General features: G+C 45.0%; 2 protein-coding genes across 4 annotated transcripts; both read right to left on the bottom strand.

Moving 5' to 3' along the window:
- Positions 1–12619: 12619 nt before the first annotated feature.
- DIRAS3 (DIRAS family GTPase 3) lies at positions 12620–21610 on the bottom strand. 3 transcript variants are annotated; one of them, XM_077278567.1, is made up of 2 exons: positions 21373–21610; positions 12620–15383 (listed from the first exon to the last, which is right to left on the bottom strand). In XM_077278567.1, the coding sequence occupies exon 2, from the start codon at positions 15302–15304 to the stop codon at positions 14711–14713; it is 594 nt and encodes a 197-aa protein (XP_077134682.1). In that variant the 5' UTR covers positions 15305–15383; positions 21373–21610; the 3' UTR covers positions 12620–14710. The 3 variants fall into 3 exon arrangements, with proteins under 3 accessions (XP_077134682.1, XP_077134681.1, XP_077134683.1); XM_077278566.1 differs by lacking the exon at positions 21373–21610 and adding an exon at positions 15655–15759 and having other exon boundaries at positions 14004–15383; XM_077278568.1 differs by having other exon boundaries at positions 14006–15383; positions 21094–21387.
- Positions 21611–40884: 19274 nt separating this feature from the next.
- Positions 40885–71779, bottom strand: WLS (Wnt ligand secretion mediator). Its single transcript, XM_077276804.1, has 12 exons — positions 71481–71779; positions 54907–55182; positions 53388–53512; positions 52172–52333; positions 47912–48048; positions 47648–47816; positions 47362–47459; positions 46870–46933; positions 44873–45016; positions 43619–43702; positions 41883–42036; positions 40885–41385 (listed from the first exon to the last, which is right to left on the bottom strand). Exons 1-12 carry the CDS (start codon positions 71584–71586, stop codon positions 41276–41278), a joined length of 1629 nt encoding a protein of 542 aa, XP_077132919.1. The 5' UTR covers positions 71587–71779; the 3' UTR covers positions 40885–41275.
- Positions 71780–72089: the final 310 nt, after the last annotated feature.

Raw genomic sequence — 72089 nt, 5'->3', positions numbered from 1 at the left:
AGGTCCAGGATTCAAAAACCAAAAACCATATCTGGCTTCTGGCTAGAATGTCAGACCATGAGGATCAGACCACCAGCAGTTGGACTGGGTTCAACATAAAAATCCGCAGCGACATTGTAGTGGCCCAGGACACTGTAAGCTACCTGCCCACTATCAATGCTCCTGCAACAGCCATGTCCACTGTGAATGAAGTCTTGGAGCAAACACATGCCATCATGCAGACCCTGAAGCTTAACAGAATTGTGTGTGTGTTTGATCAAGCACTCTATGCCAAAGCTGCCGAGGTTATCTGGAAACAGGAGAAGTTCAAGAACATTATAATTAGAATGGGTGTCTTCCACACAATCTGTAATCTCCTCTCTATCATAGGGAACAGATTTCAGGATGCAGGCCTTAGAGATCTGTGTGTTGAATCCGGTGTAATCGCTGAAGGATCAGTGTCTGGAGTGATGGACGGCCGGAGGTACAACAGAGCAGTGAGACTACACAAGCTGGTCTATGAAGCACTTATGAGGCTTGCATGGAAAAACTTCCTTCCATGGCTAGAAGAAAACCATGCAAGGGACCTTCACCATCTGGATGAAACACTGAAGAACATCACAAACTTTCGCATCAGTGTGTCGCAGGGATCCTTCGAAAAGCTCTTGGATAATGAATCTTGCACACTTACCCTGAAGCTCTTTCAAGTTTATCTTGAGACCGTCAGAAATGAACAACTCTCAGCATTCTGGATGTCATACTTGGACATGGTCGAGACCATGCTGGCCCTGGTTCGAGCTTCAAGAGAAGGCAACTGGATGCTTCACCTAGGAGCAATCCGACAGATGATACCATGGTGTTTTGCCTATGACAAGGTCAACTATGCCCGATACCTAACCTATTACTATGCCACAATGTCTCGGCTGCCCATAGAACACCCAGAGGTCCATGAATACTTCATGCAAGGTGGCTTTTCGGTCCAGATCGGTAGCAAGAATCCTTTTGGACGAATTCCTGTGGACCAGACCATTGAAGAGACAATCAACAAAGACACCCAGACACCAGGGGGCACAAAAGGCTTCAGCCTCAAAGTTGGAGCTGTTTCCAGGTTCTACCTGACATCAGAGTACCGCAGTATGTACTTGAGGCAGCTGAGGGCCCTGGTAGGCCAACAATATACTGACTTCAGCCATTCAGACCTACAGGTGTCTAGGATTAGAAGAGATGAAGCCGATGTCCAATCTTTCGTTCAACTGCTGGAGACAGGTTGGGTGAACCCCTTCAACAAAGAGCATAATGGTGAACTTATCAGTTTGTCAACAGCGACTGTAGCACCACCAGATGTAGCCAAAGACCTTCAAGGGGCATACAGTATAGGAGAGGATGCATATCAAACATTCAAGGATGAGCGTTTGGGTACCGATAAGCCAACTACATTGTTTCATGACAAGATGACGAAGAACAAACTTAAAACGTTCTCTAACATCCAAATGAAGACACGCAGACAAGGTCTTGGCAAGGAGGTAATTTTGAAGGCTGACAGAAACCTATTTGGCCAGATGATACTTGTAGCTGAGAACAGAAAGCTACAAATGAGTGATGTCTTGACTCATCCCCTGGGTCCATTGCCATGGGCACTTGCCAATGGTGATGGGTCTATCCGCAAGACCAACAAGGCTGCCCTCGCAAGGGAGTTGGAGAGGAATGCTCGTCCTGCAGAAGTGATCCCCGAGCCCTCTGCAACCATCATTGATGGGATGAGCCTGGTTCAGAAACTGAAGGGAAACAATGCAACATTTGGCCAGCTAGCAGGCACAGCAATGAGTCGCGCTATCCATGAGGGTGCTAAGAGCAAGCGCATTGATATTGTCTTTGACGTCTACAAGGAGACATCCATCAAAGATACAGAAAGAGTCAACAGATATGAAGGCACAGGGATCCATTTCAAGAACATTCAACATGGGCACAACATCCAGCAGTGGAAAAAGCTTCTAAGTAGTTCCTCCAACAAGGCAAGTCTCATAAAGTTTCTGGTAGAAGAATGGAAGGCGAAACACCACAGGGAGAAGCTTGAGGAGAAGGAGCTGTATGTCACATGTGAGCAGCTCTGCTTTAAGATCACCAAAGAACAGTGGGAAGAGGCTGCTGACCTTAAGTCAAATCAAGAAGAAGCAGACACACGCCTCCTTCTCCATGCTCTTCATGCAGCAGAATCTGGTTACAAGTCGGTCATCATCACTTCGGAGGATACTGATGTCATGGTCCTGTGTCTGGGCATGTGCCACAAAATCCCATCCCACCTGTTCCAGAAATGCGGTACACAGAACCGGACAAGATTCCTGGATATCACCACTCTGAGCCGAACATTGGGAGGCAGCGTATGTGATTCATTGATTGGTATGCATGCATTTACAGGCTGTGACACCGTCAGTGCATTCGCTGGCCGTGGGAAGATGACGACACTCAAGCAGTTGAAGATGAACAAGACATACCAGGATGCCTTTCAGGAAGTTGGTCGTTCATGGGAAGTGTCTACCGAACTTTTTGAGAAGTTACAGGAAATCACCTGCCACATGTACCTGCCAACTACCCAAACAACTGAGGTAAACAGGCTCCGTTATCAGCTGTTCTGTGCCAGACGTGGAGTGGTAGAGTCAAGTCAACTCCCTCCTTGCCAGGACTGCCTTTTCATGCATGCACTGCGTGCAAACTACCAGGCTGCGATCTGGAGGAGAAGTCTGCAGAGCCAGCCATGGGTTGCAAACCCAACAGACTGCGGTTGGATGATAGATAACGACGGAAAGCTTGTTGTCAAGTGGATGCAAGGGGCACCAGCACCAGAAGCTATTATACAGCTACTGTCCTGCAAGTGTGTGCGGTCATGTGAACTTCCTCAGTGTACTTGCCTCAGCAATGGCCTGAAGTGCACAGACATGTGCAGATTACAGACATGCCAGAACAAGGGTACTGAAGACGAGCCAGTAGAACAACAGTCAGATTCAGAGTCCGATGTTGAAGATATTATGGAGTAACATATATATATATATATATATATATATATATATATATATATATATATATATATATGCACATGACATGTTCAGTGTGTATTTACATAACTTGGATTAAATTTTGTTACAAATACTACATCTAGTCACTCCGGGTGGTACCGATATCGTCATATTTGGTTCTTGGCTCATGCTAAAATTCCTGTGGAACACCTAAAGGGTTAACAGTTTTTAAAAATGAGTTTTGAACAGCTTGAGGGGTGTAGTTTGCAAAATGGGGTAATTTATGGGTGGTTTCTGTTATGTAAGCCCCTTAAAGTGACTTCAGAAGTGACTTGGTCCTTTGAAAAGTGGGTTTTGCTGTAAATGTGAAAAATTGCGCATAAAACTATAAGCCCTATTACGTCGTAAAACAATAAGGTTTCATTTTCAAAATGATGCCAATATGAAGTAAACATGTGGGGAGTGTAAATTAATAACTATTATGGGGGGTATCAGTATTTTTGTAAAAAGCAGAGAATTTCAAAGTTAAAAAATTGCCGATTTTTCCAAAATTTCCGAATATTTAGCATTTTTTTATATAGAAAGGTAAAATATATTGACTCCCATTTAGCACTGACGTGAAGTACAATATGTCACGAGAAAACAATCTCAGAATGGCTTGGATAGGTGAAAGCGTTCCAAAGTTATTAGCCCATGAAGTGGCACAGGTCAGATTGGCTTAGGCACTTGGGTACAAATAGGCCTAGGGCTGAAGGGGTTAATAAGCTACGTATATGTAAGGGCTATCATATCAAAAAATAAACTACAGACATGCATCTACCTAAAAATACCAAAGAAAATTAGTCACTCCGGGTGGTACCGATATCTGGCCCGGCTCATGGACTATAAGCTCCCTTAATTGATTAAGGGAGCTTAGTCTCCAGAAACGCGTTGAGATTCTTACCCATATGGTTGTGCTGAAGTCTGTATCCTCGATGTTTAAAGTTTGTGAATAAAGAAAACTTTTTTACAGACTCGGTGAAGCTGGACATTCTTTACTTTTTTGGACTTTATACGCCTGGACACAGCGGGTCCGTGCTCCCGAGGTTTGTTTCTTGCATCACGGGTGAGCTGGTTTATATTCCTTCCATATAAAACATGGGCATGACTAGTATTATGTAGGCTTATAATACATGGGCATGACAAGTATAATGGACTACAACACATGGGTATGACAAATATAATGTAGGCATATAACACATGGGCATGACAAGTATAATGTAGGCATATAACACATGGGCATGACAAGTATAATGTAGGCATATAACACATGGGCATGACAAGTATAATGTAGGCATATAACACATGGGCATGACAAATATAACGTAGGACTTTAACACATAGGCAATAGAAGTATAATGCAGCCATATAACACACGGGCATGACAAGTATAATGTAGGCATATAGCTCATGGGCATGACAAGTATAATGTAGGACTATAACACATAGGCATGAGAGCAGCGCTCAGTTACAGTCTCTTGTGTGCCCCGGTGTCCCCATAAATTGTAACCCTGATGTTAATGTGCCTTGTAGTTGGAACTGTGTTGTGTATCCGCTTTTTGGGCTCCCCTGGTGGTTGCTGGTGGTACTGGTGACTTGTTTGCACTTTGCTTCTTCTGTTCACCTGCTTCCATCAGTGTTTGGGAGTTTCCTATTTAGCCTTGCTCTCCAGTCATTTCCTTGCCGGTCATCATTGTAACCAGAGCCTTCGGTTGCATGTTCCTGCTACTAGTCTGCTGATCAGCTAAGTGGACTTTGTCCTTTTGTTTTGTACCTTTTGTCCAGTTTGCAGTTTTTGTGATTCTCTGTAGCTGGAAGCTCTTGCGGGCTGAAATTGCCACTCCTGTGTCATGAGTTGACACAGGAGTCTTAAAGTAATTTCAGGATGGTTTTTTGAAAGGGTTTTCAGTTGACCGTGAAGTCCTCTTTTGTATCCTTCTGCTATCTAGAAAGTGGACCTCTCTTTGCTAAATCTACTTTCATACTGTGTATGTCTTTTCCTCTTAATTCACCGTTATTACATGTGGGGGGCTGCTATCATCTTTTGGGGTATTTCCCTAGAGGTAAGCCAGGTCTGTTTCTTCCTCTACCAGGCGTAGTTAGTCCTCCGGCTGGCGCGTGGCATATAGGAAGCCGTAGGTATGCTCCCTGGCTACTGTTAGTTGTGTGGTAGATTTAGCTCACGGTCAACTCGAGTTTCCATCACCCGAGAGCTCGTTCGTTACTTATGTGTTTTTTACGTTCCCTTGCCATTGGGAACCATGACAGTATGACCGGCCAACAAAGTGTTAATTGTTTGGGCTGAAGCAGGAGAAAAAGAAGTGTTGAAGGGAAATTTTTATTTTTTTTCTTTCCCTCAGAGTTTTGCTGCCTAGCCCTTAATTGCTGTCTAGCTGCTTCTTACCTCCTCTTAACCCTTGAATGGCTCTGACCTTAGCTGTTTAACATGGATGTCCAGAGTTTGGCTGCAGGTTTAAATAATCTTGCTACGAAGGTTCAAAATTTACAAGATTTTGTTATACATGCTCCTATTTCTGAACCTAAAATCCCTACACCAGAGGTGTTTTCCGGAGATAGATCTCGGTTTTTGAATTTCAAATATAATTGTAAATTATTCCTTTCTCTCAGACCTCACTCCTCAGGAGATCCTGTCCAGCAGGTTAAGATTGTAATCTCTTTGCTGCGAGGTGACCCTCAAAATTGGGCATTTTCATTGGCACCAGGGGATCCTGCGTTGCTCAATGTGGATGCGTTTTTCCTGGCTTTAGGGTTGCTTTATGAGGAACCTAATTTGGAGATTCAAGCTGAAAAAGCTTTGATAGCCCTATCTCAAGGGCAAGATGAAGCGGAGATATACTGCCAAAAATTTCGTAGGTGGTCTGTGCTTACTCAGTGGAATGAGTGCGCCTTAGCGGCAAATTTCAGAGAGGGCCTTTCTGATGCCGTTAAAGATGTTATGGTCGGGTTCCCTGCGCCTACAGGTCTGAATGAGTCCATGACAATGGCAATTCAGATTGATCGGCGTTTGCGGGAGCGCAAACCCGTGCACCATTTGGCGGTATCTTCTGAAGAGACGCCAGAGAAAATGCAATGTGACAGAGTTATGTCCAGAAGCGAGCGGCAGAATTATAGGCGTAAAAATGGGTTATGCTTCTATTGTGGTGATTCTGCTCATGTTATATCGGCATGCTCTAAGCGTACTAGGAAGGTTGACTAGTCCATTTCAATTGGCACTATACAGTCCAAATTTATTTTGTCTGTAACCTTGATTTGTTCATTATCAGTTATTACCGTGGATGCCTATGTGGACTCGGGCGCCGCTCTGAGTCTTATGGACTGGTCCTTTGCCAGGCGCTGTGGGTTTGATTTAGAGCCTCTGGAAGTCCCTATACCTCTGAAGGGTATTGATTCTACACCTTTGGCTTGTAATAAACCACAGTTCTGGACGCAAGTGACTATGCGTATGACTCCAGACCATCAGGAGGTGATTCGCTTCCTTGTGTTGTACAATTTACATGATGTTTTGGTGCTTGGATTACCATGGTTACAGTCTCATAACCCAGTCCTTGACTGGAAGGCTATGTCTGTGTTAAGCTGGGGATGTCGGGGGGCTCATGGGGACACTCCTATGGTGTCCATTTCGTCATCTATTCCATCTGAGATTCCGGCATTTTTGTCTGATTATCGTGATATTTTTGAAGAGCCTAAGATTGGTTCACTCCCTCCTCACAGGGATTGTGATTGCGCCATAGATCTGATTCCTGGCAGTAAATTTCCAAAGGGTCGTTTGTTTAACCTATCTGTACCTGAACATGCTGCTATGCGCGAGTATATTAAGGAGTCCCTGGAAAAGGGACATATTCGTCCTTCTTTATCACCTTTAGGAGCCGGTTTTTTCTTTGTCTCTAAAAAGGATGGCTCTCTGAGGCCTTGTATTGATTATCGTCTCCTGAATAAAATTACAGTCAAATATCAGTATCCGTTGCCTTTGCTGACTGATTTGTTTGCTCGCATAAGGGGGGCTAAGTGGTTCTCTAAGATTGATCTTCGTGGGGCGTATAATTTGGTGCGAATTAAGCAGGGGGATGAGTGGAAGACCGCATTTAATACGCCTGAGGGCCATTTTGAGTATTTGGTAATGCCTTTCGGCCTTTCTAATGCACCTTCTGTCTTTCAGTCCTTAATGCATGATATTTTCCGGGAATATTTGGATAAATTTATGATTGTGTACTTGGATGATATTTTGATTTTTTCTGATGACTGGGAGTCTCATGTTCAGCAGGTCAGGAGGGTTTTTCAGGTTTTGCGGGAGAATTCTTTGTGTGTAAAGGGTTCAAAGTGTGTTTTTGGGGTTCAAAAAATTTCATTTTTGGGGTATATTTTTTCCCCTTCTTCTATTGAGATGGACCCTGTCAAGGTTCGGGCTATTTACGACTGGACGCAGCCTACTTCTCTGAAGAGTCTCCAGAAATTCTTGGGCTTTGCTAATTTTTATCGTCGATTTATAGCTGTTTTTTCTGGCGTTGCTAAACCTCTGACGGATTTGACTAAAAAGGGTGCTGATGTTGCCAATTGGTCCCCTGCTGCCGTGGAGGCCTTTCGGGAGCTTAAGCGCCGCTTTTTGTCTGCCCCTGTGTTGCGCCAGCCTGATGTTTCTCTTCCCTTTCAGGTTGAGGTCGATGATTCCGAGATCGGAGCGGGGGCGGTTTTGTCGCAGAAAAGTTCCGACTGCTCAGTGATGAGACCTTGTGCGTTCTTTTCGCGAAAATTTTCGGCCGCCGAGCGAAACTATGATGTTGGTAATCGGGAGCTTTTGGCCATGAAGTGGGCATTTGAGGAGTGGCGTCATTGGCTTGAGGGTGCCAGACATCAGGTGGTAGTTTTGACTGATCACAAGAATTTAATTTATTTGGAGTCTGCCAGGCGCCTGAATCCTAGACAGGCACGTTGGTCGTTGTTCTTTTCCCGGTTTAATTTTGTGGTCTCGTACTTACCGGGTTCTAGGAATGTGAAAGCAGATGCTCTTTCTAGGAGTTTTGAGCCTGACTCTCCTGGGAATTCTGAACCTGCTGGTGTCCTTAAGGATGGAGTGGTTTTGTCTGCTGTCTCTCCAGATTTGCGACGTGCTTTGCAAGAATTTCAGGCGGATAGACCTGATCGTTGTCCGTCTGGTAGACTGTTTGTTCCTGACGAGTGGACCACTAGAGTCATCTCGGAAGTTCATTCTTCTACTCTGGCAGGTCATCCGGGAATTTTTGGCACCAGAGATTTGGTGGCTAGATCCTTCTGGTGGCCTTCCCTGTCTCGAGATGTGCGTGTTTTTGTGCAGTCTTGCGATGTGTGTGCTCGGGCCAAGCCTTGTTGTTCTAGGGCTAGTGGGTTGTTGTTGCCCTTGCCTATTCCGAAGAGGCCTTGGACGCACATCTCTATGGACTTTATCTCGGATCTCCCTGTTTCTCAGAAGATGTCTGTCATCTGGGTGGTGTGTGACCGTTTTTCTAAAATGGTTCATTTGGTGCCATTGCCTAAGTTGCCTTCCTCATCTGAGTTGGTCCCTCTGTTTTTTCAAAATGTGGTTCGCTTGCATGGTATTCCGGAAAACATCGTTTCTGACAGGGGTACCCAGTTCGTGTCTAGATTTTGGCGGGCAGTCTGTGCCAGGTTGGGCATTGATTTGTCCTTTTCGTCTGCATTCCATCCTCAGACCAATGGCCAGACGGAGTGAACTAATCAAACTTTGGAGACTTATTTGAGGTGTGTTGTGTCTGCGGATCAGGATGATTGGGTTGCCTTTCTGCCGTTGGCGGAGTTTGCTCTTAATAATCGGGCTAGTTCTGCCACTTTGGTTTCTCCTTTATTTTGCAATTCAGGGTTTCATCCGCGTTTTTCATCTGGTCAGGTTGAATCTTCAGATTGTCCTGGAGTGGATGCGGTGGTGGATCGGTTGCATCGGATTTGGGGACAAGTGGTGGATAATTTGGAATTGTCCCAGGAGAGGACTCAGCAGTTTGCTAACCGTCGTCGTCGTGTTGGTCCCCACCTTCACGTTGGGGACTTGGTGTGGTTGTCTTCCCGTTTTGTCCCTATGAGGGTTTCTTCTCCCAAATTTAAGCCTCGGTTCATCGGTCCTTATAGGATTTTGGAGATTCTTAACCCTGTTTCCTTTTGTTTGGACCTCCCGGCATCTTTCGCTATCTATAATGTGTTCCATCGGTCGTTGTTGCGGAGATATGAGGTACCGGTGGTTCCTTCTACTGAACCTCCTGCTCCTGTGCTGGTGGAGGGTGAATTGGAGTACGTCGTGGAGAAGATCTTGGACTCCCGTATTTCCAGACGGAGACTTCAATATCTGGTTAAATGGAAAGGCTATGGTCAGGAAGATAATTCTTGGGTAACTGCCTCTGATGTTCATGCCTCGGATTTGGTTCGTGCCTTTCATAGGGCTCATCCAGATCGCCCTGGCGGTTCTTGTGAGGGTTCGGTGCCCCCTCCTTAAGGGGAGGGTACTGTTGTGTATCCGCTTTTTGGGCTCCCCTGGTGGTTGCTGGTGGTACTGGTGACTTGTTTGCACTTTGCTTCTTCTGTTCACCTGCTTCCATCAGTGTTTGGGAGTTTCCTATTTAGCCTTGCTCTCCAGTCATTTCCTTGCCGGTCATCATTGTAACCAGAGCCTTCGGTTGCATGTTCCTGCTACTAGTCTGCTGATCAGCTAAGTGGACTTTGTCCTTTTGTTTTGTACCTTTTGTCCAGTTTGCAGTTTTTGTGATTCTCTGTAGCTGGAAGCTCTTGCGGGCTGAAATTGCCACTCCTGTGTCATGAGTTGACACAGGAGTCTTAAAGTAATTTCAGGATGGTTTTTTGAAAGGGTTTTCAGTTGACCGTGAAGTCCTCTTTTGTATCCTTCTGCTATCTAGAAAGTGGACCTCTCTTTGCTAAATCTACTTTCATACTGTGTATGTCTTTTCCTCTTAATTCACCGTTATTACATGTGGGGGGCTGCTATCATCTTTTGGGGTATTTCCCTAGAGGTAAGCCAGGTCTGTTTCTTCCTCTACCAGGCGTAGTTAGTCCTCCGGCTGGCGCGTGGCATATAGGAAGCCGTAGGTATGCTCCCTGGCTACTGTTAGTTGTGTGGTAGATTTAGCTCACGGTCAACTCGAGTTTCCATCACCCGAGAGCTCGTTCGTTACTTATGTGTTTTTTACGTTCCCTTGCCATTGGGAACCATGACAGAACTGATCTACGCTATGGAAATTTCCTATAATTTCTGTGTGTTTCTGACAGACAAAGATTCTTGCCCCTGAGCTACTAAAATGATTGCCTAACTTGCCTTACCCTGGAGACGGCCCCGCAGAGATCTCTGGAGGGAGCATGTTATTAATAGGCCTCTGTCTTGTCTGTTCAGATATCTCCGAGGACATCTAGTCCGGGTCCACCCCTGCCCCATCTCAGCTTTCATCTCGTTAAAGGCAAAGCTGGGGTTTCCTTTATTTTCACATACATTTCTAGAAACGACAGAATATTTGATGCTTCAAAGAGATAGAGATCAGATCTCTCTCATTTAGATCAATCAATGATATGAAATAAGAAAGAGCTCTTGGGCGACTAATGGAGCCGTTTGTGTTCCTCGTATGTTCCTTTTCATTTTCCTGTCAGGTGGAATGTGTCTGGCTATGTAGAAGAGGCTTGAGGATGCGCCCGGCCCCGCATTATCCTCCATCTTCGAAAACACATGAAAGGCAAAAAAAAAGCGCTTTATCATACAATAGAATTACAAAAATGTGCATACGTATTCCTGTAATACAAGAATTGTAAATAAGGGATAAAGACAAAACAATGCAAATTTAAAGCGCAATTGTCCTTTTATACAAAACCGTAAAAAAGCAAGATCTTTCCTCATCCCTCACAATAAGGTTCAACTGATTATGTTTCTAATCTAATATGTACAGGAACAGGCCTGATTTTATGTTCTGTAACTGACATTCATTCATTTTGAGTGAGTTGTTTCTTTTTCAACAGCATTCTATCAGCACTATAGGTGCAGGAATTTCCTTTGCAAAACTTCCCAGAATGCATTGCTACTGCTGTCATCCAATGGTTTGTTATGTCTGTAAGCAGTTTGCCAGATTGGAGAAGAGAGACTAGACTCCCCACACTTCCTGTGAGTAGACAAAGACCCGTCCCCACTTCCTGTAAAGGGACAAAGACCTGTCCCCACTTCCTGTAGAGAGACAAAGACCCGTCCCTACCTACTGTAGAGAGACAAAGACCCACCCCCACTTTCTGCAGAGACAAAGACCCGCCCCCACTTTCTGCAGAGACAAAGACCGCCCCCACTTTCTGCAGAGACAAAGACCCGCCCCCACTTCCTGTAGAGAAGCAAAGACCCGCCCCCACTTCCTTTAGAGAGACAAAGACCCACCCCCACTTCCTGTAGAGACAAAAACCAGCTCCCACTTCCTGTAGAGAGACAAAGACCAGCTCCCCACTTTCTGTAGAGAGACAAAGACCAGCTCCCCACTTCCTGTAGAGCGATAAAGACAAGGGGACAATAGGGCCGAATTTTATACATCAGGGAGTGATGGAGCTTGATATTCTACACCGGAGAGTGATGAAGCTGGATGTTCTACGCCGGGGAGTGATGAAGCTGGATGTTCTACGCCGGGGAGTGATGGAGCTGGATGTTCTACGCCGGAGAGTGATGGAGCTGGATATTCTACACCGGAGAGTGATGAAGCTGGATGTTCTACGCCGGGGAGTGATGGAGCTGGATGTTCTACGGCGGGGAGTGATGAAGCTGGATGTTCTACGCCGGGGAGTGATGGAACTGGATGTTCTACGCTGTGAAGTGATGGAGCTGGATGTTCTACACCGGAAAGTGATGGAACTGGATGTTCTACACCGGTGGGTGATGGGGCTGGATGTTCTACACCGGTGGGCGATGGGGCTGGATGTTCTTCAATTGGGAGTGATGGGGCTGGATGTTATACACCGAGGGACACTGGGGAGGAATGTCATACACCGGGCAGGATGTCATACACCATACACTAAGAGTGATGAGGCCAGATGTCAAACACTAGGGGCTGATAAAGCTGGATATTATACACCGAGGGCAATGGGTCTGAAGAAAAAAAAAAGAATTCAGTGAGACATGTTTCCAATACTTTTCTCCATAGTGTATATCAGTTCCTTATGGTGTCTGGAGCTCTGATCCCTACTCTATCAGTATTTTGTTGTGTAGACAATTTATAGTTGTAAATTCTGTACATTATGATGTTCAAAAGAAATGGTGTGCTACATTTACAGAAGATCTGGGCATGTAAGTAGTATATGGGCTGTAAGATGGCTGGGTAATACATAACTATAAGGAGTTTTACAGATCCCATTACCAGGGAGCAGTGTGGGTAATATATCTTTGTGACAGTGAGCTCTAGTGAAATAAACGTGATTTATCACCAGTGAAATAACCGCGTTCTATACCCTCGTCTCTTCCAGCGCCGCAGTTGATCGGCACCGCGGTATTCAACATCATCTTGGTTTAAATAACCATATATTCCACACTGACGTGATGAACCAGCTTCTGTGTAATTGCTTTCTGCCTCCTGACAAAACATTTGATTAAACAATCAAATCATTAATTACAAATGTGCCGGAGCTGACATTAAAGTCGACGCAAATCCGAATATAAACAGTGTGTTATTTACCGTACTTCAAAAACGAAGGAGAAATAAGACATTGTGTTGTGTTGGTCAACGACTAACCCCTTTAAGAAATTTGCTAACTCCTCACTGCTGTGCAGCATTTCTGTCTTAATTTATGGCAAAAATTATGATGAATTTCTCACATGTGCTTCCCTACACACAGTCCAGGCTCTGGACAACTTTATTGTTATTTATTTATTTTAATCAGAGTTGCCCAGGACTGCTGTAAAAATGCCAATAATTGCATGTGCAACTTAAAGTTCCATAGGACAAAAGATGAATGCGGAAATAAATTTTTAGTTTGCTGGAGCAGATCTTTGGCAAAAACTGTTTGATGAATCGAAACTTCTATTTCCACTATGTAAGAATCATTCGATCCAGGCTACTGATGAGCTGAGTGTCAGGATGGAGTCACACATGGCGCCTGTGTCATGTGTAGCCCACGACCGAGATGCGTCTGCCAAGAAGCCGCTTATACTTTTCGGCTGCTTTATTAGAAATAGCTATTGTCTTGCACATTATTAATGGACGCACATTTTCTACACAATCATTCAGCCAGTCAACACTAGGCAAGCACTCTGCAATTTTTAATGATGTAGTTTGTGGCTTCCCAATGTGAATGGAGACCTCCGTTTTATAAGTTTGACAAGATTACAGCATTTAATAGATCGACACAAGTTTTGCTGAAGACAGTGGCAATTACTGACCAGAATATCATCATCATGGATGTTTTATCTCCACGAATGACCAAATTATAAATGGGAACTTCGGTTTCAATGTCTAACACAAACTCTGTACAGGCCCCAACTCATCAGGATTTCACTAGTATTCTGGAGTAAAATTTGTAATTTTGCTAAAAATTTGCTCATCTTTCAGTTGCTCCAAAGTGGTGAAACTTCTCGCGTTCTTGTCCCAGTCGTCCCAACTTTTTGAAAAAGTTAATGGAGCTTTGTGAAAGGGCGTTTGGTATAAATTTATGCAAAACAGAAAAATGCAGAAATTATGGCAAAATGTAGTATAGACTAAACGGAGTATATTTCTTGTGGTGGCATGCAACAACTAAAAGATGCACCAAATTCATTAAATCTACTTTGTGTGATCTTACTCCAGCCCCTTGTTCAAGACTGGCATAAAAAAAATAAAAATATGCACAAATTGAGGCTTTAGTTTCCTTCTCCCAAAAACAGCGCCTCACTTGTCCTCAGGCAAAGTTGGGTATTGGCTAGTGAATTTTAGACATGACCGAATAATGATTTGGTTCCATGAAAAATAAATAAGGTAAAATGTTTTATTTATTTCTTGTCTGATACAAACCTTTAAGTTTACTGTACATAGTGAAGCAAATAAACGTTTCTGAGCCAACGCAGCAAATGTAGCCCTTAAAAAAAAAAACCCCACAAACACAAAGAAAGGACCAAGATGCAGAATGACAAAGCACCAACTTTAGCTGGCTGTACACCATAGAGTTCAGGCCAGCATTTAACAATATGGAACTTGATAAAGAATAAAACAAAAATAGAAGTACATAAAAACCCACAAAGGCTTAAACACAAATACATTTTTAATTTACGACAATCTTTTCCATCATCGCCCGGCACGCTAATAGTCCAGATTTCTTGTAGTTCTGGGCAGCCTGCAGACATCTTCTAGCAATCTCCTGCCGCAGATAAAGGCATTCCCCACAACGCTTATCACTTTTACTGAATTTGTGGTAATATGCAAAAAAAAAAAAAAGCTAAAAAAAGTGACCAATGCAACAAAAAGTGTGATGAACATGGAGACAGCTTGGCTTGGAAAATTATAAGGTGACTGAGGAGAGAAAAAAAAAAATATATATATACCGTAAGCAGTTCCTATAGAATGCCAAAGTTTTGGCACCATTTCCCACAAAGTAGCCCAACCTAAAAGTTAATGCTTCCTATTTTACAGTCTGTTTGCCACATGCAAGGACTGACCGCATCAGTAGGACGGACCCCCATCCTACATTATAGAACATTTTCCTTTCAGCTTATCCTTTTTCTGCTGTCTGGACTTCTTTCCAGCCACCTGAAGACTCACAGTTCTCCTCTTCTCCAAATTTAAAAGTTCTTGGAACAATTCCTGTACGTTGTAGTTGAGTTTGGCGGAGGTCTCCATGAAGGAACACTTCCACTTGTTGGCCAAGCTTTCCCCTTCAGAATTCTGGACTTCTCTTAGAGACTCATCGCTCTTATTGCCAACCAACATGATGGGAATGTGGTGTGTGTCTCCTTTGATCTGACAGATTTGGTCATAAATTGGCTTTAGTTCTTCCACCGACTGTTTGCTGGTGACAGAGTAGACCAGGATGAAAGCATGACCCTTGGAGATGGACAACCTCTGCATGGCGGGGAACTGGTGGCTTCCTGTGGTGTCGGTGATCTGTAGAGTGCAGATGTTCTTGTCGCAGCTGATGACCTGTCTGTAGGTATCTTCTATGGTGGGAATATAGGTTTCTCGAAAAGTTCCTCGTACAAAGCGAAGGACCAGGGAACTCTTTCCAACTCCTGCCGCCCCGAATACGACCACCCGGTAATCGTTGCTTTGCTCAGGCATCTTAGCTGGAAAGATGCAGAAAGTTTCAGGTAGAAATGCAGAGACTGGCTACAGTTACATGCCGAAACAACATGGACACCTGTTGAGGAAGATTGAAAAAGGTTAAAAAAAAAAAGGGTTCTGCAAAAAACAGAATATGCCGCAAATCTAGAGAATCAGATGCGGAGAACGCCTGCTGGTACTTGTCACATCCCCGGCTAATTGCACAATCCCAAGTGCCTGGAAGTGCACGAGTCAGGATGCGACAGGACCAAATGATCAGCTAATTACATCCTTGGATCGAATCCCTTGATGTAAATCCCGGCTGCACCGCACTAGGGTGGACCCTAGACGGAGAACAGGGACCTTACCTTGCAGGAGCGCCGTGCCGTCTCCCAGCCTTCCTGCCGTCTGGAGGAGGTTTGATTACTACAGCTCTCACAGCCGGATGAAGGCAGGAGCTCCCTCCCTTTTCCATATATATTGTTTTAATATTGGTTTTGAATGGCACGAGCAATATTAGATGAGTGGTGCCATCTAGTGGACGCAGACATCCTGCTCTACATATTCTCACAGCGGATGAAGAATATTGCTGCAAGAATGGAGGATTGGGGATGTGACCATTAACCATTTTGTATAATATAGTTTTATTTTCAATCAGTCCAGATTTGACCACAGAAACAAAAAATAACCGACTTGTGTTATGTTTCATCTTGCCGCCCCAAAATAAGTCACATTGTGACTATGGCTCAGTCTGTACATAGCCCCGCTACTTCTCATTCTACACATCAGACTTTTGATCATCAATCACTAACCTTGAAAAACCGGTCACTCATCCACTGGAGAGGCTATAAAAATATATTTTTTTCTGGAAGTCCCATTACTGAACCCCCACTGATCATCAGAAAAGAGGACCCAAAGTCCATGTTGTGACTAGAGCTTTAGTGAGCATGTGCGACCTCTGTTCTATTGCAATGGTGGTCGCACATGCTCACTAACGCTCCAGTCACACAGGGTACTCTGTTCTTGATATCAATGGGATCTAAGCAGCAATCATGTATTTATCATCTATGGATGGGATTAGATAAAAAAAAAAAAATAATAATTAAGCAATAACGCTTTTAAGAACCAAGCCAGATTTGGTCTTAAAGGGAACCTGTCACCTGAATTTGGCGGGACCTTTTTTCGGTCCGATGGGCGGTGTTTTCAGGTGTTTTATTCACCCCTTCCTTTCCCGCTGGCCGCAATACTGGCTTGAAGTTGATTCACTTTCCTCCGTAGAACACGCCTGCGCAAGGCAATCTTGCCTTGCGCAGTATGCTTTGCCCAACTGCAGGCAAAGCTGAAAAGCATTAGTGCGCATGCGCCGGCGCACTATGACCCGGAAGTATTTCGCTGTGTTCCGGGACATAGTGCGCCGGCGCATGCGCACTAATGCTTTTCAGCTTTGCCCGCAGTTGGGCAAAGCATACTGCGCGTGCGCAAGGCAAGATTGCCTTGCGCAGGCGTGTTCTACGGAGGAAAGTGAATCAACTTCAAGCCAGTATTGCGGCCAGCGGGAAAGGAAGGGGTGAATAAAACACCCGAAAACACCGCCCATCGGACCGAAAAAAGGTCCTGCCAAATTCAGTTGACAGGTTCCCTTTAAGGACCACATTAAATTTTTCCTCATAGCATTGTAGCAGCCATAACTTCCAAGAATATACCCAGTTTACCTGACTTTTAGGGTAAGTTCACATAGGGAGTTTTTGCTGCTTTTTTTTTTTCCCAGCAGCAAAACCTGATCATCTTGGCAGGAAAGAAGCTGCGTCAAAAACACAGGTTAAGCTGCGTATTTGGTGCGTTTTTTTCTCTTTGTCCAGGCTAATCTCCTTGGATTTTCAGCAGCAAATAATGATACCTGCGTTTTTGCTGCGTTTTTTTTTCCAACACCCATTCAAGTCAATGGGTGGAAAAGCGCAGCAAAAAACGCTGAAAGTAGTGACATGCTCTATGTCAAAAAAACGCAGCAAAGCGCAAAATACTGATCAAACAAAAAACTGTGTGCACGAGATTTCTGAATCTCATAGGCTTTGCTGGTACTGTAAAAAGCAGCTGAAAATTAGCATAAAAAATGGAAGCAAAAATACGCAGCAAAAGCTTCCTGTGTGAACTCACCCTAACATTTATGTCTGTTGGACACAAAATCGACCAGACATTCACTAGGGCATTTATTTTTCCCCAACTTGTAGCTCTCCAGCTTATGCAAAACTACAACTCCCATCATGTAAGATACAGTTTTTCCTACAGCTGGGGAGTCACAGGAAGGAGGAACATTAGGCTACATTCCCACAATGAGTTGATGTTGTAGATTTTCTGCACCTCTTAAGTAAAATAAGTTACTGGCGTTTTTTTGAATTGTTGCAGCATAAATAAAAAAAACAAAACAAAACACAACTCACCAAAAACCTCATCTTGGGAACGTAGCCTTACCTTTCTTAGATTCCAAGCTGACAATATAAGGCTGGTTTCACACGTCAGTGGCTCCGGTACGTGTCGTGACAGTTTCCTCACGTACCGGAGACACTGACTCACGTAGACACATTAAAATCAATGTGTCTCTGCCCATGTCAGCGTGTTTTCACGGACCGTGTGTCCGTTTGAAAAACACGGAGACATGTCAGTGTTCGTGGGAGCACACGTATCACACGGACCCGTTAAAGTCAATGGGTCCGTGTAAAACACGTACCGCACACGGATGCTGTCCGTGTGCCGTGCAGGAGACAGCGCTACAGTAAGCGCTGCCCCCCCAGCTTGTGGTGCTGAAGCCGCCATTCATTTCTTCTCTCCAGCAGCGTTCGCTGGAGAGAAGGAATGAAAAATCAATGTTTTTTTAATTATTTTTGTCTTTAAAATAAAGATCCTTGTCACCTCCCCCCTCCCACCCCCTGTGCGCCCGCCCGCTGGAAATAAAATACTCACCCAGCTCCCTCGATACTTCCTCTCAGCGCCGCAGCTTGTCCTGTATGAGCGGTCACGTGGTGCCGCTCATTACAGTGATGAATATGCGGTTCCACCTCCCATAGGGTTGGAGCCGCATATTCATCACTGAAATGAGCGGTACCACGTGACCGCTCATACAGGAAGAAGCATCGAGGGAGCTGGGTGAGTATTTTATTTCCAGCGGGCGGGCGCACAGGGGGTGGGAGGGGGGAGGTGACAAGGATCTTTATTTTAAAGACAAAAATAATTAAAAAAACATTGATTTTTCATTCCTTCTCTCCAGCGAACGCTGCTGGGAAGGAATGAATTCCGGCTTCAGCACCAGATGCAGGGGACAGCGCTTATCTCTAGCGCTGTCTCCTGCACGATCCGTGTGGTACCCAGTCGGCACACGGGCGGCACACGGCTGCCGCACGTGTGCCACACTGATGTACCACGTGAGCACATGGGACACGGATAACTCCGGTACCGATTTTTACGGTACCGGAATTATCTGGACGTGTGAGACTGGCCTAAAACAGTCAGACCTGCTGATCGAAAGCTGGCGGTGAGATAACAGAGGAAGCCCCCCGTCCTCCACGTACTGTCCAACCTTGATCACGATGTAGCCCTTAAACCCCAGTCCAGAGCTTCTCACCCAGCCAAACCAGATCTCATACTTTGCACTGATCAGGGGCAATCACTCCGAAACACTGCAAATTGGGATTCTGTCTCGGCTTTTATCCTAAGTCATAAGGGTCGATATTGACTTTTAAGTTCACTGCTTCCAATAGGTGGCGCTAGCGTTTAAGTCTTCTTCCTCTCAATTTGCATAGTTAATTTCCCACAGGAGCATGCATGGCTTATAAGTCTCCTCACTCTGACATGGCAGGCTTGACATGTCACTCTCCACAAGGGGAGACCTAAGGTTGTGACCTGAAATGATTGACAGATGAGCTTTTGATAAAGACTGTGCAGGTTTCCATGATGGCGCGTTGCTCTGTGTCCCCTATGACCTTTATTATAAGGAGTTTAGCTTCCATAATCCCCCTCATTCTTGCTCATCATCATTTCCTTTTCGATCTCCCGCCTATTCCTGAATATCCTTCCCTGATGCAGGCATTAATAAACCATACAAGCTCCGCTTCTGCTTACGAAGCGACATTTGCCCACGTGTGTTACAGGAGGAACCATCAGTGCAAGCTTCTTCTGAGAAACAATCCCCCTATTACTGACCCAGGTGAGAATACAGCAACTTACTCCCATGTCAGCATTCAGAACACATGCATGCTCAGCCGAGGTGATCGTTAGGCGTAGCAGTCAGCTGAACAAGCATTGCTACAAAGCTTTACTAAGGGGAAGTTCACACTAGGCGTTTTTTTTTCTGCAGCAAAACCTGATGTCTTGGCAGGAATGAAGCTTGTGGTGTTGGCTATATAATACCGTATGCAGTGAGCTCCCCCTAGTGGTAGCTGTAGGCAGCCAAAAGTATATAATTTTTCAAGTCAGAAAAACACAACTCGCTGTACAAACATACTTAATAAAATAATGTTTATCAGCTTGAAGTGTCACACATTGTGGAGATCTCCGTGGGGATGGGATCTGTTCTAAATTTTGCCATACGGCCATATTCGTTCTGTGCATGATTTTGTCCCATGGTGGACTTAATTGTGGCTTGTGTTTTGGCTACCTAACCCATGCCAAGCTTCACACCCTCCTACATGCCTGTAGCTCATATATAAACAAACTGCAGCAAAGTGATATATGAAAAGTGGCCTTAAAGGTGTTGTCCGCTCTAAGGCCGGGGTCACACTTGTGAGTGTAATGTGAGAAACTCGCATCAATACCCGGCACTGCTGATGGCACTCGGGACCAGAGCATGCGGCTTCTGATGCCGGCTGCAGTGCCGGGTATTGATGCGAGAGACTCACGTTACACTTGCGTGTGTGACCCCGGCCTAATACTACAAGTCATCGGTCACTCCATGTGATATCACGTGCAATGAGTGCTGTGAGGATTCAGCGCTGGGAATAGCAGACATGTGACTACAAGTATGCAATATGCATACTCACAGCCACGTTCAGACTGGATGGGCGCAGCATTGAACGAGGATGGAAAGTCTAGTCGGATTGTGGCTGGTAGCATGCATATCACATACTTGCGGTCACACAAGGGGCTGGCACTGGAGATTCTTCACATAGATAACCATGTGCCGCAGGTACATGGTTATAGTAATGCAGGCAAATGGGGTTGTATGGCGAGCCTTAGGGTACCGCTACAAGCGGCAAAAAGTCACATGGATTTTTGTGTGTGACATTTTGTGGTACCCTGGGGGTCACATTGCAACCACATTCACCTGCATTATACCGCGATGTAGAGGTGGCACATAGCGATCTATAGCCTGACAATACACAGCAGCGCCTCTGCGCTACGAAAGGTAAAGACCTGCAACCGTGCCTGGTACAGAGGGCCCCACCTAGATGCATCATTGTATAAATCCAGTATAGCGCCACTAACTCCAAAGCTACATTCCCACTATGGAGGTTTTTTTTTTTGTAACGCTGCATATTTTTTTATTCAAGAGAAGAAAATGTCCAGCTTCACCGAATCCGGGAAAAAAAGTTTTCTTTATTCACAAACTTAAACATGGAGGATACAAACTTCATCACAAACCATATGGTTAAGAATCTCAACGCGTTTCTGGAGACTAAGCTCCCTTAATCATGACAGTCAGCTTATGCATCACGGGTGAGCTGGTTTATATTCCTTCTCTTCAATATTATTTTTTCCCCAAATGCAAGTAACCTATTTTATTTAATGGGTGCAGAAAATCCACAACAAAAACTCACCAAAAAGCTCATCGTGGGAACATAGCCTAAAAATCATTCTATTCTTCCAGTCAGGGAGCCATGGTCCTGTGCAATGACCCAGACCTCCCTGTTTTATAAACATTTGTATCTAGGCTGTAATACATTGTATCTCTGTGGTGAGAGGAGCCACATGCAGCGTGGGCAGTGATTATATCCCCCTCCTGGAGTGTATACCCCAGGGGGACCACCTGACATGTGACACAGGAGGAGGACCACCAGTGCTGCCCCTTCTTGCATGCAGTGCTCAGGACCACTCACCTGGGAGGTCTGTAGAGATGAAACACAATCTGCAAAGTGGTACATCACCCTCTTACAAAACGCCAGGAAGGAAGGGGCAGCTCCACCCCCCAGGCCTGACATAGGGGGAACTGCATGAATAAATCCAAGCAGAGGCACAATATTTATTCCCATTAACCCTTTGGATGGGTGAGGACAGGAGCGACACAATGCAATGCACATCTCTGACATCCGATTACCCTCACCACACCTGAAAACTGCTGTATTTAGTGAGAGTCAGTGTATAGATTCCCCCCCTGGGTTTCATTCATGTTTTTCTGAAGTGGAACATCCCATTCATGCAGCTGCAGAGGGAGACAGGGATTAACTGGCTGAGTGCTGGAGAGGTTCGGGGCTGTATCTGGATAATAGCTTGCAGCTGCTTGCATCAGGCAGGGGGTTAATGCAGCTTTACTCTTCATGGAATCACAAGTCCCTGGAGTTGACCACTGAGGATTATTATTCATCTCATTGCCAATAATAGCCTATAGGTCAGCATCCCCCATCATCTGGCCATAGGGATCAGGTGAGAGGACATAAGGTTACCTGAAGGTGACCCTTCAGAATACAGTAGTGTAATACAAGACCATATCACAGTAGCACATAATCAGGAGCCTGCACAGACAGGAGAGACCCCCGTGCAAGAACAATATATGCAACATATGCAGTCTGGTAGCTCATCATAATGCACAGCTCCACCTGCTCTGTACATGGTAGTGGGTGCACTTAGCTTTTTAGCCCCATGTGTGACTGCACAGGATGCACCAATAGTATGTCTTCCCCTGCACATAATACTGTTACTATACCATATAATGCAGTGTTTTACTGACATTGCTGTGTTTATTATCTCTAATTATTATTATAGCACCATTTATTTCATGGCACTTTACATGTGACATCACTGTGTTTATTATCACTGTTTTCTTTATATGTGACACCACTTAATATCCCTGTATTGTGTGATCACTGTGTTTATTATCCCTGTACTGTGTGACATAACGGTCTATTATCTCTGTACTGTGACATCACTGTGTGTATCATCTCTGTACTGTGACATCACTGTATGTATTATCTCTGTACTGTGACATCATTGTTTATCATCTCTGTACTGTGACATCACTGTGTGCATTATCTCTGTACTGTGACATCACTGTTTATCATCTCTGTACTGTGACATCACTGTGTATTATCCCTGTACTGTGACATCACTGTTTATTATCTTTGTATTGTGACATCACTGTGTGTATCAGCTCTGTACTGACATCACTGTGTGCATTATCTTTGTACTGTGACATCACTGTGTGTATTATCACTGTACTGTGACATCACTGTTTATCATCTTTGTACTGTGACATCACTGTGTGTATTATCCCTGTACTGTGACATCACTGTGTTTATTATCTCTGTATTGTGACATCACTGTGTGTATCAGCTCTGTACTGTGACATCACTGTGTGTATTATCCCTGTACTGTGACATCACTGTGTGTATTATCACTGTACTGTGACATCACTGTTTATCATCTCTGTACTGTGACATCACTGTGTATTATCCCTGTAATGTGACATCACTGTGTGTATTATCACTGTACCTTGACATCACTGTGTATTATCCCTGTACTGTGACATCACTATGTATTATCTCTGTACTGTGACATCACTGTGTTTATTGTCTCTATACTGTGACATCATTGTGTGTAATATCTCTGTACTGTGACATCACTGTGTATTATCTCTGTACTGTGACATCACTGTGTGTATTATCTCTGTACTGTGACATCACTGTGTGTATTATCCCTGTACTGTGACATCACTGTGTTTATTATCTCTATACCGTGACATCACTGTGTCATCTCTGTACTGTGACATCACTGTGTGTATTATCTCTGTACTGTGACATCACTGTGTGCCTTACATAACCACAAGCTGGTACTGAAGGAGTTCATGGTAAGGTGGAACCCAATTTCAAGTTGTGCTATGGGGCCCTATGGTCACTTTTTACAACTCTGCATGCCACAGATCTGCCATGTATTGTTATATGTCATTTGGAAACAGATCCCTTTAGTTACTCATCTCTCCTTGCTTCCAGCTTCTTTAATCTAGGACTTGTCCTTTCCGACTCCCAAGTGGCGCTGCATCTGCATTCTCTAAAATGTTCAGCCGTAATTTTCGCTGGGATTGGATGCATTGAAAAGATAACAGATAAATCCATAAATCTGGGGGAAATATTTGATGAGATTTCCGCATATAGTAGGTAATGGTCTCCTGTGTACAATTAGGAGCCTAGGGATCCCCAGGAATAACTGTAAGGAGATGGACACACTTCCCACTTGAAGACACAAGTTCTGTTATGGTGTATAATGTGAATTGTGATAGGCCTAAGGCCGGCCTCACACTAGCGAGTTTTACGGACGTATGAGCGCATAAACTACGTCCGTAAAACTCGCAAAATAAACGGCACAATTATTCTCAATGGGGCTGCTCCTATTAGCCGTATATTACGGTTCAGTATTAGGGTATGTCTCCACGTTCAGGATTGCATCAGGATTTGGTCAGGATTTTCCATCAGTTTTTGTAAGCCAAAACCAGGAGTGGGTGATAAATGCAGAAGTGGTGCATATGTTTCTATTATACTTTTCCTCTAATTGTTCCACTCCTGGTTTTGGCTTACAAATACTGATGTAAAATCCTGACCAAATCCTGATGCAATCCTGAACGTGGAAACATACCCTTATACGGCTTTCTACGGCCGTACAAAATCGCAGCATGCTGCGTTTGTCACCGTATTGCGCAAAAAAATCGCCAATGAAAGTCTATGGGGGCGAGAAAAATACGGATTCCACACTGACCAGCAGTGTGACTTGCGAGAAATACGCAGCGGTGTTAGTGAAAAGTCGGTAATTCAATTGCCGGCTTTTCATTTCTCCTGCACAAACCCGACAGGATATGAGACATGGTTTACATACAGTAAACCATCTCATATCCCCTTTTTTTTTGCATATTCCACACTACTAATGTTAGTAGTGTGTATGTGCAAAATGTGGGCGCTGTAGCTGCTGAAATAAAGGGTTAAATGGCGGAAAAAATTGGCGTGGGCTCCCGCGCAATTTTCTCCGCCAGAATGGTAAAGCCAGTGACTGAGGGCAGATATTAATAGCCAGGAGAGGGTCCATGGTTATTGGCCCCCCGTGGCTAAAAACATCTGCCCCCAGCCACCCCAGAAAAGGCACATCTGGAAGATGCGCCTATTCTGGCACTTGGCCACTCTCTTCCCACTCCCTGTAGCGGTGGGATATGGGGTAATGAAGGGTTAATGCCACCTTGCTATTGGAAGGTGACATTAAGCCAGATTAATAATGGAGAGGCGTCAATTATGACACCTATCCATTATTAATCCAATAGTACGAAAGGGTTAAAAAACACACACACATGATTAAAAAGGATTTTAATGAAATAAACACAGCGGTTGTTGTAATAATTTATTGTTCTCTCAATCCATCAGGAACACCCTCGCTTGGAAAAATAATAAACGCACAAGATACATACCTTCTGGTGAACCGTCTCGTCCCACGAGGTAATCCATCTGAAGGGGTTAACTAATATTACAGGCAGGAGCCCTGCTAATGCAGCTGTGCTCCCTGCCTGTAATCCCCGGGTGCTGAAAGGAAAGCAGTGATCTGTACTTACATTGAGTCGCGGTGAGGCGCCCTCTGGTGGATGTTCTCATGAACTGCAGCCTGGGAACTTTTTCCCACGCTCCAGGTCATATGAGGACATCCACCAGGGGGCGCATCACCGCGACTGAAGGAAATGTAGGTCAATGACCTACATTTCATTCATTCGCTGGGGAATTACAAGCACGGAGCACCGCTGCATTTAGCAGGGCTCCTGCCTGTAATATTAGTTAACCCCTTCAGATGGATTACTTCGTGGGACGAGACGGTTCACCAGAAGGTATGTATCTTGTGCGTTTATCATTTTTCCAAGCGAGGGTGTTCCTGATGGATTGAGAGAACAATAAATTATTACAACAACCGCTGTGTTTATTTAATTAAAATACTTTTAAATCATGTGTGTGTGTGTTTTTTAACCCTTTCGTACTATTGGATTAATAATGGATAGGTGACATAATTGACGCCTCTCCATTATTAATCTGGCTTAATGTCACCTTCCAATAGCAAGGTGGCATTAACCCTTCATTACCCCATATCCCACCGCTACGGGGAGTGGGAAGAGAGTGGCCAAGTGCCAGAATAGGCGCATCTTCCAGATGTGCCTTTTCTGGGGTGGCTGGGGGCAGATGTTTGTAGCCAGGGGTGGGCAATAACCATGGACCCTCTCCTGGCTATTAATATCTGCCCTCGGTCACTGGCTTTACCATTCTGGCGGAGAAAATTGCGCGGGAGCCCATGCCAATTTTTTCCGCCATTTAACCCTTTATTTCAGCAGCTACAGCGCTGAAATTTTGCACATACACACTACTAACATTAGTAGTGTGGAATATGCAAAAAAAAAGGGGATATGAGATGGTTTACTGTATGTAAACCATGTCTCATATCCTGTCGGGTTTGTGCAGGAGAAATGAGAAGCCGGCAATTGAATTACCGGCTTTTAACACATATCGCGCTGAATGAAATCTAAATACAGAATATATATATATGTGTCTCAATGACATATATATATATATACTGTATATATGTTTTCCCGAACATTTGAGCACATAAATCCATTAGATGTCGGTTTTGCAAGCCTGCGCGAAAATCTCGCAGTACGGATGCCATACGGATTACATACCGAGCATGCCATGCGCAAAATACGCTGACACACCCTGACTACGGATCACTATTTTGGGAACATTTCTCCGTATTACGGCCGTAGTACGGACGTATAATACGTGGCGTATTGTCTTAGGCCGGTTTCACACGTCAGTGATTCCGGTACGTGAGGTGACAGTTTCCTCACGTACCGGAGACACTGACACACGTAGACCCATAAAAATCAATGCATCTGTGCAGATGTCATTGATTTTTTGCGGACCGTGTCTCCGTGTGCCAAACACGGAGACATGTCAGTGTTCGTGGGAGCGCACGTTTTACACGGACCCAATAGAGTCAATGGGTCCGCGTAAAACACGGACCTCACACGGACATTCTCCGTCTGGGGTCCGTGTGCGTGCAGGAGACAGCGCTACAGTAAGCGCTGTCCCCCCCACATGGTGCTGAAGCCGGTATTCATATCTTCCCTGTACAGCGTTTGCTATAGAGAAAATATGAAGAATAGTGTTAAAAATAAAGATCCATGTGTCCGCCGCCCCCCCACCCCCTGTGCGCCCCCCCGCTGGTCAGAAAATACTTACCCGCTCCCTCGCTCCTTCCTGGTCTGGCCGCGCCTCCTACTGTATGCGGTCACGTGGGGCCGATCATTTACAATCATGAATAGTCGGCTCCGCCCCTATGGGAGGTGGAGCCACATATTCATGACTGTAAATGATCGGGCCCACGTGACCGCATGCAGGAGAAGCCGCGGCCAGACCAGGAAGGAGCGACAGCCGACGGGGGACCCGGGTAAGTATTTTCTGACCAGCGGGGGGGGGGGGCGCACAGGGGGTGGGGGGGCGGCGGACACCTAAATCTTTATTTTTAACACTATTCTTCATATTTTCTCTGCAGCAAACGCTACTGCAGAGAGGATATGAATCGCAGCTTCAGCACCATGCAGAGTGGGTACCACACGCTCCGTGTGGTACCCACTCGCCATACGGGCGGCACACGTGTGCCGCACGTATGGCCTCCGTGAGTTCCCAGGCACACGGACACGGATAACTCCGGTACCGATTTATTCCGGTACCGGAATTATCTGGACGTGTGGGACAGCCCTTACGCCCAGTGTGAGGCCGGCCTTATTAGTGCTGAGCCGCATGACGTGGGTGTCCCTGGTGTGGCAGGAGACTGAGGCAGTGGATAGCGTGATCCTGAGTAGAGAGAAGGGACTAACATACAGAATGATCAACCGGAGACGGGTCCTGGGACAAGACGGCTGGCAGTATGACCCCAGGTTTATAACTCAGGGAGGTAATGGACGAGGACGGAACAGAGGGCATAAGTCGGAGAGAGTACAGCAGGCAGCTGAGAAGCTAAGCAGCGGCCATAGAAGTAAACCAGTTCCCTTAAGAGGGAGGATGCAGAACCGGGTCATTCCATGTCAAGTGAACCAATGATTTTTACCACTATATTTTTAATTCTTTTGAGATTTTGTTATTTGGTAATAGTGTGTCAGAGAATGCAAAATGTGAAGAAGAAAGAAATTCTAGATTTTTTTTTTATTTTTTATTGATTTTCAAAGTTCGGAAAAAGTGCGAATTTCGGTGTTGCCTGCCTTTACATTTCTCCCCATAACTCAGGCTAGAAAAGAGATAGAGAAACAAAATAAACACCATTCTACTCAGAACTGTACAGGCTTTCACCAGATATGTCACAAGAGTATCTTTGATAATATTTTACCTATGTGAACGCAAGCGCAAAACTTTAAAACGCATTTCCGAAAACAACGTTTAATTTAAAAATTTCAAAAACTGCACATGTGCCTGTTATGCACCTAGCCACTTCTGCACCAAAATACAAGCTGGGATCGTGATGGGATCATATTTTAAAAAATAAAACTATTACAGTGTCAGTTCAAAAATCTTGATTTCAGATCTGCTCAGCTTGTGGTCTAACAGTGTGAGGTCTATATTTACCAAATAATCCATGATTGCTAGATATTACGGTATTATTTATTATGTTACAGAGTATTAGAAGCAGGAGAGGACAGAGAAGCTTTGTTAGGGCTGAGAATGACCGGGGTAGACGGTGACTGCAGAGCAGATGACAGGCCGGCAGCTCCAGCCTCCAGAGGCCGTATTCACACCAAGTCTGAACACCCAGGAAACTCCTCAAATGGAGGGAGAAAAATATTCCTAACATCCAGTTCATGTATTGTACAAACCAGGACTACGAAGGGGAGGAGGAGAGTTTGTTATAACATCGGTCACAGGGACTCAGCAATACCGGACTGTCATCCCATGTAGTGGAAATAAAGACAGTGACGTCCATGACGTGGTAGAAGGCGGCACAAGATCGGCCATGGATGACACAACTGGCTATGTGACCTGTGAATATGATCAGTGCTGGTGGCGGCTACTGGACTCTCCAAAGATTGTGAAAATGAAGACGTAGAAGTGACTTTTCTGCACCGTCTGGTCCAGCGCCGTCCTTTGTGTATTCAAGAAAATCAGATATTGTGAAAGTGAACAAAAATCAGATATAACTCAGGTGGAGCCGAGCACCATGACAGCCGCACATACTGACACAGAAGGAGACGGCCATTGCTAGTGAGCGCTTATGGACAAGATGACATTTCACCCACTAGAACGGACACATTGATGATGGAAGCCCAGTGTAATTGTTTGATTAGTTCATATTTTATAGAACGAGGATTTAACTACTGGACTATTCTTCTTAAACACTTCAGAAATGACAGGTTTAGTGATATAGTAGAAAAAAAATTGTTCCATGTATAAATAGGTGATAGAAATATTGGTTCTTTTAATCTTGTTTTTAACATATAATTAGGATCAGACTGTATTTAGAAAACCACACTTGAGGATGTGATCACCTTTTATCTTTTGGCTTGTTCAATGAATTCAGGTTGAAAATGCTGAGCAAGTAGTTATGATGATTAAGGCTACTTTCACACTGGCGTTTTTTGTCCTCCGTCGCAATGCGTCGTTTTGGTCAAAAAACGCATCCTGCAAAAGTGCTTGCAGGATGCGTTTTTTTCTCCATAGACTAACATTGGCGATGCATTGCGACGCATTGAAACACGTCGCAACCGTCGTGTGACGGTTGCGTCGTGTTGTGGCGGACCGTCGGCAGCAAAAAACGTTGCTTGCAACGTTTTTTGGTACGTCGGGAACGTCTTTTCCGACCGCGCATGCGAGGCCGGAACTCCGCCCCCTCCTCCCCGCACCTCACAATGGGGCAGCGGATGCGCTGAAAATCTGCATCCGCTGCACCCGTTGTGCAGCGCTAACAACGCTAGCGTCGGTACGTCGGCCCGACGCACTGCGACGGGCCGAGTACGATGCTAGTGTTAAAGTAGCCTAAGATGCATTTATTCTGGCACTTTGTTTTTTATGTTTCTTTATTGTTACATATAAATGTTGAATGCAATAAGTTGTAATTTGAAAAGAAAAAAGGAAGAAACTCACACAAACATAAAATCAGATGATTCAAGGCTTAAAAAAAAATACAAATGTGATAGATCCCAAGTTGAATCCCTGTACAAATGTAAACAAGGACACAAGTAACACACATGCATGTTTTCACAATTTTAAAACATACGTTTTTTTCAGAATTGCGCATCAAAATTTTTAATTTGATTTCTCTAAAACAAAATATAAAGAAACATAGTCTTGTGACATATCAAATGAAAGCCGGTACCGTTCTGAGAAAAATGATGCCTCTCCCACCTCTATATCTTAATTCTAGCCCGAGATAAGATAAAAAATGTAAAGCCATACCAGGCCAAAATCCATGCTTTTTCAAAACTTAAAAAATCTGTAAAAAATTAACTGATGAAGAAAAAAATTCTAAACTTTTAATTTGTAATTAACTAAAGTTGTACTTCATAAAAACAAAAAATAAAAAAAATCTAAAGACGCAAGGTAAAAAAAATATTCATATTTGGATCACTTGATATGGAATGACCCAACCGCGGGTTGAGAATAGGACTCTCAGTAAGGCTACTTTCACACTAGCGTTAACTGCAATACGTCGCAAATGCGTCGTTTTGCCGAAAATACGCATCCAGCAAAAGTTCTTGCTGGATACGTTTTTTCGTCATAGACTAACATTAGCGACGCATTTGCGACGCATTGCCAAACGTTGCGTCCGTTTTGCGACGCTTGGGCGTGTGGTAGCGGACCGTCGGGAGAAAAAAACGTTACATGTAACGTTTTTTGCTCCCGACGGTCCGCTTTTTCCGACCGCGCATGCGCGGCCGGAACTCCGCCCCCACCTCCCCGCACTTCCCCGCACCTCACAATGGGGCAGCGGATGCGTGGGAAAAATGCATCCGCTGCCCCCGTTGTGCGGCGGAGACCACGCTAGCGTCGGGAACCTCGGCCCGACGCACAGCGACGGGTTGTTCCCGACGCTAGTGTGAAAGTAGCCTAACTGGACCGTAGCAGCGTGCTGGAGTGTGGGGAAGGGAACGGGACTGGTTCACATATATATGGAAGAAGTAAAGAGACCACGTGTGAAAATGCTCCGTGATGTAAAGGAAACGTTTGTGTATTGTATATTGTTTCCACCAAATGGCGATGTAGTAAAATGTTTATTTTGGACTAGTGGTAGTACCTCTCCCATGGCTGCCGCCCCGTGCCATGTTGCATAACAGCCCACCGTTACCCCGCAGCTACGTAATCCTGAACAATACAGGAGCCGTCCGCTCTCGGATACTATCTACCCCTCTGTTTGATCGGCCCCAGCTGTATTTGCACGAGCAAAATGTCACATTAAACGTGTAAAAGAAGCGCGTCCATTATGTCACCGGCATGAAAGGCGCTGCTATATATAGAGGCACTGAATGCGTCTGCTCACAGTCATCACTGCTGTAGTATAGGACGTGAGTGTCTGGTTAATCAGTACTAAAATGCATAATGACACAAGAGAAGACACTGCAAACAGAGCGGATAATGTGGACCGGACGCATTCATCCAGTTCATTCACTCACCTGTAATTGTGAGATTTACTAAGAGAAAGAGGATACATGCACACTGCAACGGAAATGCACGATTAAATGTGCAGAGATGAAGACCGCTGGGGATTTCTTCTACAAAACGGTCGTGTCCAGTCGCACATTTTACATTAGGTTTATCCGCAGCCATGTGGTTGCCCTGAACAGCAGCAGGACAGATTTGTGCTGACGGATGCGCCGTTTTTGAAGAAACAGCCTGGTGGCACTGTCATGTTTACTATAGATGTAATGTAATAGAATGTCACGGCCAAAAAAACTATTGATAAAAACCACAGCTCATACCGCCATAAAACAAGCCCCGATACAGCTCCTTCTACTGGAAAATAGAAGATCTACACATCTTATTAGACGGGTAGGAAAAATAAAAAGTGATGAGGGACTGGGATATTCCTGGAGCCGGACCTGGCCGCATCGGTCAGTTTACAGATCGCAGTGATGCAGATCCGGACTCTGAGCCTTCAGGAGGTCGTGCAGATTCCCCAATCTCTATTGTTATCTGGCCTCTAGTTTTACTAGAATCCGGATTTCCTTTCGGGCTCTGAACTTGTTGTTTGTTACATTGCAAACAAATTTGAATTCCGCCGATTCCCACAGCGAATGTAATTAGACCCTGAATTTACATATTCACAGTGAAGACAGTGCCGCGCCTTAATCATTTATTAATGAAAAACTAAAAAGAGAAATACAGTGCGACACAAGAACAGGAAACTGAGAATGTTTATTTTCTGATACATTGCCGCAAAACCAGAGGCAGTATATATATATATATATATATATATATATATATATATATACACACTGTATATATACATAAAGTGGGGGACATAAGTATTTGGTCCCTTGCTGATTTTGTAAGTTTGCCCGCTGACAAAGACATGAACAGTCTATAATTTTAAGGGTAGGTTGATTTTAACATTGAGAGATAGAATATCAAAAATAAAATCCAGAAAATCACATTGTATAAATTATATACATTTATTTGCATTTTGCAGTGAGAAATAAGTATCTGATTCCCTACCAACCATTAAGACTTCTGGCTTCTACAGCTCTTACATAGTCACCTTTATAAAAGACTCCTGTCCACAGACTCAATTAATCAGTCAGACTCTAACCTCTACAACACGGGCAAGACCAAAGAGCTTTCTAAGGATGTCAGGGACAAGATCGTAGACCTGCACAAGGCTGGAATGGGCTACAAAACCATAAGTAAGATGCTGGGTGAGAAGGAGACAACTGTTGGTGCAGTAGTAGGAAAATGGAAGAAATACAAATGACTGTCAATCAACATCGATCTGGGGCACCATGCAAAATCTCACCTCGTGGGGTATCCTTGATCATGAGGAAGGTCGAGAGATCAGTCTAAAACTTTACTATTCTGCTGGTGCAATCACTGTGTACGTACATTACTGATCCTGAGTTACATCTTGTATTATACCCCAGAGCTGCACTCACTATTCTGCTGGTGCAATCACTGTGTACATACATTACATTACTGATCCTGAGTTACGTCCTGTATTATACTCCAGAGCTGCACTCACTATTCTGCTGGTGCAGTCACTGTGTACATACATTACATTACTGATCCTGAGTTACATCCTGTATTATACCCCAGAGCTGCACTCACTATTCTGCTGGTGCAGTCACTGTGTACATACATTACATTACTGATCCTGAGTTACATCTTGTATTATACCCCAGAGCTGCACTCACTATTCTGCTGGTGCAGTCACTGTGTACATACATTACATTACTGATCCTGAGTTACATCTTGTATTATACCCCAGAGCTGCACTCACTATTCTGCTGGTGCAGTCACTGTGTACATACATTACATTACTGATCCTGAGTTACCTCCTGTATTATACCCCAGAGCTGCACTCACTATTCTGCTGGTGCAGTCACTGTGTCCGTACATTACATTACTGATCCTGAGTTACATCTTGTATTATACCCCAGAGCTGCACTCACTATTCTGCTGGTGTAATCACTGTGTACATACATTACATTACTGATCCTGAGTTACATCCTGTATTATACTCCAGAGCTGCACTCACTATTCTTCTGGTGCAGTCACTGTGTACATACATTACATTACATATCTATCCTGTATTAGGGTACTTTCACACTGCGTTCTGGCAAAATGAAATTCAAGCATATGCGCCGACGGGTTATAGACTATAATGGTGCCGGCAGAGCGAGCGTGTGCTCTGTCTTGTATCATTTTCGGGAGTGTATTCCTATTGGACACAGACAACCATATGCAGTCTTCTACGTCTGCGTGTCCGCCTCCAGTAGGTGTACAATCCTGAGAATAATGTGAGACAGAGTGCACATTCGCTCTCTCAGCACCATTATGTACGATACGATACACTTTATTGATCCCGAGGGAAATTATGGTATTACAGCAGAGTTACAAACAGCATTCTAAACATTGCAACATTACAAACAGCATTACATAAAAGTAATTCCTAGACACAGATCGGTACTTAAATCATATTTTATGACCCCGTCGGCAAATACACCCAAATCCCGATTCATGGGGGGGTTCGGACATAAGCCTCAACAGGGTCACTGAATGGGTGCAGGAATGCAGTGTGAAAGCACCCTTTGGGTATGTGTCCACGTTCAGGATTTGGTCAGGATTTTACATCAGTATTTGTAAGCCAAAACCAGGAGTGGGTGATAAATGCAGAAGTGGTGCATATGTTTCTATTATACTTTTCTTCTATCTGTTCCACTCCTGGTTTTGGCTTACAAATACTGATGAAAAATCCTGACCAAATCCTGAACGTGGACACATACCCTTATACTCCTGAACTGCAATCACTATTCTGCTGGTACAGTTGTAAGGAGATGGATATATTGCCCACTTCCCCCCTCCTGAAGAAACAAGTATATTGTCATGATGTATAACGTGAATTTGCTATGCATTAATGAAGCTAATAATGTGGATCGCTGACAGTAGAGATAGCAAGAGTTGGGACTAGCCCAGAGTGGGAGAGGCAAAGCTGAATGGAAGGTGACAGTTTCCTGTTAGAATGGGAGGTAGTGCTCAGAGTGCGTAGAGAAAGCACCTAAGGTCCAATGTGAACAGAGTCTCATTATTTGGTGCTCCCGAAAGTGAATGGAGACCAGGAGAAATAGATAGTGAGATCCGGAGCAGTAAAGAGGAAAAGTGACAGTGAGAGTGATTCTCTGGTGATGGGTCCTAGGAGAGGATGCCCAGCAGTAAGGCCCGGGGTTTTTAATTCTTGAAGGTGACGGGTCTAGATGGGACTGAGTATGTGAGATGAATAGAAGCCCAGGGTGCTTCAGCATTACAGAGGACTAGATGGTGGCCCAATTCTAACGCATCGGGTATTCTAGAATATGTATATAGTTTATGAAGATTTCAGAATAATGCAATGAATACACTGGATTCCGCCGGCCGGGCGTGACTAATTAGCGAAGCGTGGTTCAAATCTCATGTCAATTTGCGGCCAGGCTGCGCCTGTCACTGATTGTTCACGGCCGGCCGGGCGCGACTAATCAGTGAAGCCAGGGCCAGCTGCAGGGTTTTGAGGGCCCCGGGCGAAAGAGTCTCACAGCGCACATAGCATATAACACAGCCCACGTAGTATATAGCACAGCCACGTAGTATATAGCACAGCCCACACAGTATATAACACAGCTCACGTAGTATATAGCACAGGCACATAGTATATAGCACAGCCCATGTAGTATATAGCACAGCTCGTCAATAGTAAAAAGTTGGGCATGCTTACACGGTTAATGGCAGCGTTAACGGACTGCGTTACACCGCGTTATGCCACGGTGTAACGCAGTACTAAAACGCTATGTGGGCGCTGACTGGAGGGGAGTATGGAGGGGGCACTGACTGGACGGAAGTAGGGAGGGGCCAACTCGTGGCCGGACTGTGCCTGTCGCCTGTGCCGGCCGGCTGGCCGCAACCAATCAGCGACCCGGGATTTCCGTTACAGAGAGACAGACAGAAAGACAAACAGACGGAAGTACCCCTTAGACAATTATATATATAGACTAGATGGTGGCCCGATTCTAACGCATCGGGTATTCTAGAATATGTATGTGTGTATGTACGTCGTGCTTTGCACAGCCACATAGTATATAGCACAGCCACGTAGTATATAACACAGACAGCCACGTAGTATATACCACAGCCACGTAGTATATAGCACAGCTACGTAGTATATAGCACAGTCACATAGTATATAGCATCCACATACTATATAGCACAGCCCACGTAACACAGACAGCTATGTAGTATATATCACAGCCACGTAATATATAGCAGCCACATAGTATATAACAGAGCCCACGTAATATATAGCACAGCCCACGTAGTATATAACACAGCCCACGTAGTATATAGCACAGGTCACGCAGTATATAACACTGCCCATGTAGTATATAGCAGCCAGGCAGTATATAACACAGCCTACGTAATATATAGCACAGCCCACGTAGTATATAACACAGCCCATGCAGTATATAGCACAGCCCACGTAGTATATAACACAGCTTATGCAGTATAAAGCACAGCCCACGTAGTATATAGCAATGTGGGCACCATATCCCTGTTAAAAAAAAAAAGAATTAAAATAAAAAATAGTTATATACTCACCCTCCGTCGTCCACCGAAGCTGTACTGACCGCTAACTCATCTGGGTACTTTCGCAATGCATCCCTGGGAACGGAAGCTGGCGACTGCATCGCGCGCATCGGTGGACGTCGGAAGGTGAGAATAGCACTTTTTTTATTATTATTTTTAACATTATATCTTTTTACTATTGATGCTGCATAGGCAGCATCAATAGTAAAAAGTTAGTCCGGGATGGGGCGACACACTGGCACTGACTGGAGGAGAGTAGGAAGGGGCCAATTCGCGGCAGGACTAAGCCTGTCGCCGATTGGTTGCGGCCTTCCGGCCGCGACAAATCAGCGACGCGGGATTTCCGTTACAGATAGACAAACAGACGGAAGTGACCCTTAGACGATTATATAGATAGATGAGTACTGGCAACATGGCTCCACTAAGAGGAAAAGAAGACGCGGAAACGTGGACGAGTAAAGGAATTTTGCTAGCTGAGTAGTAGCGTCGAGCTAAGTGGTGATGAAGTAGTGAGGAACAGTGAAGAAAGTCAGAGAAGAGAAAAGGGACTACATTTTGTGAGGAAAATGTTGTGCATTATTGAGGAAACGTTTCAGAGGATATGTACCCGCTATCCACTGTATATAACCCTCCACAAGCTAATGTTCAGTAAAAAGTTAATTGTTGAATGGTGGTCTCCCTCCTTCAACTATAAAACATCTGGTCCTGGCCAACCAGCAACATTGGTTACACATGGCCAGTATGGGCATAGCGCTGTTAAAGCATAAGTCTACACACCAAGCCAGGACCCCCAGCTTTATGTAACGAGCGTAAGAGGCAAGTACCTCGCCCACAGCTACCGTCCCGCGCCATGCTACACAGTCACTGTGCACATACATCAGTACAGGAAGATGAATCAAACAGAGTGTATGCTGTTATATACGGTCAGGTCAAGTCTATTGACTTTTCAGATGGGCCTCATTCATGATGACAAATAATGACATTGTAAGGAGATGGACACGAGAGAATTCCACAGTTTGAGGCCTAATAGAGTGTCGGCAAGCAGCATCGCCATCTGCTGGTCAAAGGTTGTACGAAAAGAGAAAGTAACAAGAACTGCATCAGCAGAAACTGAAGAGTGAAGTGCATGTTCCCTCAGGGAGATTGGAGGAGACACCAGGTCAGGTGACAGCTTTGGCACAGTTAGTAATTTTAAAAGGAGGGTAATGACAGGGCGGGGAGTCGGCACCTGGACCTGTAGCAGGATGGACGTGCGGTGCAGCGGAGCTGGCTTATAGCCACCTTTACGAGCAGCAAGGTGTGAATGACCAGATCAGAGTGAAGGGGCGAGTGACCAGAGTGGAGTAGCCGGAGACAAGAGTCCAGAGCGAAGAGATCCGAGTAGAGCCAAAGCCAAGAGAGACGACCAAACCATTGAAGAGGGACGTTCACGTTAGCTGTGACTTTGAGAGTAGACATACCGTACTGGAGCATTGCTTCAGGAGACGAAGGCGGACAGTGTAACAGAAGTGCAAAGTGACTCACTGATAAGGGACTTGCTGCCCAATGGCGTGGCATCATAGGACTCCATTAGGGCTTGTGTTACGGCTCTTTTGCCTAGAGAGTGGCAGGGTGACGTCAATAACAGGCTCGTTAGTGATGATGACATACCTCAGATTAAGGTATTAAGACCAAGACATCGCGGACGATGATATTTATTTGTAATAACAGAATAGTGAGGGCTCAGAATCTGCTGATATTCTATATAGCAGAATTGCTGCTTTTTTTTTTTTTTTTTTTTTTTATTGTACAGCAGCTTCCAGTCTTTCCACTTTATATTGGCATCACTTATACTTGTGATAATTCAATATTTGTTGTTACACGAGTCCTCATCCTCTGCGCTGTTGCATCCACGTACCTGTTTACACCATCACCAGATTATGGTATGTTGTGCAGATATTTCTGCCCCTTCTGCTTTAAATCTGTATTATTCCTGTGTTGTTTGCTCTGCCATCCTGTGCTCCAGGCTCATTATCACAAAACATATAGTCTGCAGAGAACGCCGATTTGCTTCCGCGAGGTGACCGGCGTCACAGTATTAACCAGCTTTATTAAGAACCTTTCAAGCAAGACCTCCGAGATTGGCTGCACGCTGATGATTTGTAAGCAGATCAGGTTCCTTAGAAGTTGCAAACATGGACGGCACTTTAATGATAGAAAGAATATGACGAATGTCCGGGGCACCAGGAGTGGGTGAAGTGTGCACTACGGGGCATGGAGATGAGAAATCTGCTCCGCACCGTTACCTTAAGGGTATATTTTCGGGTATGTTTACAGTGGTGTATTTTGGAAAGGGGGAAAAAAAAAAAAAAAAAAAAAGATAATTCAGTTTTCTGCCCCCAAATCTATGTGAAAAACCCTTCTTAAAAGTTTTCCATTGATTGCAAAAGAAAAACTGCATCAACGTTTATACATTTTTTCGTTTGCCGATTTTCATGTTAATTCAGGTTTTTCCTTTAAACCACCTCAGTAAGCGACAAGTGTCAAAGCCAAAGCTAATAGGGTCACTGATTAGCCCCATTGAATGGAGCCAATTCCCAGGTTGTACCGCAGCAGTTTACACTTCAAATCTCGGGTTCTTCCAGGGATTTTTGCTGCAGATTCTGAAACAAATGCACAACATTGATGCAGCATAACACACAAGACATTGCACCAGGCCGGATACTGAACCGAAGAGCCGCGGCTGCAGACAGGTCAGAGGTGATTCTCCCACTACCATGCGGCGGCCACAGAGCACTGTCATAACTAAATCAAAACGGTTTCCATACGTTTCCTAGAATACAAGATTTAGATATTAGAGGAGCGGGAACCTTACAAAGCTTCTTAAGCAGCCCGGCATCATTATCCACAACCAAGCCACGTGAGAACATGACCAAAACATATGAACCAGGTCTGCGCCCTCCGACCTCTCTGCATCATGGGCGACCTGTGACACTTTAATAAAGTCTGTATGAAGAGGGATAATAGCCAGCAGGCAGTTTACCTTCATCAGGGTAGAATAGGGTTTGTCAGGTTCAATAAAGTTGCCCTTAACTCATCTTTTGGGAAAATACTGGCTCCAATAACAGTGGATCAGTCACCAGGTGTGACAATGCAAACAGCACACATACGTTAAAATATCTTAAACCTGATGAGACAGATGTACTTACTTTATTATTACATGGCAGACTGCATCATAATAAAAATATTTGCAGGATATAACTGTGTACATGCATTACGTAAACTTCACCAGCAGAATAGTGAGTGCAGCTCTGGAGTATAATAGCATGTAACTCAGGATCAGTAATGTAATGTATGTATACAGTGACTACACCAGCAGAATAGTGAGTGCAGCTCTGGGGTATAATACAGGAGGTAACTCAGGATCAGTAATGTAATGTATGTACACAGTGACTGCAGCAGCAGAATAGTGAGTGCAGCTCTGGGGTATAATACAGGATGTAACTCAGGATCAGTAATGTAATGTATGTATACAGTGACTACACCAGCAGAATAGTGAGTGCAGCTCTGGGGTATAATACAGGAGGTAACTCAGGATCAGTAATGTAATGTATGTACACAGTGACTGCACCAGCAGAATAGAGAGTGCAGCTCTGGGGTATAATACAGCATGTAACTCAGGATCAGTAATGTATGTATACAGTGAGTGCACCAGCAGAATAGTGAGTGCAGCTCTGGAGTATAATACAGGGTGTAGCTCAGGATCAGTGATGTAATGTATGTACACAGTGACTGCACCAGCAGAATAGTGAGTGCAGCTCTGGAGTATAATACAGGATGTAACTCAGGATCAGTACAGGATCAGTAATGTAATGTATGTACACAGTGACTGCACCAGCAGAATAGTGAGCGCAGCTCTGGAGTATAATACAGGATGTATCTCAGGATCAGTAATGTAATGTATGTACACAATGACTGCACAAGCAGAATAGTGAGTGCAGCTCTGGAGTATAATACAGAATGTAACTCAGGATCAGCAATGTAGTAACAAAAGTTACTTATATTTTTAATGTAGATTTTCATAAAGGTGGAAATAGGCTTTTAATTATCTTACAGCAAAAGGAAGTCCTAGATCAAAACCATGTGAAATGGTGGAGAATTTGAAAAAGTTGCATAAATATGGGGGTTTTCCCCATGAACAAAAGTACAGTGTAAATTAAATAGATCTTGGAATAATAAGTTCCAAAATTACATGTGTAAAAAAAAAAAGTTTGTGTTCTGTGATTTTTTGCTGTTTTATCACAGGAGTGAGCGTTTCTGCCTTGTCTCCAGGCCCCTGAGCTCATCGTAACTCAACTCAATGGTGTTAGTACTCAGCTGTTGGCTGGGCTCCTATGTCGCGGACTTAATTTATGACCATTTCACTGACTGGAGAAGATGCAGAAACTCACTCCTGTGATAAAACAGGAAGGAAAACATGATCTCACAGAAAGAAGCCGCTGTGAGCCCCTGCAGTGTTGTTGGTGTACGCGCATGCGTCCTTCCCTGGCGAGGAACTGTGGTGTGCAAAGACCATGAACTAAAGCAGGTCCGCATGGTTGAACACCACAAAAAGGAGAGTACATGTAGGAGATCTCTGGACAAATTTTTTTTTTTTTTTTTTTTTTAATACACATACAATTGTGCAATTTATTATTATTCTAAGGTCTATTAATTAAAATGTACTTAATTCATAGGACAACCACTTTAATGAATGTTGTTTAGATTAGAGGTTAACGACATGTATCCATGATGGAAGGCTGCATTGTATAGGTGTATGATGGCCAACACACGCTTACAAATAAAAATAGTCATGTGATAGGTAGAAGAGGCCTGTGAATGTTTTGAAGCCTGTATCTTTCTGCGTGCACAGAGCTCACAAACAATATACAAAGTGAAATAATAAATCGGCCAACTGCTTTGATGGGTCCAAATAATGAAGATACATGTAATAACTTGCTATAAACACTAGATGGCAGCAACACACAAATTACAAAATCCCTGCAGTTACTGCACTATAGAATAGAGCAAAATATGAGTTCACAAAGCTACAAAAAGAAAAGGTTTTATTGCTCATTGGATATTGCTTATGATCATGAGGCAGCATACAACTTAAAATTGTGAATATTGTTCCCAGTAAAAAAAAAAAACTAACACAAATGCAAAACCTGGGGCCTGATGCACAAGGTCAGCAGCATAAAAATAAAAAAAGTAGTATATCCACCAGTGTAAGTGTCACTCTTCACCAACTGTATAATATATATTTATAAAAACAAGGCTACATTACAATAAATGTTCCTCTAACAGAGAAATCCAGCTATAAATATGAGAAATGTAAGGAAGGCTATCAGAGGCAACTTTTAATAGTGGGCTATTGAAACAAACATAAAAAAAAAAAAAAAAAAAAGAGAGCCAAGCCCACCCAAAGGGAACGAGAAGGTTACTCCTGGGCCTCCTTGCCAGCCAGCCGGTACAGTTCTGTTGGTCCATCTGCGTGTGTGATTGTCGTCGTCAGCTGAAGTTCCTCTGCGCTGCTCACAGCGGCTCCGCCTGCGGATAAAGTGCGGCCGAGCATGTAATATTGGAAGAACACATGGCCCAGAAACACGGCACAGATTCGGTGCAAAGTGGCCCAGAAACGCCGGACTAGTCCTGAAACTGTCTTGTCCTGATGAAGTCCCAACTTTTTCTCATAATTCTCTTTATTTAACGTCCCTATAGGCCCCACAGTGCAGTCGATCAGTTGTTTCTATAACACGAGGTCAGAATTCTTCATTATACAGAGTATCCAAGTCTGTTATTGCGGTCACAGCTACGGCGGGCGACACTCCCCTACGGCGGGCGACACACCTAACTGGCCACCATTGGGACCGTCGTGGATTCACCACACGCAGACTTCACATTTTTCTGAAGGGTAAAACGGAAGATTTTGACCCCAGAACTATCGGCGCAGTCACTTTGGTTTAATGAATAACTGGCTGCCGGAATGCTCCCGTCCTTTATCCGCTGTGTATTACCCCCACGTGGCACCGTGCCGCACCCCTTACCGTTTGTCTGGTCATCTCCATAGTTTTTGTGTGAAGGGGCGTACAGGAACATGAGCGCAAACACGTACAGGTTCCACATCCCATAAATGCCGGTGAAGAAAGCGCTGTTCAGTTCGATGTTGTACTCGCCCCATTTCCAGTTCCCCTCAGACACCTGGAAATAAAAAGCAGCGTTATCCCAACTGCAAGAGAAATAGTCATGTCCACAAATGAAGGGTGAAGTCCAGAGAGAAGGACTAACAGGCCCAGCAACACCCACCAAATCCTGCACTAGCTGCACGTCTGGGAAGCTTTAGTCATATCATGAGAGGGTTATATCCTACTGATCACCGAGGGTCCGAGCACGGGACCCCCAGAGACCCTGAGAACAGAGCTCGGCATTAAGGAGGAGAGAGTCTGCAGAAGGGAGAATTCAACATTCACTCAAGTCTGTCTCCAAAGCGTTCAATGCCAATCACACGATTATTATTATTCTGCTGCGAGGCGTCTCCAGACTTTAGCAATGCTTATTATTCATACTCACCCGGACCACCGTACAGCCCTGCTCTGGTGGGCTTCAATCCAGTGAGACCACATCAGAGCAAGGTGAACCAGGTGAGTTTTTTTGTTTTTTTTAACCCTTCATGGTGGCTTGAGCCTCATGGATAGGTAATGAGATATGCTGCCCAGGACGGGAGCACACCAGAGGGCGATGCTCACTGACCAACAATTTACGGTTTGGTGGATACAATTATGTGAGATTTGTGGTGGATTCTCAGCTGTTCACATCAGGGTCACAAGGAGTTACAAGTAAAGGTACCTTCACACGAAGCGACGCTGCAGCGATAGCGACAACGATGTCGATCGCTGCAGCGTCGCTGTTTGGTCGCTGGAGAGCTGTCACACAGACCGCTCTCCAGCGATCAACTATGCCGAGGTCCCCTGGTAACCAGGGTAAACATCGGGTAACTAAGCGCAGGGCCGCGCTTAGTAACCCGATGTTTACCCTGGTTACCAGCGTAAAATCTAAAAAAAACAAACAGCACATACTTACATTCACGTCCCCCTGCGTCCACTTCCTGACTGACTGAGCGCCGTACAGTGAGAGCAGAGCGGTGACGTCACCGCTGTGCTGCTTTCACTTTCACTTTGCGGCGCTGAGTCAGAGGAGGAAGCAGACTGCAGGGGACGCAATGTGAGTATGTGCTGTTTGTTTTTTTTACATTTTACGCTAGTAACCAGGGTAAACATCGGGTAACTAAGCGCGGCCCTGCGCTTAGTAACCCGATGTTTACCCTGGTTACCAGTGTAAAATATCGCTGGTATCGTTGCTTTTGCTTTCAAACACAACGATACACAGCGATCGGACGACCAAATAAAGTTCTGGACTTTATTCAGCGACCAGCGACATCACAGCAGGATCCTGATCGCTGCTGCGTGTCAAACGAAACGATATCGCTAGCGAGGACGCTGCAACGTCACGGATTGCTAGCGATATCGTTATAATGTCGTTTCGTGTGAAGGTACCTTAAGGCTTTCCGTAACATTGGGTCTCCCCTGCACCAGAAACATTGCACGCAGCCTGCAGCCCCCGACCAGGAAGCAGCACGGCCCCTCTCCAAAATGCCAAGGACGCCTCAATCATATGACCCAAAACCTGATGAAGCAGAGCTTTCCAAGTTTCCAGATTTTCCAATCGGCATTCTATTTTTTTTTTTTTTAAAACCCCAATATATAGTAGTCAGAAATGGACTTACCTGCGTGGTAATAAAGAACACTGTGGTGAGCGCGGCACAGGCCAGAGTGATGATCATCAGAAACTTGAACCTAAAAATCAGTCCCTATAAAGAGAAGAAAGAGGAATAAAGATCTAAACATTTTCCATAAATTTAAGGAGGAAGGAAAATGAACGCCATCTTCCACACGAGCCACAGGAGAGTTCTCGGTCGTGTGTTTGGTTCTTCTGGGCAGATGGTTTATGATCTTCAGATCCTATTCTTGGTGGTCGCCATTAGCACCTGATCAGCTGAAGGTTTTATCGACTACTGATAACTTATCATTACTATTAGTTTGGTGGGGGTACGACTCCCGACACCCCACAATCAGCTGATTGGACCCCTTGATGCACCGGGGGTCTGGCGCCGCTCTGTACACTGCGGTCATGGCGTCGCTCTGTACACTGCGGTCATGGCATGGTGCTGCTCTGTACACTGCAGTCATGGCATGGTGCCGCTCTGTACACTGCAGTCATGGCATGGCGCCGCTCTGTACACTGCAGTCTTGGCATGGCGCTGCTCTGTACACTGCAGTCTTGGCATGGCAAAGCTCTGTACACTGCGGTCATGGCGTCGCTCTGTACACTGCGGTCATGGCATGGCGCCGCTCTGTACACTGCAGTCATGGCATGGCACCGCTCTGTACACTGCGGTCATGGCATGGCGCCGCTCTGTACACTGCGGTCATGGCGTCGCTCTGTACACTGCGGTCATGGCATGGTGCTGCTCTGTACACTGCAGTCATGGCATGGCAAAGCTCTGTACACTGCAGTCATGGCATGGCAAAGCTCTGTACACTGCGGTCATGGCATGGCGCCGCTCTGTACACTGCAGTCTTGGCATGGCGCTGCTCTGTACACTGCAGTCATGGTATGGCTCTGCTTTCCCCAATTCAAGTGGGGTCACAGAGTGCAGAAGACATCATATATCTTCATTTTTAGCCATGCGAGTCCCATTTATGCAGAAAGGCTAGGAGGACATTTTTTTTTTTACCATGCAGTTTGGTTTTCGCTCCGACTGTCAGACACATCCTCCATTGTTCAGATCAACTTCTGCAAACCCAAAGCAAACACATATCGGCCAGAAGACCGGCATAAGGGGATATTTTTTGCATCGCACCCAACCACAGAAGTCGCGTACAGTCTCAGATTTTTGAATGCGGGGGTCTTGTTACTCCAGAGACATAGATGTTGCACAGATTTGCCTCTTCAGTTGACCCTGCGGTCCGCCACTCACCTCATAATGCAGCCGGCGGGCCTTGCTCATGGCCGGTAAGCTGCTCTGCTTCCCACTGATGTTCCTGAAGACTTGATAAACCATGAAACACAGGAACAAGAAGTAGAGACAGGCGCAGATCCCAGCCACTATAATGAAAGCCATCTGAGAGCGGCCATTAAGGGAAAGGCTTGGAGAATGACTAATTGTGGATTCTGTGAGGAGTCGGACATCTGTGCTCCAAGGCAAGACATGAAAGTCTGGAGTCTTGGAGGACAAACATCGAGTTACAGTGCGTTCTACTGAAATCTACAACTGAATCCAGATGTATTAGCTATTCTCTAGTTAATCAGCAATGTGCCGTTAAGTTGTTTTCTTTTTTTAATACAGCCTAAAATTCAGCTCTGAAGTTTGGATGCAGGACGAGCAGGTTTCACTTGTTGCAAAAACCTGCAGCCATGAAAGCATCCAGAAGAGCCATAAAAACTGCAGCACAGGAATAGGATTGGCCGAAAGTTAAAGGGAGCCATTTAGTCTAACGAATCTAACCCAGAGACACATTGCTACAATGTATCACAATATATTACTCATCTAATCTCCTGGGAAATTCCAGGAGGCCCCAAAAAAGCAAAGAGGAGGAAGGGAGGAGGAATGGTCAGGATTCTGAATAGGAAACATTCCTGGGTCTGGTGGAAACCTTCCAAAATGTATCACTGCCGGAAGACTTCATGGGCGCCAACATCTCGTCATGTCAGGGACAATTCGGCACAACGGTTTACAAAACTGCCACAATTCACCGCTTCTAGTTAAGGGGCCGATGCCGCAGTGGGAACTAGTCACAGCCCACTCAGGCCCAATACAGCTTTAGATGTCAGGTGAGACAGCAATCAAAGCTGGGTGGGATTGTCAGTGAGGAGACCGTGACCAGTCCACGAATGCAGCACCCGCGGTCGCACACGGCATTTTTCTGCCCCGTACTATGGCCGGTTTCCACCAGGGGCATGCTCACCCTTGTATTACTGTTCAGTTTAGTTATATAAATCGGACTGACACATTCCCCAACTAGATCTAACATTATATTGCAGTTTGTTAAAGCAGAACTTGCAGAAAAATTCCATAAGATACAGAGTGTGGGAGATACAGAGATTGGCGGGCCATACGGGCTCGGAAATGGAGAGAGAGACCACAATCCCCAAAAGCTAAAGGTCCCAGGGAAACTGAGGCATTTATGGTATATCCTGTGCCAAACTAGAAATGCCCAAGATGGGGATAATCCTTTACCACAAAGCAACATAGCCGCCAGATCCAGAGTGAGTGGGTACAACTGCTGAACGGCAAGTCTGACGGGGGCTTCTTGCCAATACAAAGTCTGCACCCCATTACCTGCAGCCCCTGCACCCGTCCTCATCACCACGTCCCCTCTCCTCTCCGACGCCCTGACATGAAATCCATCTTCTGCTTGTGAGATGAACAGGAATCAATTATTTAACGCATTTTTCACACTTGTATGAATGAAGCTGAGACCTGTCACTTCTCCTCTGCTCCGGAGAGCATCCACGACGCCAGCAGTCCCCCGGTGAAGCGTCGCAGGGCGGAAAGGTTTTCTTAACCCTTTAAAAAGCTGGGAATATTATAGATCGGGATTTCAGGGACAAAATATGGGACCTCTGGGCAATGGATAAACCCAGGAACATCTGGGCAAATGCCAAGGTTCAAAGTGCCCAGGTGGGAAGAGTGACCTGGATTAACGTGCGAAAGTTGCCACGTACCCCTAGATGGCAGCCGTGCAATACCTGATGGCAGAGTCCTAAAGAGCAGGAGGCGCTCTGACAACCATGCGCTCAAAACAAAAGTCATAGATGTGGTTTGTCTTAAAGGGTTTGTCCATCACTGTCAGTATTATAGTCCTGGACAATCCCTTAAATGGAACTAAAAAGATTGGGGCTAAAAGGGGGATGTTACATGCAGCATCGGGGGGGGGGGGGGGTCTTCATAGCAGACGAAGATATAAAGGATACAGCAAGTTCTGCGCCTACATCTGTGGTCCATATGCTGTAAAATGGATTCTTTAGCTGCACCCCCCTGAAGAAAAGAGACAAATAATGAGAACTAGAAATTGGAACACATGTTAATAAGACAATTGTCTGGAGACGACTCCATTACTATGACAAGAGAGTGTTGGAGTAGGACATTGTACAGGAGGGAGGAGGTGAGCTGTGACACCATCTATTGAGAATCCTGTATTATCTACTGTATATAAAGGGTGCTATCAGACATTGTACAGGAGGAGGAGGTGAGCTGTGACATCACCTATTGTGAATGGTGGATCCTCTGCTATCTAATGTATATAGAGGTGTTATCAGTCACTGTACAGGAGGAGGAGGAGGCAAGCTGTGACATCACCTATCGGTGTATCTAGAGTGAAAACTGTAAAATTCTGAATTTTTGTATAATATACTGTATAATGAATATTATATTATTATAACTGAGGAGCAGAATCTGAACTTTACCTTTCACACATATCAAATATAAAGAGACAGCAGGAGCCAAAAGCGATGGGGACGACTTGCTTCCAGTAGACAGAGATGCGATTCCTTTCAGACTGGTCCTAAAGACAAGACACATGGGGTCCAATGCAACATTTGCAATTTTTTACTTTGTTATTTCACTGGCTTTGAGCCAAATGCATCAACACTTCTATCCCCAGTCCATGGATTTTGTGCAATAAAAATAAATAAATAAATGCTCGATATCTTTTTCGAATGCAGTAATAAGACCCCAGGGCGGGAGCCCTACCATCATATGTTCTCCACAGAAGATGATCCAGAACGACAGCAGCATCACGTAGAACAGGCCTTGGCGGATGTCTCCGAACAGCAGCATCCAGGTCCAGTTAAATCCAATGGAGAACCATTCAACGGGAAGGTTAATGAAGGTCATGGAGATGCCGAGTGCGAAGATAATTCTATGGAAGCGAATACAAGTTAGGACGTCTCCAGGAACGGCCACGCGACAGCCCACACGCACCACAAGAGCCAGCAGCAGTGCGGACGGCCTTACTTTTCCAGCAGGACGGGGGATCTGGTCATCATGGTGATCCTCCTCCAGTACCAGATCATAATGATCAGTATGCTCGGGGTCAGGAACGTCTTCATAGCAAACCACACCTTTGTGAAGCCGCCGTTCTGGAAGATGGTCTGGACATGGGGGAACGGTTAGATATATGAAAATTAAGAAATTCGAAGACAACGAAGGCAACTCCCACCAAACTAGTACGCCAACGAAGGCTGGAGGACAACCTTTGGGACCCACAGGGCTCTTCAAAACCACGGTTCTTGAGATTGGTGAGGGTCCCAGCAGTTAGACCCCCAGCGATCATGAAGCTATCTTGTATGCATAGGATGGGGGCTAACATACAAATTTGAGAGTTTGTAAATTGTATAGTACCTGGCAAGGGTCAACAACTGGTACAGCAGCTGCTGTGGAACCACAACTTCCAGCAGTCACAGGCCACAATTATGCAGTTAAAATTTATATTTACAGACATAGTATGGCGCCACCTGGTGTTTGTTTATTTTTTTAACTTCTACAATACAATATTATTTTATAGTGTGACAACCCCTTTAATTGACATTTGTGACACCAGGAATGCTTTTCCATCGTATCAGACAATCGCCTTCCAGCCTGAGACTTTTCTGCATTTCTGTCTGCCAATCGCTTTGTGAGCTGTGGAATAGGTCAGCGCTATACAAGTGAGCTTAATAAAGAAAAACCCTTAGGATAGACAGAACAGCGCCCTCTACTGGGACGTTATTACAGCATAGACACTGAACAGCGCCCTCTACTGGGAAGTTATTACAGCATAGACAGAACAGCGCCCTCTACTGGGAAGTTATTACAGCATAGACAGAACAGCGCCCTCTACTGGGAAGTTATTACAGCATAGACAGAACAGCGCCCTCTACTGGAAAGTTATTACAGCATAGACAGAACAGCGCCCTCTACTGGGAAGTTATTACAGCAGACACAGAACAGCGCCCTCTACTGGGAAGTTATTACAGCATAGACACAGAACAGCGCCCTCTACTGGGAAGTTATTACAGCATAGACAGAACAGCGCCCTCTACTGGGAAGTTATTACAGCAGATACAGAACAGCGCCCTCTACTGGGAAGTTATTACAGCAGACACAGAACAGCGCCCTCTACTGGGAAGTTATTACAGCATAGACAGAACAGCGCCCTCTACTGGGAAGTTATTACAGCAGACACAGAACAGCGCCCTCTACTGGGAAGTTATTACAGCATAGACACAGAACAGCGCCCTCTACTGGGAAGTTATTACAGCATAGACAGAACAGCGCCCTCTACTGGGAAGTTATTACAGCAGATACAGAACAGCGCCCTCTACTGGGAAGTTATTACAGCATAGGCACAGAACAGCGCCCTCTACTGGGAAGTTATTACAGCATAGACACAGAACAGCGCCCTCTACTGGGAAGTTATTACAGCATAGACAGAACAGCGCCCTCTACTGGGAAGTTATTACACCATAGACACAGAACAGCGCCCTCTACTGGGAAGTTATTACAGCATAGACACAGAACAGCGCCCCCTACTGGGAAGTTATTACAGCATAGACAGAACAGCGCCCTCTACTGGGAAGTTATTACAGCATAGACACAGAACAGCGCCCTCTACTGGGAAGTTATTACAGCATAGACACAGAACAGCGCCCTCTACTGGGAAGTTATTACAGCATAGACACAGAACAGCGCCCTCTACTGGAAAGTTATTACAGCATAGACACAGAACAGCGCCCTCTACTGGGAAGTTATTACAGCGGACACAGAACAGCGCCCCCTACTGGGAAGTTATTACAGCATAGACACAGAACAGCGCCCTCTACTGGGAAGTTATTACAGCAGACACAGAACAGCGCCCTCTACTGGGAAGTTATTACAGCAGACACAGAACAGCGCCCTCTACTGGGAAGTTATTACACCATAGACAGAACAGCGCCCTCTACTGGGAAGTTATTACAGCATAGACACAGAACAGCGCCCTCTACTGGGAAGTTATTACAGCAGACACAGAACAGCGCCCTCTACTGGAAAGTTATTACAGCATAGACAGAACAGCGCCCTCTACTGGGAAGTTATTACACCACAGACACAGAACAGCGCCCTCTACTGGGAAGTTATTACAGCGGACACAGAACAGCGCCCTCTACTGGGAAGTTATTACAGCAGATACAGAACAGCGCCCTCTACTGGGAAGTTATTACAGCATAGACACAGAACAGCGCCCTCTACTGGGAAGTTATTACAGCGGACACAGAACAGCGCCCTCTACTGGGAAGTTATTACAGCAGACACAGAACAGCGCCCTCTACTGGGAAGTTATTACACCATAGACACAGAACAGCGCCCTCTACTGGGAAGTTATTACACCATAGACACAGAACAGCGCCCTCTACTGGGAAGTTATTACAGCATAGACACAGAACAACGCCCCCTACTGGGAAGTTATTACAGCATAGACACAGAACAGCGCCCTCTACTGGGAAGTTATTACAGCATAGACAGAACAGCGCCCTCTACTGGGAAGTTATTACACCATAGACACAGAACAGCGCCCTCTACTGGGAAGTTATTACAGCATAGACACAGAACAGCGCCCCCTACTGGGAAGTTATTACAGCATAGACAGAACAGCGCCCTCTACTGGGAAGTTATTACAGCATAGACAGAACAGCGCCCTCTACTGGGAAGTTATTACAGCATAGACACAGAACAGCGCCCTCTACTGGGAAGTTATTACAGCATAGACACAGAACAGCGCCCTCTACTGGAAAGTTATTACAGCATAGACACAGAACAGCGCCCTCTACTGGGAAGTTATTACAGCATAGACACAGAACAGCGCCCTCTACTGGGAAGTTATTACAGCAGATACAGAACAGCGCCCTCTACTGGGAAGTTATTACAGCATAGACACAGAACAGCGCCCTCTACTGGGAAGTTATTACACCATAGACACAGAACAGCGCCCTCTACTGGGAAGTTATTACAGTATAGACAGAACAGCGCCCTCTACTGGGAAGTTATTACAGCATAGACACAGAACAGCGCCCTCTACTGGGAAGTTATTACAGTATAGACAGAACAGCGCCCTCTACTGGGAAGTTATTACAGCAGATACAGAACAGCGCCCTCTACTGGGAAGTTATTACAGCATAGACACAGAACAGCGCCCTCTACTGGGAAGTTATTACACCATAGACACAGAACAGCGCCCTCTACTGGGAAGTTATTACAGTATAGACAGAACAGCGCCCTCTACTGGGAAGTTATTACAGCATAGACACAGAACAGCGCCCTCTACTGGGAAGTTATTACAGCATAGACAGAACAGCGCCCTCTACTGGGAAGTTATTACAGCATAGACACAGAACAGCGCCCTCTACTGGGAAGTTATTACACCATAGACACAGAACAGCGCCCTCTACTGGGAAGTTATTACAGCAGACACAGAACAGCGCCCTCTACTGGGAAGTTATTACACCATAGACACAGAACAGCGCCCTCTACTGGGAAGTTATTACAGCATAGACACAGAACAGCGCCCTCTACTGGGAAGTTATTACAGCATAGACAAAGAACAGCGTCCTCTACTGGGAAGTTATTATAGCAGATACAGAACAGCGCCCTCTACTGGGAAGTTATTACAGCAGATACAGAACAGCGCCCTCTACTGGGAAGTTATTACAGCATAGACAAAGAACAGCGCCCTCTACTGGGAAGTTATTACAGCAGATACAGAACAGCGCCCTCTACTGGGAAGTTATTACAGCGGACACAGAACAGCGCCCTCTACTGGAAAGTTATTACAGCATAGACACAGAACAGCGCCCTCTACTGGGAAGTTATTACAGCATAGACAGAACAGCGCCCTCTACTGGGAAGTTATTACAGAACAGACACAGAACAGCGCCCCCTACTGGGAAGTTATTACAGCATAGACACAGAACAGCGCCCTCTACTGGGAAGTTATTACAGCATAGACAGAACAGCGCCCTCTACTGGGAAGTTATTACACCATAGACACAGAACAGCGCCCTCTATGGACAAAACTTTTTCTGAATTCTTTTTCATCGGTTATGGAACCCCACATGGCAGGAGAGCCGATCGCTCATCTATAAAAGGATCTTTATGCCGAACAGAATGAATCATGTGGGAAGAAAATGCTCATGTTTCAGTCTAATTATCCTTTAAAAGCTTCTATCAGAATTCATCTGGAATAATAAGAGGATTTCTCACCACCAAGTGCAGGTCGTTTATCTCTCCGATGCCCATATTTATCTTCTTCACATCGTTAACGGGAATTCTGATGTTCACCAGGTAGTATTTATGCGCCACACTCCCCAACTCGATGAGCGGAAGGACGTCGCACTCGTAAGAACGGCCCTGATTGTCCGCGGTCTGCATCAGAAAAGAAGCGCTGTTACTTCGAGCCCAGTCTGACACTGTGGGGGAACTACAACTCCCAACATGTCCTTAAATGCTGTGGTTGTCAGGGTATGCGCCATTGTTTTTCAGAAAAATAATCATTAATTAAATATAAGTACAGTAAGCTGCACACGCACTGCACTACATATATATGTTAGGGACATCTTCATATCCATGGGGTCATGCTGTGATCTTACTGTACGCGGCTGCTGAATTGCTAGATAGATAGAGGAATATTTCCTTGGAAAAATATGTAAATGACAGAGAATTAAAAATCACATAGCAATTGGATGCTAGGTATGAAAAATCAGATTGTACTCGCATGAAAAGCACATGGCGCTTGCATGACACCAATCCTACTTTTCTGGAGATGAATACGAGCCCTAACAGTCTTCTTTGGATCATCTGCTCAACAGGGAAACATGTTGCTTAGCCCTATTCATGGGAACAGGGCGAAGCACAGCTGGGTGACCAGGAGAATCACCGCACAGGAAGAATTTCGAGGAGGTCGCAGAGCCTCTTTATTCTCAGGACAAGAGGTTGGACCTCTACTGATCATAAAGCCAAGACCCTGGACATCCTCAGTGACATCTACCTGCAAAGTGGTCAGTGGCAATTAAAAGACTTCAGCATTGCAATGTCGAGTCCCCAAAGGGAACTAATTAAAAAGACTAAAAAAATATATATATATATATATATATTTTTTAGATATGCTACAAGTATGGGCAATATAAAGTTAGGGATATTAATATGATTATATATAAAATATAGTATTAATATCCCTAACTTTATATTGCCCAACCACATAACATATTTAGCTATGTTTTCGATAAAGTTAACATAAAAAAATAGAATATATATAGATTCATAGATATATTTTTTTCTCTTAGCATTCTGATCCTGCGCTCCTGTGTTGCTCCTCTCCCTCTAGTTGCTCATCACCCAGTAGACTGGAGCACAGATGACGCTGCTAACCTTATATTACTAAAGGTCCAATCTATACACTACCGGCCCCAGAACTTGTTACCTTAGGGGCATGAAATGCGCACTGGAGTTTCCGCTGCTCTACAGAACGAGCCAGCTCCGTCCACGGATCATTTAGCTCATCCCGGTACGCCATGGCCACGTCAAGTGTCACTATCGCATTATCCTCTAAAAAGCAGGAAACAAACAAGAAACATTCTGTAAATGAAGCTCATAGGATCTCTGCTGGTCGTCAGTGAATGGGGCTCCTCTGCCCATCAGAGGCTTGATGCTTCTCACAGGTGACAGTTTGTTGCGATTGTTTCCAGTGGAGATAATAATCCTCTGCGGCTCATCACCTCGGTCCTGATAACGTGCTACAATGTATCAACCAGAGATGATAACATTAGTCCAGGTAATGAAAGCCATAGAATCGGCCAGGCTGGGTATAAGTAACAAACCCTCAGCTGTGAGTAGTCAGTATCACCTGGTATCCACCTCTGGTGATAACCAAGTTCCCATCCACTGACAGCAAGCAGGGATCTTGAAAATGCCAAGTTGCAGAACGTTCTGATATTAGATGGAAGGCTTGGACTCGGATTCTGTTTGCAGAGTTGAGGGAACGGCTCATAAATCTCGTGTTGTTTTTGGCGTTTATCCAGAAGAATTCAGACTCGGCATTTAGTGAATCAGTCGTGGCAGATGAGGCAGCGTGCTATTTAAAGAGGTTACTGCTCTAATGATGGCCGCCAAACAATGCAGGACGGAGGCGGGAGCCACAAATGACTAAACAAACTGAACTCTGCGTTACCGGCAGGGACAGATTTCCACATTATGACACCACCACCCCTCTAATCTGTCTAGAAAAGTGTGGAAAAGTCCGGCGTGTCCAGGAAATGGAAGAGAGTTCTCTCCGATCAACGCGATATCACTCAGAAAAACTAAACTATTGCTCCATATTGTGCAGAGCGGAGCGGTGCCGTGTGCAAGAGCCGCACTGGAAACACGGACAATTAGAAGATTACCGTCACTTCTGAAGAGTGGAGTTCACCTTAGAAGGGTCATGGAATACAAAAAACACTTAAAAAAAAAAATGTCCCCTGCGAACTCCTGCACTGAGCCCACCCTGGCAAATACATCACTGGGGTACGCAGTGTCAGGACGGGACCCTCGCCCTTTAATCACCAGGACGGTGGTCACCATACAATGCTCATACAGGGGGTCTCGCCCTCTACCATGTCCGAATACTCTCATTACTCATTACACCCCCCCCTATAAAAAGCATATTACAGCTCAGGGCTTATCGCCCAGTTTTCTCATCTACGCAGTTAGGAAGCAGCGCAGGAATCTGCCATTATGCTATTTTGCCAGATAGTAGCCAGGAAAAGTTGGGTAAGATACTTTGTGGGATCTGCAATGGAAGCCAGGAGACACAGACAGTGGTACATGCCAGGGACTATGGAGGTTTGGGTATATACCTGACTAGAGGGGGCGCTGTCACTTGTATAACTGACAATGGCCAGCATGAGCTGGTGAGGGCACATGGAGGCCAATACACGGACACCTCTCCCGCCAGAACTTACCTATGTAATTATTCAGCTTGAAGGCGATGTCCAGCTGCAGGATGATGAGCATGAACTGGAACCAGGGACTCATCTCTTGGCCTTGGAAGGGAATGTGCACCGAGAACACTATGTCATTGGCGTAGATCAGCTGACTGGCCGCCTCCTCGAAGCCTCGGATGCTGGCACAGCGATCCCTTCCCCATGGAATCAGCCACTTGGGGGCGCCGTGATTACCTTTCCGTATATCAACACACTTTACAGCTAGGAAGTCGGCAGAGGTCGTCGGCTTTGGAGCTGAAAAGAGCATAAATCAAGAATTAGGAAAAGAAAAGAAAAAAGTCTTGCTGATATAAAGTATTAGATCAACTGGTTGCATCATGAAGAAGAGATATCCAGTGACGAGATGTGACATTTAGGCTGGGGATAGATGGAAACTTTGGCCAGGACTGGTGACGTGGCCAAAGATTGCTCTGTGCTGATTGCAGCTTAACGCAGATAAATGGAGCAAGCAAGACAAGAGACAAGTAAGGTGCAAAAGATATAAAAAAATCCAAATGGTTCTGACTTTCTGAAGATTGCCCATCAGTGCCCTCGTGAACGCAGTGCAGCCCCCATTGACTTTTTATTTTTAAAGACTTAACATTACAGGACTTTTGATCGGAAGATTAGTGTAAACAGGAGCCAAAGAGCGAAGCCATTATAGATGGCACGGAGGTGGGTGGCCATTACAGATGTTGAATACCCCAATGTTGTAGGGGGCGTGGGACTGGAAAGCCACTCTACATCTGTCCCAGGAGCTTTGTAGGCAAGCGCCGATATTTGGTGTCTGGACGCGACAATGGTCCACACAGGGAGCGGGATGAGAAAACAGGAAAGGTGAAAAAGAACAGGGAAAAACATGGCTACTTTATTCCAGAAGATACCCCACATCCGTCTATGGGATGTGTCTGATATTACAGCCCACCTGCACTGGCTGGTCTGCAGTACCACATATAACCTGTGCACAGGTGGGGCGCTGTTCTTAGAAATAAGGTGCCATGTTATTTTTTTTTCTAATCCTGTACAAGCTCTTTAGATGCAGTGACAGCTAAATACAATGGATACAATCTTTTGGATACAGAATTATACAGAATTATCCAGAATATCACATGTTTAAACACAATGGTAACCGCATCTCCCAAAATTATTGATCCCAAATTGAATTCCTTCTTATAGAAAAGCCCCTTAGTTTGTGTAAACCGGAGTATCAGATTCACAAAAACTAGAGAGATTTCATAGTTAGAGGATGCCCTGCACAGAGCTCAAGAGCAAACCTACCATGCTGACATTGGGGTCACTGGAGGACAGCGAGGTTGGTCCTATCGACCCTTCTTACAGGTGGTGGAAATAAACTGCAAAAGGACAATTAGTGCAACCTTACAGCACATTACTAGAGAACAGTGCAGCAATGCACTCCGAGAAAGGGTGAAAAAGGACAAAAAACCCATGCCCTCCGATCCCAGGATGGAAGGATGTGTGGCATTATCACCAGTCCATACATTGTAGGGTTGTATACAACACAATAGAAATAGTTGCCTGCACTTTTATGGCTCTGGTGTTAAATGAGGGACATAAGACAAACACTTTGTGCGGATCCTAATGGTGCTAAAAGGTTTTCGTAGTCTGACAGATAAAAGCGTCTCCTAGGAACGCAAGAACGCCGACTGCTGATGTGGATACCCAGACCACGGCCCTGTAACAGGGTCCATGATGAGAATATGGTAATTATGTATATAAAAAAAAACAAACAAAAAAAAACAAAACACACACACCTGGCTATGTACGCCGATGAAATGGTGGGAATTAGATCAGTCGAGTATATGGTCAAACTTTGCTCTTTGACAACCTACAACCTGGCTTCCGTCCCCATCACTCTACTGAAACTGCCTTGACCAAAATTACTAACGACTTACAGCCAAAGCTAACAGAATTCTCTATACTCCTCCTCCTAGACCTGTCCTCTGCCTTTGACACAGTTGACCACTGCCTTCTTCTACACATCCCCTCTTCAAAGGCCTCACCTTATCCTGGATCTCCCCATACCTTTCCAACCTCACATTTAAGGCCCCGTCTCACTTAGCGATTTACCAACGATCACGACCAGCGATATGACCTGGCCGTGATCGTTGGTAAGTCGCTGTGTGGTCGCTGGGGAGCTGTCACACAGACAGCTCTCCCCAGCGACCAACGATCAGGGGAACGAGTTCGGCATCGTTGAAACTGTCTTCAACGATGCCGAAGTCCCCCTGCAGCACCCGGGTAACCAGGGTAAACATCGGGTTACTAAGCGCAGGGCCGCGCTTAGTAACCCGATGTTTACCCTGGTTACCAAAAAAAACAAACACTACATACTCGCCTTTCGGTGTCCAGGTCCCTTGCCGTCTGCTTCCTGCTCTCTGACTGAGCCGCCGTACACTGAGAGCAGAGCGCAGCGGTGACGTCACTGCTGTGCTCTCACTTCTCACTGTACGGCCGGCAGTCAGTGAGAGCAGGAAGCAGACGGCAAGGGACCTGACGGACATCAGAAGGCGAGTATGTATTGTTTGTTTTTTTTTACATTTACGCTGGTAACCAGGGTAAACATCGGGTTACTAAGCGCGGCCCTGCGCTTAGTAACCCGATGTTTACCCTGGTTACCAGTGAAGACATCGCTGGATCGGTGTCACACACACCGATTCAGCGATGTCAGCGGGACCTCAGCGACCAAAAAAAGGTCCAGGCCATTCCGACACGACCAGCGATCTCGCAGCAGGGGCCTGATCGCTGGTACGTGTCACACATAGCGAGATCGCTATGGAGGTCGCTGTTGCGTCACAAAACTTGTGACTCAGCAGCGATCTCGCTAGCGATCTCGCTATGTGAGACGGGGCCTTTAGAGTCTCCCACTCCCACACTACCTTATAATCTCACACCCTCTCCGTTGGAGTCCCTCAAGGCTCTGTCCTAGGACCCCTACTCTTCTCCATCTATAACCTTGGCATGGGACAACTCAGTTCTATGGCTTCCAGTACCATCTACACACTGATGATACTCAGATCTACCTCTCTGGCCCAGACGTCACCTCTCTGCTGTCCAGAATCCAGGAGTCTATCAACCATATCCTTCTCCTCTCGCTTCCTCAAGCTCAATGTGGACAAATCTGAACTAATCAGCTTTCCTCCATCTCATAGATCTTCCCTACCTGATCTATCACAATAAATGGCATCACACTTCTCCCTGTCCTGGAAATCCACTGCCTCGGAGTAACCCTTGACTTTGCCCTGTCATTTAACCCCTTTACCCCCAAGGGTGGTTTGCACGTTAATGACTGGGCCAATTTTTACAATTCTGACCACTGTCCCTTTATGAGGTTATAACTCTGGAACGCTTCAACGGATCCTGACGACTCTGACAATGTTTTCTCGGGACATATTGTTCTTCATGATAGTGGTAAAATTTCTTTGATACTACGTGCGTTTATTTGTGAAAAAAAGGGAAATTTGGCGAAAATTTTGAAAATTTCACAATTTTCCAACTTTGAATTTTTATGCAATTAAATCACAGAGATATGTCACAAAAAATACTTAATAAGTAACATTTCCCACATGTCTACTTTACATCAGCACAATTTGGAACCAACATTTTTTTTTGTTAGGGAGTTATAAGGGTTAAAAGTTGACCAGCAAGTTCTCATTTTTACAACACCATTTTTTTTTTTTTTTTTCTTTAGGGACCACATCTCATTTGAAGTCATTTTGAGGGGTCTATATGATAGAAAATACCCAAGTGTGACACCATTCTAAAAACTGCACCCCTCAAGGTTCTCAAAACCACATTCAAGAAGTTTATTAACCCTTCAGGTGTTTCACAGGAATTTTTGGAATGTTTAAATAAAAATGAACATTTAACTTTTTTTCACAAAAAATTTACTTCAGCTCCAATTTGTTTTATTTTACCAAGGGTAACAGGAGAAAATGGACCCCAAAAGATGTTGTACAATTTGTCCTGAGTATGCCGATACCCCATATGTGGGGGTAAACCATTGTTTGGGCGCATGGCAGAGCTCGGAAGCGAAGGAGCGCCATTTGACTTTTCAATGCAAAATTGACTGGAATTGAGATGTGACGCCATGTTGCGTTTGGAGAGCCCCTGATGTGCCTAAACATTGAAACCCCCCACAAGTGACACCATTTTGGAAAGTAGACCCCCTAAGGAACTCATCTAGATGTGTTGTGAGAGCTTTGAACCCCCAAGTGTTTCACTACAGTTTATAACGCAGAGCCGTGAAAATAAAAATTCTTTTTTTTTTCCACAAAAATTATATTTTAGTCCCCAGTTTTGTTTTTCCAAGGATAACAGTTGAAATTGGACCCCAAAGGTTGTTCTCCAATTTGTCCTGAGTATGCTGATACCCCATATGTGGGGGGGAACCACCGTTTGAGCGCATGGCAGAGCTCGGAAGGGAAGGAGCGTCATTTGGAATGCAGACATAGATGGATTGGTCTGCAGGCATCACATTGCGTTTGCAGAGCCCCTAATGTACCTAAACAGTAGAAACCCCCCACAAGTGACCCCATATTGGAAACTAGACCCCCCCCCCCCAAATGCAGAGCCGTGAAAATAAAAAATCCTTTTTTTTTTTTTCCACAAAAATTATTTTTTAGCCCCCAGTTTTGTATTTTCCCAAGGGTAACAGGAGAAATTGGACCCCAAAAGTTGTTGTCCAATGTGTCCTGAGTACGTTGATACCCCATATGTTGGGGTAAACCCCTGTTTGGGCGCACGGGAGAGCTTGGAATGGAAGGAGCACTGTTTTACTTTTTCAACACAGAATTGGCTGGAATTGAGATCGGACGCCATGTCGCGTTTGGAGAGCCCCTGATGTGCCTAAACAGTATAAACCCCCCAATTCTAACTGAAACCCTAATCCAAACACATCCCTAACCCTAATCCCAACGGTAACCCTAACCACACCACTAACCCTGACACACCCCTAACCCTCATCCCAACCGTAAATGTAATCCAAACCCTAACTTTAGCCCCAACCCTAACTGTAGCCTTAACCCTAGCCCCAACCCTAGCCCTAACCCTAATGGGAAAATGGAAATAAATACATTTTTAACTTTTTAATTTTTCGCTAACTAAGGGGGAGATGAAGGGGGGTTTGATTTACTTTTATAGCGGGTTTTTTAGCGGATTTTTATGATTGGCAGCCGTCACACACAAAGACGCTTTTTATTGCAAAAAATAGTTTTTGCGTTACCACATTTTGAGAGCTATAATTTTTCCATATTTTGGTCCACAGAGTCATGTGAGGTCTTGTTTCTTGCGGGACGAGTTGACGTTTTTATTGGTAACATTTTCGGGCACGTGACATTTTTTGATTGCTTTTCATGAGGCAGAATGACCAAAAACCAGCTATTCATGAATTTCTTTTGGGGGAGGCGTTTATACCGTTCCGCGTTTGGTAAAATGGATAAAGCAGTTTTATTCTTCGGTCAGTACGATTACAGCGATACCTCATTTATATCATTTTTTTATGTTTTGGCGCTTTTATACAATAAAAACTAATTTATAGAAAAAATAATTATTTTTGCATCGCTTTATTCTGAGGACTTTAACTTTTTTCTTTGACGCTGTATGGTGGCTCGTTTTTTGCTGGACAAGATGACGTTTTCAGCGGTACCATGGTTATTTATATCCGTCTTTTTGATCGCGTGTTATTTCATAATTTCCCACGGGATCAATAAAGTGTATCGTATCGTATTCCACTTTTTGTTTGGCGGTATGATAATAACGCGTTGTTTTTTGCCTCAGTTTTTTTCTTTTTTTGCGGTGTTCACTGAAGGGGTTAACAAGTGGGACAGCTTTATAGGTCGGGTCGTTACGGACGCGGCGATACTAAATGTGTGTTCTTTTATTGTTTTTTTTTTTAGTTAGATAAAGAAATGTATTTATAGCAAAATATATATATATATATGGGTGGGGGGCATCATGTTATAGTGTAAGATCGCCGATCTGACACTTTGCTGTGCACTGTGTCAGATCAGCGATCTGACGTGCACAGATCCAGCCTTCCTGGCGCCTGCTCTGAGCAGGCGCAGTGAAGCCACCTCCCTGCAGGACCCGGATGCTGCGGCCATCGTGGGTTCGGGCCTGCTGCAGGGAGGAGGTAAGAGACCCTTGGAGCAACGCGATCACATCGCGTTGCTCTGGGGGTCTCAGGGAAGCACGCAGGGAGCCCCCTCCCTGCACGATGCTTCCCTATACCGCCGGAACACTGCGATCATGTTTGATCACAGTGTGCCAGGGGTTAATGTGCCGGGGGCGGTCCGTGACCGCTCCTGGCACATAGTGCCGGATGTCAGCTGCGATAGTCAGCTGACACCCGGCCGCGCTCCCCCCGTGAGCGCGGCCGATCGCATATGACGTACTATCCCGTCGGTGGTCATACGGGCCCACCCCACCTCGACGGGATAGTACGTCAGATGTCAGAAAGGGGTTAAACCGCCCAACGAAGCTCTCGCCACCTTCCATCGCCTCCAGCTCAAAAATATTTCTAGTATCTGTCCTTTCCTCAACCTACTAAAATGCTTGTGCATGCCCTCATCATCTCCCGCCTCGACTACTGCAACATCCTCCTCTGTGGCCTCGCTGCTAACACTCTCGCACCCCTCCAGTCCATCCATAATTTTGCTGCCCGACTAGTTCATCTCTCTCCTTGATACTCCTCCACTTCTCCCCTCTATGAATCCCTTCATTGGCTCCCAATTCCCTCAGCGCATCCAGTTCAAGCACTGACCCACAAAGCCATCCATAACCTGTCTCCTCCGTAAATCTCCAACTAATCTCCCGATATCTTCCCTCATGTAATCTCCGGTCCTCCCAAGACCTCCTTCTCTCCTCCACACTTATTCATTCCTTACCCAATCACCTCCAAGACTTCTCTCGAATATCCCCCAAAACGTCTGATTATCTACCACATTCGGATCCTTCAGACAGAACCTGAAAACCACACCTCTTCAAGAAGCTACAACCTGCAATGTCCCCGCTGCCACCTCACCAATGCTGGAGTCGCCACCTCACCACCGCCGGAGCCGCCACCTCACCACCACCACAGGAGCCGCCACCTCACCACCACCAGAGCCGCCACCTCACCACCACCAGAGCCACCGCCTCACCACCACCAGAGCCGCCGCAACCCCCGACCTACTGTCTCCTTCCTAGTCATCCTGTAGACTGTACAGACCCCCTCTTCATGTTCATGTACAGACCATGGAATCAAGGGTGCTATATAAATAACTTTATCTCCCTCAATATAGAGCTGGCACTACCGTGGTGCAGACATGCAACTTAATTATAACATTAAGGTTTTGGTGTTCTGGAGTAGTAAAGGGTTAATGACACACTGGCCTCATGAAAAATAAAATCCCTACATTGATATTCTCCGTTATGGATATAAAAGATAATGTACTTTTATTTCATGTAACTGCAACATTTAATAATCCCTCGTGCTTTTGCCTGTGAGCAATGACCTGGGAACACAATCTGATCCGAGGGAGAAACAAAACAAAAAAGAAAACAAGGTTAACACAGAGGGACAGACTGTGCACCCGTCATCCAGAGGCCTGCAGCTTGGGTATTATAGGCCACAGGCTGCTATGGGGCCAGTGAGCCGGGGGCCCCCAGTGCCGGTCATCGCATGTTCAATTGTATCAGGCTCCAGGATGCCGACACAGTTGAAAGTAATGATGTGCCGCCATCATTGTTCCTCGGAGTCTGACATCTCAGGGTAGCAGGTGCGATTATATATGGGTGATTAATGGAGATAAGCACAGAGCCGATTATTGGCAGCGCAAAGTTCCTATAAACGTGTCAACAAAAAGTACGAAAGTTTCGGACACAAATTACAGATTTTCCCCAACTTTTTTTTTTTGGAGTTCTTCCAACAGTTCAGATCAGAATACAGTCAGGACACGTTTAATAGGCGAGCGCTCCGGGGCTGGCACTAAAAACTAAGTCTATTCAGAGTCCGTCACTTATTGTCTGCACCAATTAATTGCTGGATGTCAAGTGCACAGATATGGTGAGAATCATCCGTCCAGTCCGCTTTATGCTCAATTACCCCCTCCTGTGTGCAAGCGGCTCGGCTCGGCACAATGGGCAATGCTTCATTACACTAAGCAGCGATATGGGAAAAATAAACACGTCCAGTTCACTTACAAAGCGGGGAAAACCGCTAACGAGCGCTCGTTTACTGACCCGTCCACACCGGTGATCACCGGGAAGTTACATGGGCAGAACGTAGAGAATGAGCATTTGTATAAAAGGATCCTTACAGTAAACCTCTTTTGTGGTGATGTATCAGGAGGTAAAGTAGGCACAGGGTGGCCATAAAGAGGATAGGAAGCCATCGAGTATAATGGGGGGGGGGGGCTGCAAGCTTTCTTCTAAATGTTGGATTCTCAAGGAAGAAACTAGCAGAGATAGATTTCCTTCTCCCTATTAAGAGCACACAAATGTGGTAGTAACTTCTCTGCAGGAGGATGGTGAGGGAAAGATTGGGCATGTTGAAATTCAACATGCCCAATCTAGCCACCCTTTGCTGTCAGAGAGAATCAGGAAAGCGCTCCATATACAGGAGACAGTCAGCCGCCCACAGTGAAATTGGAGGGTTTAGCTGACTTCTATCTGGTGTGCACCATCCAGAAAGCAGAGTTTTGAGCTGCTGTATGCAGGATTCTCACACACAGCTTCTTAAAGGGATTTTTCTGCCACTGCGCCATCATGAACTCCTCAGTGGGGTCTCATCTCTAGCCTTACAAGTAATCCCCAGGTGGGCTGCCATACCACGTAAAACACAGAGGCCTCACATTTGCAGGTTTGGTTTTTTTTTGCTTTCTTTATCGTTACTCTGGGCCCTTGATTTTATAAAACCTCACTTTAAGCAATGGGTAAATGGTGGTGATCATTCTCAGACAGGTTACGGAAAATAAAACAAAATAAAGGGGAACTGTTTTAGAACTGTGATTTTGTGGAACATGAGAAAGAACAAAACAAAATGAAACATTTGTGACTCAGAAGGAAACAATGTGACACTATAAGGAATCATATGATGTTCCAGAGTGACGCTAGGATTTTAATGTCGCCGGCAGTGACCTCCTAAATTAGCCCTACATACAGCATCCGAGACCCTCATAAATACCCGATCTGGAGAAGCCGAGATACAGATCTCAGCAGCCATCACACTTTACCTTTTATATTAAAAGTAACTTCAGTTAGGGCAGAGTTATAACTGGACCTTCCATAGAGAGTAATGCCGGCTCTCCAGCAATCAGACACTTTATTCTGGGACATTAATGACACAATCTCGTCCTTTGTGGTTCAGCACATGTTCAGCGAGGTGCAGGTCCTAACTTGTGCACCCGGCCCAGGAAACAGGTCAGCGCCTCCTCGCTCCACATAAAAGAGCATTCCACGCGAAACTGGAACCACCTCACATCAAAAGGGAGAAACCTTCCTGAGATCTCATGGCACGGAAATGTAAGATCCACTGGAAAAATCATGAGGGATGAGCTATAAAAGTCACAACATGCCTGGACATGGAGGGTGCGGGACATGCTGGGGGTTGGGAATCACTTAAAGAGTCGGTTGTGAGGTTTCTGGGAATAATCACGCAGGAAATAGTAATAAACGGCACCAGTTATATAGAGGGAAAGGAAGGACGCAAGCTAATAAAAAGTTACTCTATCCCATTGACTTTTTTTTAGGGGGGGGAAATAACTTGATCGCCAGAGTCTGGCCGCTGGGACCCCAAGACTTGGCAGTCCTGTCCTCACTGTAGCTCAGGTGCACATTCTTGGTCTCCACTCCATTCACTGTCTATAGGACTGCCGGAAATAGCCGAGCGCTGTACCGTGCCTTTTCCGCCAGACCCATACATAATGCATGGAGCAGAAGCAGCTTATGGCACCTGCACTCTATCAGGACAGGTCTAAGAGCCGTGGTCTCGGCATTGCTGGACGTCACTGCAATGAGACCCCTGGCAATTACTAAGTTACCTCCTATCCTAAGAATCGGGGATAACCCCCTTAAATTAGAAGGTCGACAGTAATCGTTCATGGGTGATGGAATAGGAGATGTATCAGTCAGGATTGACAAACTTGTAACGCACTTGACAACCAGAATATCCAGGAAACTCTCCAAAAAGGAAAGACCACCGAAATTCATGGAAAGGTTAGCAAGTCGCACACGTGTCACCAAAACCTTCTGGGAAGTAAAGTTTCAAAAACATTTCCTATCCATCGGCTTCTCTTACACGAGACAGAATCCTGGCATCCAAAACAATAAGGGGGCATGGAAGAGGTGTAGAGGGGGCATGGCGGGGGAGCATGCCAGAGTCACACACTTCCCAAATGGGCTCTCTTAAAAGTTGCCAAAACATATTTCAATATGTTCAATGAGGACACGTGGGAGGTCATAGAGCTACCGAATGGCACTCGCCGAGTTGATTCATGGGATTTCCATGTTGTCATGAGACCCTGCTAACAAGTAGGGATTGTCCCAACTTAAAAAAGGTGTCCACTATGATCAGCTGGAACATATGAGAAATCCAGGAGGTAAGCCTACAATTTCCAAGTAGTGCCACCTCAGGAGGCCAAAAAATAAAAAAAAAGCAACTGGATCCATTTTTTTTTTTGTATTAAATACTGGATCCGTTACAATCCTATAACAACTTGACATGTGAACAGAGCCCAATACAGCTCAGGTCCTGTCCTCCAGAGCGGGACACCATATAGAATGACGCTCCACTTCATAAAAGAAGTGAGGATCTTTGCTTTAGGATGGGTTTTCTAGACAACCGATGTTCAGGAGCACAATTCGGTCTCCCAGCTTCCTCCTTCCTTATGGGGGGAGGGCAGTACTGAGGATTGACAGCTTAGGCCAGAACAGTGCACCCTACGATGCTGCAGGGGGCGCCTTTGGAGCATGAGAGGGGCACTAAACTTTGCCAAACCCACCTAGCTTCAGTGTAGCATTTACATCCTGTACAGCAAACCTCTTGCAAGCAGTTATATCCTGTCCAAAAGAGAAAGGTTAACCTGAGGATTACCAGGGCTCCAACTACTGGGCATTTCACCAGATCTCAAGATCAGGGTCCCAGATCCCCAAAAGCAGGGCCCTGAAGACCCATCCTGAATGCAGCAGAGGTGCACGTGCTCCGTCTCCACTCCATTCATTGTCTGTGGGACTGCGGAGCGCACTGTTCGGCTACTCCCTGCAGTCACAAAATTGAGGACTCCACACTGTAAGCAAGTTATCCCCTGTTGCACGGCTAGATGATGAAGGATTCTGTGCTCCCCCCAAAACGAACACCCCCCCCCCACACACACACACACACACGTCATGTTAAGCAGCCCTGGCTCTGACAGCACCATCCTGCCTGATGTATCAGATGTGTCGCTTTCTATTTGATTGAATGGCATGGAATACTAAATGGTGTAGGGAATATATAAGTGACTGAAACCGCCCCACTGAAAACAGCAGATCACCAGGTTGGCATTATTACAGAAGGGTCTTCGTAACAATCATAAATGTATTAAATAGTATTAAATACTAAGAGTTATATGTTTTTAATTTTCTCTATTACTACTCATATTATAAAGGTCGGTATTTACTGACCGATTTACAAGAAAAAACTACAGTTAAACATAAGATTTCCTAACGCAGAAGGTATGCGAAACAAAGACTTCAACATTCACAGACATGTAATCATTCTATCTCCAGGCCAACCAGACACACGAACAAAAGTGCTCCACAAACTATCTGTAATGCCACCGCGACGGTCACAGAAAGATATCAATGCTCTGATGGATAAGAATATAACTACTATAATACTGCCCTTTATGTACAAGAATATAACTACTATAATACTGCTCCTATGTACAAGAATATAACTACTATAATACTGCCCCCTATGTACAAGAATATAACTACTATAATACTGCCTCTATATACCAGAATATAACTACTATAATACTGCTCCTATGTACAATAATATAACTACTATAATACTGCTCCTATGTACAAGAATATAACTACTATAATACTGCCCCTATGTACAAGAATATAACTACTATAATACTGCCCCTATGTACAAGAATATAACTACTATAATACTGCCTCTATATACCAGAATATAACTACTATAATACTGCTCCTATGTACAATAATATAACTACTATAATACTGCCCCTATGTACAAGAATATAACTACTATAATACTGCCCCCTATGTACAAGAATATAACTACTATAATACTACCCCTATGTACAAGAATATAACTACTATAATACTGCTCCTATGTACAAGAATATAACTACTATAATACTACCCCTATGTACAAGAATATAACTACTATAATACTGCTCCTATGTACAAGAATATAACTACTATAATACTGCTCCTATGTACAAGAATATAACTACTATAATACTGCTCTTATGTACAAGAATATAACTACTATAATACTGCTCCTATGAACAAGAATATTGCACATTTTGTCTTTGCAGGGTGCATTCAGGCCCATCAATGGTGATCTTGTATTAATAATAATAATTTTATTTATATAGCGCCAAAATATTCCACAGCACTTTACATTATAGAGGGGACTTGTACAGACAATAGACATTACAGTATAACAATAAACACAGATCAAAACAGATACCAAGAGGAATGAGGGCCCTGCTGCTCGCAAGCTTACAAACTATGGGGAAAAAGGGGAGACACGAGAGGTGGATGGTAACAGAACATGATGCGAGGAATCTGATTATGGTTAAAGTTTTTTGAATGGGCCACACAGGGATAGTTAGGTTAATGCATTGAGGCGGTAGGCCAGTCTGAACAAATGCGTTTTTAGGGCATGAATAAAACTGTGGGGATTGGGGATTAATCGTATTAACCTGGGTAGTGCATTCCAAAGAATCGGCGCAGCACGTGAAAAGTCTTGGAGATGGGAGTGGGAGGTTCTGATTATTGAGGATGCTAACCTCAGGTCATTAGCAGAAAGGAGGGCACGGGTAGGGTGGTAGGCTGAGAGCAGGGAGGAGATGTAGGGTGGTGCTGAGCCATGGAGCGCTTTGTGGGTAAGGGTAATAAGTTTGTACTGGATTCTGGAGTGGATGGGTAACCAGTGTAATGACTGGCACAAGGTAGAGGAATCGGTGTAACGGTTGGTGACGAATACGATCCTGGCTGCAGCATTCAGGAAACTAGGGGCTTGCACCTCTGTGATGCACTAGTAGTGCCAGGCTGCCCATCTACTTGAATAGTAGGGGCGTGTAATAGGCCATTGGCTGGCCACTGTGCTAGACCTGTGTGTGAATTTCCCTGTATTGTAAGCTTCATCTGTGTGCAATCCTTAATACTATGCAGTCACCCCCTCCATGGATTGTAAGGCTACGTTCACACGATCCGTTTTTCACTGCGGATTTTTCCGGTCCTTTTTCGGGGAAATCCGCAGTGGAAAACGGCGGTGCTTCTCTCGGCGGATTTGTGTCCTTTTTCTTCTGCGGATTCCACTGCGGGTTTCCAACTGCAGTTTCCTATTGGTGCTGTTGGAAACCCGCAGCGGAATCCGCTGAAAGAATTGACATGGTACTTCTTTTTTCCGTTGGCAAATCCGCGCGGATTTTCCAGCGAAAAAAAGGATCGTCGGCACAGCGGGTTTTGTTTTCCATAGGGTAACATTGTACTGTACCCTGCATGGAAAACGGCTGCGGATCCGTAGCTGCAATTCCGCTACGGATCCGCAGCAAAAAACGGATCGTGTGAACGTAGCCTAAGGCTGATAGTCGTTGTGTCATCAGTATTTTGCACTTGTGTTACCTCCTTTAGTGGTGGTGGGAGGGTCTGCTGCATCCTGTTTGGGCATTTTCCTTTGTGACTTTGGCTGGTAAATACCATTGCCTTTTTGTTACGTATATAATTGTTTTCAGGTGAGGTAACAAAAACCTGGAGACAGATTCCCTTTAGGGATAGCCATCAATATCAAAGCTCTAGAAAACCTTATGTTCTTTCATACTTTGTTTCTATTTCTTCGGTGCATCCACTTATGTAAAGTTTTCAGCCATTTTTGTTTCCTGCTGCTTTTAATTCTGGTTTCTGCCCCAGGCTGTGAATGGGGCTCCACTCCACCATATGCCAGAGCTTCATCTGACTTGGGAGCCTCTTAAATCTATTCTTTAGGATTTTTCTGGGAAGGTAACAGAAGATTCCAGCAAACCCTTCATCCTGGAAGCAGCCATGCAGTCCTGACCTGGCATGTACTCTGTCCTCAGCCTTCTATGGCTCTGGTCACACTATCAGTATTTCACATAAGTATTTGTAAACCAAAAATACAGAAGTGGTGACGTGTTTCTATTATACTTTTCTCTGACTGTTCCTCACCTGATTTGGACTTACAAATACTGATAGTTTATACAGGGGCCGATTACACGCCCCAATATAAAAGGGCTACAGTATAGAAAATTCTTACAGATCGATGCATTTCATATTCTCAACAACGAAATCCAGGCTGATTGTGTACAGTACCAGATATTATGGCAGCACAGTCCTGTCCACCAACTACTTCACCCTGATGTGTTACAGCAAATGATTAATGTTGCTCTGTACAACATTGCTGTATGCCCACAGCTGTCCCTATGCATCCATACTATGGACCTATGCTACCAAATGCACTTTATTTTCCTCCTTTAAAACAGAACTTTCACGGAAGAAACTTCTATAAGTGATGCAAACTTCCAGGAAAATGAAAAAAAAAAAAAAAAAAGTCGCAATGAATGGGCATCACATTATGGATCAGTAGATCCACAATAGAAAAATATTTAGAATTGAGAGTCCTCAGTGGTTGATACCTTTTAATGGCTAACTGAAAAGATGGTAACAAATTGCAAGCTTTCGAGACTTCGCAGGTCCCTTCATCAGGCGCAGACTGATACAAATTCTGAAAAAACACGTATTTATGCACAACATAGCACAGAAAAAAATGCCATAGATCAGGCAGGTGACGTGAAGCAGAACCACTATTATGTGAGAGTGCTAAAATGTTTATGTCCATAAATTTTGGAACAGTTCATAGATAAGGAGCGTGAATGTTTTATTGTCCTCCGATAGGGGTCTGGTTCTATGTTACGATGACTCTCAATTCTGAATGTTTTTCTATCTACTGGCTAACAGTGTACCAAGATATATATCTTTCATAGATCCACAATAAAGTCATGTGCAGCATGCGGCCCACAAGGAAAGTTACTGACCCCTTAGCAAACACAGTAGCAAAATATCATAAAGCTAAAGTAATTTTTAGAGTAAGTTATGAAAAATTTTTTTTTTTTAAGAAATCCTTTACATGTGGCCATCTACTGTAAACCTGTCAGGCACCTTTGGATTCACACAAATTGAACCCGGCATAAGGCGGTTTAAAATATAGTTGAAGCTACAAAGTTAGATTATTTTTTCTGTGATCCATGTTTGGCCTCAGGGACAGGCTAAATAATCTCCTGATTTCACATAAAACTATCGCAGAGAACGGGCTTCCTGTGTGAAGGGCAGTAATTGATACTATTCTCCTTGAGAAGGCGGCGGGGAGGACACGATTTACCCTGGTAATGGAGGATGACAATTAGGAAGTTACAAATATATATATATACTTAATGTGTGTGTTCTGGTTAGAGCCTGTGACTCTCCCATGTTGATGGAAGTTTGCAACATTTTTCAGAGATCTGAGGAAAGGTCAACAAAGTGTTTGTTTGTTTTTTTAAGTGATCATAACATTTCTAGAAATTGTAAAAAAAAATTGTCCCTCTCCCATTATCATAACGCTTATATACATAGATCGTGCTGACATCTTTATAAGAAATTTGCAGTTTGGGGGCATTTTGTAACATTTATCAATTAAAGCTTTTTTTTATATTATTAAAGACAAATTAACTGGATTTTTCTTCTTATCAATTTCAATTATTAAATATTTATGAAAGTCTTAAAATGTAAATAGTACAAGTAAAACATGGATGTGTTAATCTCTCTACCAGGGAGAGGAGGAAAAAAAAAAAAAACACAAAAATGATACAATGTATGTATCTAGGTGACAAGTGCAGGAAGACCCCTCTATAAAGTCCAGACCCCAGAAAGTGTAGGGTTCTGCTGGAACCTCTCTTCCTGGGGTGTAAATCTCACAACAATGGCTGGTCAGGGAGGAGTTTGGGGGGTGGGGGAGTAGAGGAAGAGGCGGGTGGGGGACACTTTGTTCCCCTATAAAATCCCAAACTAACTATTTGGGTTAACCCTTGCAAGTTTAGAAAGTGCCCGAACTTTAGCCAAGTACATTAACCCATTTGCGACCGAGAAATAATTGTGGATGGTGCGACCAGAAAGTGCTGCACCCCAGTAATAGATAGGGATCAGGGGTGAGATGAGAGGCTCCGGCCGGGGGACCCCCGGGGAGGAGGACTGGGGTGCAGGGAGGGAGCACGGAAACTGCAGAAACAAGGAGAAAAGTTTTGGAGAGCAGAACTCACCGATCAGACCCCCGACCAGGAATGCCAACACTTGGAAGACGAGCAGTATGCCCCCCATCAGGCACAGCTTCTTGGTGCTCATGTTCTCTATGATGGCCCCCGCCATGGCTGCTCTCAGCGTGTAAATTCCTGGGGTGCCCGGACTCGCACACAGCGCTCTGCAGCCTCCAGATTATCAGCCGAAGCTGCCGCAGCCTCCAGGTCACGTGACGGGGCTCTGCACCTCCCCTGCCTGCTCTGCTGCAGCTGCACTGCCCCTCAGTGACCAGACCAGTGCCCAGCAGCCACTCATCTGTGCTGCCCCTAATGCCCTGCACCCACTCATCTGTGCTGCCCCTAATGCCCTGCACCCACTCATCTGTGCTGCCCCTAATGTCCTGCAGCCACTCATCTGTACTGCCCCTAATGCCCTGCACCCACTCATCTGTGCTGCCCCTAATGCCCTGCACCCACTCATCTGTGTTGCCCCCTAATATCCTGCACCCACTCATCTGTGCTGCCCCTAATGCCCTGCACCCACTCATCTGTGCTGCCCCTAATGCCCTGCACCCACTCATCTGTGCTGCCCCTAATGTCCTGCAGCCACTCATCTGTACTGCCCCTAATGCC

This window comes from Ranitomeya variabilis, chromosome 8, assembly GCF_051348905.1.
Source record: "Ranitomeya variabilis isolate aRanVar5 chromosome 8, aRanVar5.hap1, whole genome shotgun sequence".
Classification (NCBI taxonomy): Eukaryota; Metazoa; Chordata; class Amphibia; order Anura; family Dendrobatidae; genus Ranitomeya; species Ranitomeya variabilis.
Note: the sequence above shows the minus strand (reverse complement) of the source record. Positions and strands in the feature narration are given on the sequence as shown.

What these genes read in the sequence shown, in the direction of transcription:
- DIRAS3 (XM_077278567.1), bottom strand. Translation starts at nt 15,304, where the DNA reads ATGCCTGAGCAAAGCAACGATTACCGGGTGGTCGTATTCGGGGCGGCA.
- WLS (XM_077276804.1), bottom strand. Translation starts at nt 71,586, where the DNA reads ATGGCGGGGGCCATCATAGAGAACATGAGCACCAAGAAGCTGTGCCTG. An exon ending in TAAACGACCTGCACTTGGTG is followed by an intron (nt 48,049 to 52,171) that starts GTGAGAAATCCT and finishes CCCCATGTCCAG; the next exon opens with ACCATCTTCCAGAACGGCGG. An exon ending in ATGTAGGCGCAGAACTTGCT is followed by an intron (nt 45,017 to 46,869) that starts GTATCCTTTATA and finishes GGCCGCTCTCAG; the next exon opens with ATGGCTTTCATTATAGTGGC.